Here is a 72,089-nt window from a genome sequence, read left to right on the forward strand (position 1 = left end):
TTTGAGACCCCATGTACAGCAGTATGCCAGGGTGCCCTGTCTTTCACCATCTCTGGTATCTCCATGGAAAAAAAATGAGTTCTCAGCCCCAAATAACTAGACATCCAAGAGCTACCTGTATCCTGTGAAACAGATTATTAGAAAGAGAAGACTAAGAATTTAAAATAAATATGAAAAATATACTTAAAGTTATAAGCTGGTATGTTTATTCCCTTGTCATTTTAAGTATTTTTATCATATTTATTTTAAATTCTTATTCTACTTTTTCTAACATTTTCATTTCAAAGGAGACAGGTAGCTCTTGGATGTCTAGTTATGTGGGACCGAGACCTTATTTTTAGCTTGGAAATACCAGCTATTGTGCCCCATTTAGATGAGTTAAAGAAGAGAGAATAAGCCTCAGTTTAGAAAGCCCAAGTACCACTATACTGCCATGAATTACTCTGATTTGTAGCCAATTGGCAAGGCAAGTCCAGTGGTCAGGATTCTACCTTAAACTTCAAGAGAAAGACGCATTAGGGAGAAGACATTCCCTAAGTTTCAATCCATGAGCCATGTGAGTCTGAAGGGCATAATGGAAGACGGTCGGTCAGCACGTGTTTTCATTAATTCCTCCCCCAGGAAGGCTGTTCTGCTGCCCTACTACCTGAGTTCACCTATGCAGCAAAGGGAAAAGACAGAGGAAAATAAAAAGTAGAACTGAAGAAACTTCTCTATCTACTTCAGAACACCTTCACCCTCCAGCTGCAACTAACTGACCTGCACCAGAGCCCAAGTGGTCTTCTGATCCCTCAAGAGTTTCTTAAAATCAGTTGGTTGGTTGTATTCACTCTGGGCGTTCATGTTTCTCTTCTGTCTATTTATAGTCTTTTCTTCAGGATTAATTTTAGGGCAAGGTCGCCATCTTGGCAGATCTTCCTACATAGGTTAGACACAAACTTAGCACTATTTATAAATGCATGTGAAATTATTTTTTCACCTATAAATATGATGAATAATTTAAATTAAATGATGATTATGCTCCAACCCACCCCCACACACAGAGATCCCAAATGTCATCACTCTTATCTCTTTTCTTCTATTTAAAAATCAATTCCTAATAAGTCCATTCTTTTTTTTTTTTTTGACATCCTAACCCTATCAGCCTGTGTCGATCATTCACTGCCTCCCTGGCAAGAGCTCCACTGGCCACATTCCTAACAGGATTTTGACAGGTCTGAGGATATCAATCATGTTTATTAACATTTATTTTTGCCTTTAGCCTGTTAAGGATTTGCTAATTCAAGTGACTTTTGAAAAATCTTCTAGCTCCAATCAGTCACTGGCATAAAATTGTCCATGTTGTTTCTGATATGGTAGTAACTTTCCTCTCAGAACCATTTGAAACTGTCATTTTCTCAGTCCTCAGTCCCAAAGCTTCCTCAGAATTGGCCAGATTCACTGAGTACAAAATGGTTTTTTCAAGTCATACCCCATTAACTGAATTGCTTCCCAGGCACACTCCCTCTCAGTTAGCTTAGGAAAGTTGTGTAGAGGAAACAGTGCTAAACTCGAGGGTCAGATTCTTATCTGTGCTCTTCTAAAAACTAGATGTCTGACTATAGCCAAATCACTTCATTGTCCTCAGTTCTTTCACCTACAAAATAGGGCTAAAATAGGAAAGATTGACATAAGTCATAAAAAATGTCCCAAAAAGCGCCCACATATTTCTCCAGACTAATTAATGTTGCTTTCTGCTGACTCCTTCAAGCTGTTCTTTATTCTCCTCCTACAATTCAGTGCATCTCACACCTCAACAAGCAGTGTGGCTGGACATCCCTATAGATAACTTTCACCAGCACTAAATCATATACTTAAAAAATTAATCAAAGATTTACCCATTGCCCAAAATACATAAGAAATTCAAACTTCAGAGAGTTTTCTATTGTCATAATTTAGCAACCCCCATCTCTAACTTACAAGCAGAATCATCATTAAAAACTTCATTATGGTGAAGCTTCCAGCATTATTAGGACCATCATCTCTAGTGAGTTCAGAAATCTTAAGAAATATATATCTTAATGTTTTCATTTAACCTTGGCCAATGAACCAGACATCAGAGTACCCTGCTTTCTTGGTAATGCTTTTAGAAATGCATTGAATTATTTTGAAAGTTCTTAAACAAAGTTTAGGTTCATTAGTGTAAATTTGGGTCAAAGGATGACATTGGTTCCTATTTTAGTAAAGGCAACTGCCTGTTTCAAATACGACTAAGCTGAACTGCTACACCGAGTTCAGTATGCCAGGCTCTTAGCATAAAGCAACTATTATTGCAAGTAATTATGCTGCTTTTTCAATAGCATAATGCTTGGAGATTCTGGAAAGTGCAGAGAGAGTTTCCTAACCGTTCACAAATGACTGGATTCATGAGAGCATTGGACCAGTACTTTCATCAAAGTTAAACCAGAAAATCTCAGCCAAGCAGTCTCCAAGCACACTGTTTCTCTTTGGAGTTTCTCTCCCCAAGCGATTCTTCAGACCAGCTCCTTGACTTCCAACACCAAAGATATTTTTAAATCCATGCTTCCAAGTTATGATTTTTGTGTGATGCTCTCTGACTACAAATTTAAGGAAATTAATAACTGTCTAGTGATTTTAATAGATAAAATGTGCATGCTGTCTATAATATTTGGACTCCCATTCTTATTCCTGAAATTTGTAAACTCCAGAATTTCCTTATCTTTGCTTAAATTGCCTCCTTGAGAGAGTGTGTGTATGTATGTGTGTATGCTTGTGTGTATATATATATGTGTGTGTGTATGTGTGCATGTATATATATATAGATACATAATATAGATAGATAGATAATATATATATGGATATGCATAGCTATACCACATTATGTGCATGCTCAGTCGCTTCAGTTGTGTCTGACTCTGTGTGACCCTATGGACTGTAGCCCACCAGGCTCCTCTGTCCATGGGATTCTCTAGGCAAGAATACTGGGGTGGGTTGCCATGCCCTCTTCCAGAGGCTATATCACATTACATACACACTATTTAGTGTAGGCCAGAAGTTGAGAAACATTTTATATCAGAGGCCAGATAGTAAATATTTGTCACAAGTATTCTACTCTACCATTGTAGCTCAGAAGCAGTCACAGAAAATAAATACATCAATGAATGGACGTGGCTGTGCACCAAGATAACTTATTTAGGAGACATTCAGTCCATGGGCTGCAGTTTGTCAACGCCTTGCCTTGCCAGCCTTTCCATTAAAAAAAAAAAAAAAAAAATCTGAGCAATTGTGTAACTAATCTAAAAATGGGTTAGGTTTTTATTTAGCAAAGTATTAGACTCTCGCTAAAGAGAGGCTGTTTTGTATTTTTATTTCAACACAAGCAAGTAGAGATGCATTTTGGATTTCTATTTTTCTCGTAATGATTGGAAATGCAAACATTTTTGCTAAAATGCAATAATCACTATCATTTATATGACTTTCAAATTTATAAATTTCTTTGATCTTTATTTCATCTTATCAGCAAAAGAACACTAATACAACAGCTGAGTTGTTTGGTTTCTTTTCTTATTTTGTAGCTGAGGAAAGTAAGATTTTCATGATCTACTCAGAAAGTATTAGAGCCAGTATTTGAACTCGGGCCTGACACCAAACCATACAAACTTCACTGTTCCAAAACTAAAGGATAGCAAAAATAGCAATCCTACCGTGAACAATAAGCCTAAGAACCTGTTTGATGAGCTCTGAATCCATCAAGTGAGAATGCCAATCAGTTGACATTTCTTTATTTAACACACGAACCAATACATAAAACTGCAAATCAGCACAAAGGTGCAAATCAACATACAATGTTGTGTATAACAATAATTACGACACATCTGATAATACAATCCCTGATTGACATCTACAAATGTAAATGCACTGGTCATAGCAAACACCCTCTTCCAACAACACAAGAGAAGACTCTACACATGGACATCACCAGATGGTCAACACCAAAATCAGATTGATTATATTCTTTGCAGCCAAAGATGAAGAAGCTCTATACAGTCAGCAAAAACAAGACTAGGAGCTGACTGTGGCTCAGATTATGAACTCCTTATTGACAAATTCAGACTTAAATTGAAGAAAGTAGGGAAACCCACTAGACCATTCAGGTATGACCTAAATCAAATCCCTTACAATTATACAGTGGAAGTGAGAAATAGACTCAACGGATTAGATCTGATAGACAGAGTGCCTGATGAACTATGTATGGAGGTTCATGACATTGTACAGGAGACAGAGATCAAGACCATCCCCAAGAAAAAGAAATGCAAAAAGGCAAAATGGCTGTCTGAGGAGGTCTTACAAATAGCTCTGAAAAGCAGAGAAGCAAAAAACAAAGGAGAAAAAGAAAGATAAACCCATTTGAATGCAGAGTTCCAAAGCATAGCAAGGAGAGAAACGAAAGCCTTCCTCAGTGATCAGTGCAAAGAAATAGAGGAAAACAAAAGAATGGGAAAGACTAGAGATCTCTTCAAGAAAATTAGAGATACCAAGGGAACATTTCATGCAAAGATGGGCTCAGTAAAGGACAGAAATGATATGGACCTAACAGAAGCAGAAGATATTAAAAAGAGGTGGCAAGAATACACAGAAGAACTGTACAAAAAAGATCTTCACGACCCAGATAATCACGATGGTGTGATCACTCACCTAGAGCCAGACATCCTAGAATGTGAAGTCAAGTGGGCCTTAGGAAGCATCACTACAAACAAAGCTAGTGGAGGTGATGGAATTCCAGTTGACTTATTTCAAACCCTAAAAGATGATGCGGTGAAAGTACTGTACTCAGTATGCTAGCGAATATGGAAAACTCATCAGTGGCCACAGGACTGGGAAAGGTCAGTTTTCATTCCAATCCCAAAGAAGGGCAATGCCAATGAATGTTCAAACTACCACACAATTGCACTCATCTCACATGCTCAAGATTCTCCAAGCCAGGCTTCAACAGGACCTGAATCGTGAACTTCCAGATGTCCAAGCTGGTTTTAGAAAAGGCAGAGGAACCAGAGATCAAATTGCCAACATCCACTGGATCATCGAAAAAGCAAGAGAGTTCCAGAAAAACAGCTATTTCTGCTTTACTGACCATGCCAAAGCCTTTGACTGTGTGTATCACAATAAACTGTGGAAAATTCTTCAAAAGATGAGAATACCAGACCATCTGACCTGCCTCCTGAGAAACCTGTATGCAGGTCAGGAAGCAACAGTTAGAACTGGACATGGAACAACAGACTGGTTCCAAGTAGGAAAAGGAGTCCGTCAAGGCTGTATATTGTCACTCTGCTTATTTAACTTCTATGCAGAGTATGTCATGAGAAACACTGGGCTGGATGAAGCACAAGCTGGAGTCAAGATTGCCAGGAGAAATATCAATAACCTTAGATATGCAGGTGACACCACCCTTATGGCAGAAAGCAAAGAAGAGCTAAAGAGCCTCTTGATGAAAGTGAAAGAAGAGAGTGAGAAAGTTGGCTTAAAGCTCAACATTCAGAAAGCTTAGACATGGCATCTGGTCCCATCACTTCATGGCAAACAGATGGGGAAAATGTGGAAACAGTGGCAGACTTTATTTTTGGAGGCTCCAAAATCACTGCAAATGGTGACCGTAACTATGAAATTAAAAGACGCTTGCTCCTGGGAGAAAAGTTATGACCAACCTAGACAGCATATTAAAAAGCAGAGACATTACTTTGCCAACAAAGGTCCATCTAGTCAAGGCTATGGTTTTTCCAGTAGTCATGTATGGATGTGAGTTGGACTATGAAGAAAGCTGGGCACTGAAGAACTGGTGCTTTTGAACTGTGGTGTTGGAGAAGACTCTTGAAAGTCCCTTGGACTGCAAGGAGATCCAACCAGTCAATCCTGAAAGAAATCAGTCCTGAATATTCATTGGAAGGACTAATGCTGAAGCTGAAACTCCAATACTTTGGCCACCTGATGCGAACAACAGACTCATTTGAAAAGACCCTGATGCTGGGAACTATTGAAGGTGGGAGGAGAAGGGGACGACAGAGGGTGAGATGGTTGGATGGCATCACTGACTGGATAGACATGAGTTTGAGTAAACTCCAGGAGCTGGTGATGGACAGGGAGGCCTGGAGTGCTGCTGTACATGTGGTCACAAAGAGTCAGACACGACTGAGCAACTGAACTGAACTGAACTGAATGTAATCACAAATTCAAAATAAGGTTAATCATAACTTAGTCAACTTTTCCTAGTTCCTCCTGGTGATCAATTCCTTTATCTAATTATTAAACAACTATATTCTAATCATACATTTTAGAATTTTTTTAATCTATAAAATTCAGAGGTCTTTGCCTACAGCTCCTGTATTATAGATTTATGTGTCAGAACTTCTGGCACTTCCCCAAGTCTTCACAGAAAGTTGATAATTATTGAAATGATTCTGTTATCATATCTCCTAGTTTTTCCAATACACAAAGTTGAGTGGTGTGTAAGCCTGAGACAGGAATACATTGTGAGCTGCTAAATGATTTCTTTGTAGCTCTTCCCTAAAACTTGTGTCAATTTAATCTCAAACAAGTGAGTGCCAAATTTTGTCATTTGAAGACTGTCTCCTCCAAAAAAATGAAAGAGAAACAAAAACTGAAACACTTCTGCTTTCTCTGCTTTGATTAACTTCAGACCATCGTCTCCAAACAGAAATGTTATCCTTTTTTTTTTTTATTTTTTTACTATAAAGATAATTTGTTTTAAAATTTATTTCTATGGCTTCAGAGTTTTTTAAAAATACAAACTCATTTTCCTTCCTTGCCTCCCAGATCACCTTTGTATTGGTTGTGCAACTTCCATCTACTCATCTAAGATTTATACTTCTGTCCCAGTTACTTCAAAATATGCTTTATAAATCTAAAGGTTAAAAAAGAAAACAGTCAATTTTTTAAATTAATAATCACTGCATTTTTCAAAATTATGGTTACTGTTGGGTAAAGACTGAGGGGAGAGAAAAAATTGGAGTTTGGTATTATTAACATGTATACCCTACTATATATAAAAGAATAATCAACAAGGACCTACTGTATAGCACAGGGAACGCTACACAGTATTCTATAATAACTTGTATGGAAAAAGAATCTGATAAAGAGTAGGTATATCTGTAACTGGATCACTTTCTTGTACACTTGAAACTAACACAACATTGCAAATCAACTATGCTGTGCTATGCTTCATTGCTCAGTCATGTCAAACTCTTTGTGACCCCATGGACTATAGCTCACCAGACTCCTCTGTTCATGGGGATTCTCCAGGCAAGAATACTGGAGTGGATTGCCATGCCCTCCTCTAGGGGATCTTCCCAACCCAGGGATCAAACCCAGGTCTCCCTCATTGCAAGTGGATTCTTTACCATCTAAATCACCAGGGAAGTCCATGAATACTGACGTGGGTAGCGTATCTCTTCTCCAGGGGATCTTCTCTACCCAGGAATCAAACCACGGTCTTCTGGAATTGCAAGTGGATTCTTTACCCGCTGAACTACAAATCAACTATACTTCAATATACAATAAAATTCTTTAAAAGTCACTATGTTTTTCTATAAAAAATCAAATAAAGTTATTTCTTACGATCCTGTGTGTACAATCTCTTAACATAATTGTAGAGCATTTCAGAAGAAAAAAAAAAATACTTTATAACCCCCTCTGCCCCTCAAGTGCTATGTGACTGTGTGTGAAATTCTTGAATTCTGAGTCTTACTGTCTTATTAGAATCATTCTCAAATCAGATCTGAGACAAGGATTTGGGTGCAAGTTCCTTATTTGAGATGGGAGTGGCAGTGGGTGATCCCTGGAAGCACGGTGAGTTAGTGGAGAAGTGGGACAGGGAGGGACAGTTAGTGAGGGATTACTTACAGTAAACCCTCCCACTACACCCAGAACTCTCCCTAAGACTATAGATCACAGTTCAGAACTGTCCCCCTAAAGGGCAGGAAAGCTGCGGTGTTGATCCACCTACTCTAGTCTCTCACTCATGGGGGGGTGCTTCTGAAATGTTAACTCTGCCCCATTACTGCCCCGCCCAAAGATCAAAGGACACCCTCCCATGGCGAGAGACCTAAGAAACTGACCAAGGGCAGGAGAACCAGTGCAAGTTATGTCCCCCCTAAAAGAAAGGCAAAAGCAGAACTTGCTATGCTTAGTTTTCTCCCTTTCTAATGAGGATAAAGATGCTTGCCTCACTTATCAAATGATACAGTTGAAAAAAATTAATCACAAGTAATATTTATGTTTATATACCACTTTATAGCTCTCAATGTATTTTCACAGCATTTTGTAATATATTCTTCACACATTTCTGTTAAGGATACTATACAGTTGACCCTTGAACAAAGCAGAGGTTATGGGTACTGACTAGCAAGCAGTCAAAAATCTGCAAATAAATTTACAGTTGATCCTCTGTGTCCATGGTTCACACACAACCTGAGATTCAACCAGCTGTGGGTTGTGTAGTACTGTAGTATGTATTTTTTTTTAAATCCACATATATGTAGACTCTATGCAGTTTAAGGGTTATTTAAGAGTCAACCATGTATGTATATAAAACGATGGTCTTTGTTTAACACATGAAAATCTGAGGCTCAGATTGGATAAATGATTTGCCTTACATTACAGAACTAGCAACCAGCAAAGATGGGGTTTGAACCAGGTATATAACTATCAGTTCTTGGCTCTTTGCCCAATTGCATGTGTGAACACTTTGCTATGTACAAAGTACTCTTAAGAATATTTGTTGTTGTTTAGTCACTAAGTTGTGTCCAAGTCTTTTGGGACCCAGTGGACTATATCCCACCAGGATCCTGTGTCCATGGGACTTCCCAGGCAAGAACACTGGAGTGGGTTACCATTTCCTTCTCCAGGGGATCTTTCCAACCCAAGGATCAAACCCACATCTTCTGCACTGCAGGTGGATTCTTTACCACTGAGTCACCAGGGAAGCCCTACTCTGAGAATATAAGGCATGGTTATTCCTCAAGAGGGGTCACCAATGAAATAAGACAGTTCAGTTCAGTTCAGTTCAGTCGCTCAGTCGTGTCCGACTCTTTGCGACCCCATGAATTGCAGCACGCCAGGCCTCTCTGTCCATCACCAACTCCCGGAGTCTACCCAAACCCATGTCCATCGAGTCGGTGATGCCATCCAACCATCTCATCCTCTGTTGTCCCCTTCTCCTCCTGCCCCCAATCCTACCCAGCATTAGGGTCTTTTCCAGTGAGTCAACTCTCCGCATGAGGTGGCCAAAGTATTGGAGTTTCAGCTTCAACATCAGTCCTTCCAATGAACACCCAGGATTGATCTCGTTTAAGATGGAATGATTGGATCTCCTTGCAGTCCAAGGGACTCTCAAGAGTCTTCTCCAACACCGTAGTTCAAAAGCATCAATTCTGCGGCGCCCAGCTTTCTTCACCATTCAATTCTCACATCCATACATGACCACTGGAAAAACCATAGCCTTGACTAGACGGACTTTTGTTGGCAAAGTAATGTCTCTGTTTTTAAATATGCTATCTAGGTTGGCCATAACCTTCCTTCCAAGGAGTAAGCGTCTTTTAATTTCATGGCTGCAATCACCATCAGCAGTGATTTTGGAGCCCCAAAAAATAAAGTCTGACACTGTTTCCCCATCTATTTCCCATGAAGTGATGGGACCAGATGCCATGATCTTAGTTTTCTGAACGTTGAGCTTTAAGCCAACTTCTCACTCTCCTCTTTCACTTTCATCAAGAGGCTCTTTAGTTCTTCACTTTCTGCCATAAGGGTGGTGTCATCTGCATATCTGAGGTTATTGATATTTCTCCCGGCAATATTGAGTCCAGCTTGTGTTTCTTCCAGCCCAGCATTTCTCATGATGTACTCTGCATATAAGTTAAATAAGCAGGGTGACAATATACAGCCTTGACGTACTCCTTTGCCTATGTGGAACCAGTCTGTTGTTCCATGTCCAGTTCTAACTGTTGCTTCCTGACCTGCATACAGGTTTCTCAAGAGACAGGTCAGATGGTCTGGTATTCCCATCTCTTTCAGAATTTTCCACAGTTTATAGTGATCCACACAGTCAAAGGCTTTGGCACAGTCAATAAAGCAGAAATAGATGTTTTTCTGGATCTCTCTTGCTTTTTCAATGATCCAGCAGATATTGGCAATTTGATCTCTGGTTCCTCTGCCTTTTCTAAAACCAACTTGAACATCTGGAAGTTCACGGTTCATGTATTGCTGAAGCCTGGCTTGGAGAATTTTGAACATTACTTTACTAGCATGTGAGATGAGTGCAATTGTGCGGTAGTTTGAACATTCTTTGGCATTGCCTTTCTTTGGGATTGGAACGAAAACTGACCTTTTCCAGTCCCGTGGCCACTGCTGAGTTTTCCAAATTTGCTGGCATGTCAAGTGCAGCACTTTCACAACATCACCTTTGAGGATTTGAAATAGCTCAACTGGAATTCCATCACCTCCACTAGCTTTGTTCGTAGTGATGCTTTCTAAGGCCCACTTGACTTCACATTCCAGGATGTCTGGCTCTAGGTGAAATAAGACAATAAGACCATAATTAAAATTTTGTCCTATTTGTTATCTAGATAAATAGATGGATAGATAGTACTTTTACTAAAGTATTACAGTTGATGAACAGTATTACATAAACAACAAATGTACAATATAGTGACTCACAATTTTTTAAAGGTTATACTCCATTTATGGGGGACTTCCCAGGTGGCACAGTGGTAAAGAATCTGCCTGCCTATGAGGGAGACACAATTTCAAGCCCTGGGTCAGGCAGATCTCTTGGAGGAGGAAATGGCAGCCCACTCGAGTATTCTTGCCTGAAAAATCCCATGGACAGGAGCCTGGTCGGCTATAGTCCATGGAGTCACAAAGAGTTGGACATGACTGAGCATGCAGCACATGTACATGATACTCCGTTTATAGTTATTAAAATACATCAGCTATATTCCTTATGTTGCACAATATACCCTGGTAGCTTATTTTGTACCTAACAGTTTGTACCTTCTAATCCCCTACTCCTTATATTTCCCCTACCCTCTTCCCTCTACTTGCTGGTAACCCCCTTCCTTCTACTTGCTGGTAACAAAATAAGAATCTACTTCTTTTTTTGTTATATTCACTAGTTTGTTGTAATTTTTAGATCAAACATGTAAGTAATATCATACAGTATTTGTCTTTCTCTGACTGACTTATTTCACTTAGCATAATATCCTCCAACTATCCATGTTGTTGCAAATGGTAAAATTTCATTCTTTTTTATGACTGAGAAGTATTCCACTGGCTATGGGTGTATATCTCCCTTCATCTGTTAATGGGCACTTAAGATGCATCCATATCTTGGAAATCGTAAATAATGCTGCCAGGAGCACTGGGGCATGTGTATCTTTTTAAATTAGTGTTTTTGTGTTTTTCAGATATATACCCAGTAATGGAATTGCTGCATCATATAGTAGCTCTGTTTTTAGTTTTTTTTTTTTGAGAAACCTCCAAAAGCTCAAAGAGCTGCTATTTTCCACAGAAGCTGCACCAATTTCACATTTCCAACAGCGAATTAAAGTTCCCTTTTCTTCACATTCACCAACATTCGTTATTTATGCTCTTTTTGATAGTAGTCATTCTGTTACATCAATCACATCAGACATGTGTGAGCTGATATCTCATTGTGGTTTTGATTTGCATTTCGCTGATGATTAGTGATATTGAGGGTCTTTCCATACACCTGTTGGCCATCTGTATGTCTTCTTTGGAAAAAATGACTATTCAGGTTTTCTGTCCATTTTTAATTGGGTTGTGAGGGTTTTTGATATTGAGTTGTATGAGCTGATTTTATATTTTGAATATAAACTCCTTATCAGTCATATTATTTACAAATGTTTTCTCCCATTTAGTAGGCTGTCTTTCTGTTTTGTTGATGGTTTCCCTTTCTGTGCAAAAGCTTTTAAACTTAATTGGGTCCCACTTATTATTTTTTCTTTTATCTCTTTTGTTTTAGGAAACAGGTCCAAAAAAAATATTGCTACAACTCATGTCAAAATGTGTTCAGTCTGTGTTTTCCTCTGGGAGTTTTATTGTTTCAGGTCTTACATTTATGTCTTTAGACCATTTTTAGGTTTATTTTTGTATATGGTATCAGAGGATGTTCTGATTTCATTTTTTTACATGTAGTTGTCCACTTTTCCCAGCCCCACTTATTAAAGAAGATAGCGTTTTTGTTTTGTTTTGTTTTTAACTCCATTAGTAAAATGAATGAAGGAATAAGTATATATGCTCTCTACCCTGGAGTGGCCAACTGGATACAAGCATATTCATATGATCAGCCTTTCTAGGAGCACTTAATTATGTCAAGGAGGGACAGTGGGCTTAGGACAGAAGTTAAACCCACCAAGGCACACCCAGTCAGCCAAAGGAAAGGCAAGTTTATAAGCAGATTGAGAGCTCCTCCATTTTTGTAGACTCGATATGCACAATATCTTTCTCAAAGGAACTAGTAAAAGAAAATTACAGCCTCCACAAAGTCTTGGTCACCTGAGAGGTGAATGGCACAAAAGCCAATCTTTCTTGGCTTCTGGTGGAGGCAACTTATTCACCAGAAGAGGATCATGAGACTCCTCTTACGAAGCAAAGACTCAGGAGAAAGGTGAAAACATCCTCCCAGTGTATTCACTAAGCAAAATGTTTTCATTCACTTTGTTTACATTACTGACCTGTTCTAAAATTACTCCTGTTCTAGCAAGCAGGCAGTCACTTTGGGGTTTTTCTCCAAATAGTGTTGGCCCATTTCCTTTAAAATCTGTACATTTATTTCCCTTCACTTATTAGATTCCTTAAATATCCCCACAGCCTGGAGGTCTTCTGGGAAAAGGTTCAAAACTAAATGCCACAATTACCTGAAAGGCAATGAACAAAGAATATAATTTCATATAGGAGAAGGGTGAGTAGGTAGGAAGTAGGAGGACTTTATCAGGACAGCCAATGCCAAACTAGAAAGGTCCATCTTGTACCTTACTCTGTAGGCACTGGGCACAGGGAGCTATTTACTGGACTCAGTAAATTGGCAAAACCCTCGGAGTTCTGTAGCTGGATTTACATTTATATGCCAGTAGTTTAAGTGAGATAAAAATAAAAAATCATGATAAAATGATAAAAAATCATTCCTGTCCCCTAATCTGCTGTTATATTTCTATTATTAGGAAAGCTGAGAGTGAGCCCTGGAGAGAAAGTCACAGAACTCACCTCATACAGCTAGGGCTGAAGTGTGCACAATGGAGAAGGAAAGGATACAATAATCATTAACATTTATCAAGTGCTTACTACATACCAAGCACTGTTCTAACAAACATAGATACATTCCCTGGTGGCTCAGTGGTAAAGAATCTGCCTGCATTGGAGAAGATGTGGATTCGGGTCAGGAAGGTCCCCTGGAGAAGGAAATGGCAACCCAATCCAGTATTCTTGCCTGGGAAATCCCATGGACAGACACGCCTGGAGGGTTACAGTCTAAAGGATTGCAAAAGTTAAACGTGACTTAGCAACTAAACCACCACCACCATATTCATCTAAACTATACAATAATATTTTGAAGGATATTTTACCCATGAAAGAATTAAGGCATAGAGCATTGGATTAATTTACCCAAAGTCATACAGCAGGTAGATGGTGGTGCCAGGATTAACTTCAGATAGTCTGACACCAGAAATGGCTATACTTTACTGACCATAGGGACCAAACATATATCCATATCCCGATGAAGGATGTGATCATTTACATGTCATTTATTTTTTGCAAGGGCACCCTAAGACATCATCAAAACAGACTCAAGAGTGAAGAGGGTTGTTTTCCCAAGCTACTTTTCTCTCTTGTTTGTGGGTGGAAAAGAATGCTTTTCACAGACCATTCTTCCCCATATTCTTCTCTTTTTCTTCCCTCCTTTTGATCCATGTGGTCTTTTCTTAAGGGTTAATGCTGTGGCCAAGCAAGTAGGGGAAAACCAAGAATAAGCATAGGAGATGGAAAAGATGTTAAGGTTACTCTATTCCTACCTGAGACACTAACTTTGGTCTTGACTCCTCTGACCTGGATATCAGTATATAATGTAGAAATCTAGTTTTATATTTTAGATATCTATGCTGTATATAACATAGACTGAGCGACTACCACACACACACATGCAGACACACACACACATATATACATATACATATATACATGCCTATGTGCAAGCTAAGTTGCTTTAGTCAAGTCCAACTCTTTGCAACGCTATGGACGGTAGCCTGCCAGTCTCCTCTGTCCATGGGATTCTCCAGGAAAGAATACTGGAATGGGTTGCCATGCCCTCCTCCAGGGGATCTTCCAGACCCAGGGATCGAAACTGCATCTCTTACATCTCCTGCATTGGCAGGCAGTTTCTTTCCCACAAGATCCACCTGGAAAGCAGATATATAGGATCCTCTGTCCATGGAATTCTCCAGAAAAAATACTGGAGTGAGTAGTATTCCTGACTCAGGGATCAAACCTGGGTCTCCTGCATTGTGGGCAGATTCTTTACTATTTGAGTTAACAGGGAAGCCCAAATATACATATATAATATATATATAATATTTTAGATATCTATGCTTTATATATCAGAGAAGGCAATGGCACCCCACTCCAGTACTCTTGCCTGGAGAATCCCATGGACGGAGGAGCCTGGTATGCTGCAGTCCATGGGGTCGGTATGAGTCAGACACGACTGAGCGAGTTCACTTTCACTTTTCACTTTCATGCATTGGAGAAGGAAATGGCAACCCACTCCAGTATTCTTGCCTGGAGAATCCCAGGGATAGGGGAGCCTGGTGGGCTTCCATCTATGGGGTCGCACAGAGTCGGACACGACTGAAGCGACTTAGCAGCAGCAGCAGCAGCAGCTTTATATATATATGTGTTTTATATTTTAGACATCTGAGCATACAATATAGATATCTGTGTTTTGAATAAGCTGTATTTAATTTAATTCAATTTAAGCATACACAATGAGGGCTTCCCAGGTGGTGCTAGTGGTAAAGAACCCTCCTGCCAATACAGGCAGACATAAGAGACACAAGTTTGATCCTTTTATGTTTCTTGTTCTTAATTGTTCTAAAAGATATTTGTTTAAAATAATAGTAATAATGTATTGGTTGACTGTAGCATATGGATGAGTGAAATGAATTAAAGTAATATTCAAGGGACATGGACAGGGAGAGGAATTGAAATCACATTGTTTTATGGTACTTGCACTAGAGAGATGAAGTAGCATATAAACTGAGCTTAGTTATAAAGGTGTGTTGCAAACTCTAGGGAAACAATAAAATTTTAAAAAGTGAAACCAATATGCTAAGAGAGAAAAAATGGAATCATATAGTGTTCAGTCAAATCCAGAGAATGTAGAAAAAGAAGGATAAGAAATGAAAAGTAAGTGCATGACATTAAAAAGATAGTAAAGGAACACTGTGAGCAATTCTATGTTCACAAATAACTTAGGCACAATCTCTTCCAGAAAATAGAAGCAGAGAGGACACTTCCTAATTCATTCTATGAGGCAAGTGTCACTCTGATATGAAAACCAGATAAAGATATTACAAGAAAATTACACACCAATATCTCTCATGACAATAAAAAATACTCCACAAAATATTAGCAAATTGAATCTAACAATGTGTAAAAAGAATTACAACTAAGTAAAATTTATCCCTGATATACAATGATTATTCAACATTCAAATTTAACTAATAAAATCAAGATAGTGGGCTTCCCTGGTAGCTCAGTTAGTAAAGAATCTGCTTGCAATGCAGGAGATGGCCTCCAATGCAGGAGACCTGAGTTTGATCTCTGGGTCAGGAAGATCCCCTAGAGAAGGAAATGGCAAATCACTCCTGTATTCTTGCTTGGAAAATTCCATGGACAGAAGAACTTGGTGGGCTACACACAGTCCATGGGTCACAAGAGGCAGATGTGACTTAACTACTAAACCACCACCACCACCACCAATCAGGATAATGTGGTATTAACAAAAAATGAGATATTGACATCTATGGAAGAGAAGAGAAAGCCCAGAAATATACTCACACAGATACAGTCAATTGATCTTTGACAGAAAAAGCAAAGAAATTCAGTGGAGAAGAGATAATCTTTTCAACAAGTGGAGATGGAACAAGCAGACATCCATATACCAAAAAAAAAAACAAAACCCAAACTTATCATCTAGATGTAGACCCTACACTTTTCATAGAAATTAACTCAAAATGAATGAAAAACCTAAATGTAAAATTCAAAATTGCAAAACTTCTAGAAAGTATTGAAAAGACAACCACAGATTTAGAGAAAATATTTGTAACATATTTATCTGTTACAACAGGGGCCCACAACCCCTGAGCCACAGACCAGTACCAGTCCATGTTCTGTTAGGAACCCAGCTGTGGAGCAGGAGGTGAACAGTTGTCTTCCATGAAACCAGTTCTCTGGTGCCAAAAAGGTTGGGGACCGCTGAGACAAAAGAATTGTATCTAAAATAAACACAAACACACACACGTGCACACACACAAATTCTTAAAAAAATAGGAAAACAGGAAACCAAATTTTTAAAAAGGCGAAGAATCTAGTATATGACCAAAGAATATATGCAGATGGCAAAAAAAAATCCAAAAAGATGCTCAATATCATTTGTAATTGGAGAATTGCAAATGAAAACAATAATGAAATATTACTATGCATATTAAAATGACTAAAATCTAAAAGCATGACAGGATCAGTTGCTAGCAGGATATGGAGCATCATTTGTTGCTAGAAGGATGCAGCCAGTTTTGAAGACAGTTTGGCAGTTTCTTACAAGACTAAACATAGTCTTATCAAATGATCCAACAACCAAGTTCCAAGGTATTTACCCAACAGATTTGTAAATTATGTTCACAAGAAAATCTGCATATAAATGTTATACTAGGTTCATAATCACCCCAAACTGGAAGGAAACAAGACACCCTTCAATAGATAAATGGACGAACTGTGATATATTCATAAAATGGAATCTCATTCAGTGAAATTAAGCTATGAAAAGACATGGATGAACCTTAAATTTAAATTGATAATTATAAGAAGGCAATCTGAAAAGGCTACATGCCACATGATTCCACTTATATAACATTTTAGAAAAGGTAAAATTATATACAATAAAAATTGCAGCAGTTGAAAGAAGTTTGGGGGGAGGTAAGATAGTTGAATCAGTGAAACCCAGGCTGCTTTAGGGCAACGAAGTTATTATAAGCTACACTATAATTGTGGATATATGACATTGACATTTGCCAAAACCTATGGAACTTCATAGCACAGAGTAAACTTTAATGTATGCAAATTTTAAAAAATTCTTTACAAGATTGGAGATCCTGGAAAGGGCTGCAAGACTGTGATAAGAGAAACTGAATTACAAATGCAAGACACAAACTCACTGTAGAAGATGGGGAAAAATGGTGCTGACCTAAGTAAATTTGTAAATGATTTGAGTCCCTAAGACGAGAGACAAAGGAACAGCATATAATCACTGAATTCTACTAAATAAAGTGGTTTGCCAAGAGGGTATAAATCTACAAACCTGATACTTTTATCTGTGTATACTGGAACCAAACAATTAAGAAAATGGATGGTGGATGGTGGAGACCAGTTATCTAACTGTTGAAGTGGGATTTTATAGATAAGTAAGAAGAGAGGCTAGAAAAATCTTTGTGGTAATGATTAGCATTGAAAGCATCAGTGTGAGCTCAAGTTTAGCTTAATATAAATACAAGTGGTTACATATAGACATATTTATAGGTGTGTGGCTATACATGGGTTAGAATTCACAAATATCTATTTTCTTACTCTTTAGCTGAGAGAGCCAAGAAGCAAAGATGACTGATAACAAGGGATACACCCAGCTCCCAGATCCTGGTTTCTATTATCATTCTGCAATAAGAGGAACCAGTGCTCCTCAAAGAAATGGTTCGTTTTAGGACTGGGACAGGAAATACAGAAGATGATCCTGAAGCATTTATTGTTTTTCAGTCACTCAGTCGTGTCAGATTCTTTGCAACCCCATGGACTGCATCACACCAGGCTTCCCTGTCCTTCACTATCTCCCAGGTTTGCTCAAACTCATGTCCATTGAGTCGATGATGCCATCCAACCATCTCATCCTCTGTCGCCCCCATCTCCTCTGGCCCTCAATCTTTCCCAATAGCAGGGTCTTTTCCAATGAGTCAGCTCTTTGCATCAGGTGCCCAAAATATTGGAGCTTCAGCTTCAGCATCAGTCCTTCCAATGAATTTTCAGGACTGGGTTCCTTTAAGAAGGACTGGTTTGATCTCTGCAGTCCAAGGGACTCTCAAGAGTCTTTTCCAGCAGCACAGTTCAAAAGAATCAATTTTTCGGCGCTCAGCCTTCTTTATAGTCCAACTCTCACATCCATACACGACTACTGGAAAAACCATAGCTTTGACTGCATGGACATTTGTTGGCAAAGTGATGTCTCTGCTTTTAAATGTACTGTCTAGGCTGGTCATAGCTTTCCTTCCAAGGAGCAAGCATTTTTTAATTTCATGGCTGCAGTCACCATCTGCAGTGATTTTGGTGCCCAAGAAAACAAAGCATTCATAGTAGATGGTAAAGAACTGCTCAAGAAAATCAGGGGTATGTAGTATCCAATGCTGAGATAATTTAAGGAACAGAATAAATGAAGTAACAATGAATTATAACCAAAAGTAGAAAATAGATTTTTACGAGTCAATGCTAATGTAAATAAAGAATTAAATAAGTTAGCATTAATAAATACATGGGGCTTCCCTGATAGCTCAGTTGGTAAAGAATCCGCCTGCAAAGAGAAGAAACAAGTCTCCCATGAAGTACCCCAAAAAATTTTTGTGGATACTCCACCCTCAAGGAGGGAGAACATAAGGACTACCTTCCAAAGAGTACAGTATGTAAAAGAGGGAAAAAAGGATAACCTTGCAATGCAGAAACCTGACAAACATCACCTCAGCCAGATAATCAAGGACTATAGCAACAGCAATAAGTCCTCAGTCTACTCAGGAGTGAAAACTTCAGCCAAATTGTAATGTAGGGCCATTCTACAAAACAAGTAGGCAAGTCCTCCTCAAAGCCAAAAGGTCATCAAATACAAGGAAAGCCTGAAAAACTGTCACTTCCGAGGGGAGACTAAGAAGACATGATATCTGAACACAATGTGGTGTCCTGGGCAGAAAAAGGATATTAATTAAAAACAAAGGCAATCTCAGAAAACTAAGGGTTTCAGTTAATAGTAGTCTATCAGTATTCATTCATTCATTCACTGTAACAAATGAACCATATTGTTAGATATCAATAATAGGGGAAATTAGGTAGAGGATTTATGGTAGGTCTCTGTCCTATTTTTATAATTTTTCTAAAAATCTAAAACTGTTCTAAATCATAGTCTACTTATAAAAGAGAATAACATGAATAAACAGTATAATGAATGGATTTTCTATTGGGGCATACTGAAACAACTTGTTTATAGAAATCAAATGCAAGTGATAGATTTATTACCTGACTCAACACCTTTTTATTTACTTATGGCTGCACTGGGTCTTCGTTGCTACCTGCGGGCTTTCTCTAGTTGCATCGAGCAGAGACTATGCTTCATTTCAGTGCTTGAACATCTTGTTGCAGAGGCTTCTCTTGTTGCAGAGCACAGGCTCCAGGCACACAAGCTTCAGTAGTTGTGGCTTGAGAACTCTAGAGCACAGGCTTAGTAGCTGTGACGCCTAGACTTAGTTGCTCCTAGGAATGTGGAATCTTCCCGGACCAGGGATTGAACCTTTGTCTCCTGCATTGGCAGGCGGATTCTTATCCGCTGTACCACCAGGGAAGTCTTTGACTTGATACATTTAGATTCATCCTAATGACTGTCAGACAGACCTCAGAGATGTTGCAGGTTCAGTTCCAGACCACAGCAATAAAGCAAATATTGAAATAAAGTGAGTCATATAAATTTCTTTTTGTTTCCCAGCACATATAAAGGTCATGTTTATACTACACTATTGTCTACTAAGGGTGCAATAGCATTATGTCTAAAAAGCAATGTACAGACTTAAAAAAATATTTTTTGTTAAAAATGCTTGCCATCATCTGCGCCTTCAGTGGGCCACAGTAGTAACATCAAATATCACTGATCACAGATCACCAAAACAAATACAGTAATAATGAAAAAGCCTGAAATACTGCAGGAATTACCAAAATGTGATACAGAGACATGAAATGAGTCAATGCTTATTTGGAAAAAGTGGCGCCATTAGACTTACTCCATGCAGAATCGCCACAAACCTTTAATTTGTTAAAAAACAAAACGCAATATCTGAGAAGCATAAAAAGTAAAGCACAATAAAACGAGCTATGTCCATACTTAGAAAAAGATTAAGTCAAAGAGAGTCATTATCTAAGTTATTCATGAGAAAGATCAACTAGTAAGGAAAAGAGCCTGAACTTGAATTATCTGAACTTGAATTATCCGACCTGTGTATCCACAGCTGTTAAATTCATCAAGAAATGACTGGGTTTCCTTTGCTTTCAGTTCCTTCTGGATTTGTGGTGATACAGCCAAACAACCCCCAGAGACATTGCAGTGAGCTCACCTGACTGCTGTGACTCTGGCTTCTGCTGACCAATCACACTCTTGCCCAGTGACATGGACACATACTCACAGCATGGCGGCCTTGAACCCCTGAAGGGAATCCCTGTGAGAAGGAAAATGAATTTAACAGGACTCTAGCTAGTGCCACTGAATCCATGAGCCTCAGGCTCTAAGGAACTTCCTAAGCCAGATACCCAGTTACCACCACTTCCATAGGCTATGATTTACAATGCCCAAAGTTAGATTAGCCTTTCATTTTCCCGCCACATATCTTTTGAACTGGTGTTCCATCCCAGGGCTATTCCCCCTGAATAACACAGTTCCTAGGCTTCACCAGGACATGGAGAAAATGATGTAGCTTCATGGCCACATACAGACTCTGAGACACCATTGTTTGGTACACGGGTGAGAGGTACCCAAAGGCAAAGCGATCTGAAATTTCCTGGACTAGCCATGCCGGACTCATTTTTTCCAGTCACTCTCTACTAAAGCCAAAAAATGTTACCAGAGTTCCCTCAGGGTCTCTAATTGCCCTGGTGGCTTTGGTAATTGCTCTGGACTCTTTCCTCTGAAGAGTAAACAATGATGTGTCCCTTTAGACTTCCCACATCCTCTTAATCCAAACTCTCTTCAAATAAGTTCATTCAGAAGAGACAAAGACTCTGATTATTTGCATAATAGAGGCTTCTTTTCCAAATAGTGTCAAGTGTTTGGGGTGTTCGCATGTTTTAATAATGTAAAGTTCCTCCTATTCTGTACCCTTTACTCAAGAAATCAGAGAATTCACATTGGTTTAGATTCACAGAAGAATGTAAAGGACCAAGTTGAATTGTCTCAGGCAATTTGTAATATCACAGGTAAGACCTTTAAAAGTCCTAAAATCCACTCCCCTGCCTTTAAACCTAGATGCCCTTTGTCAGCTAATGACCATCTACTCTCAGAAATGCTACTTGGTTTATTGTATTCATCCTGAGTCAAAGCTTCCTCCTTTGCTCGGCCCTCCTGAATGCCTTCCATGTGACTGCAGCCAAGAAATTTAAAAACACTTGCTCCTTGGAAGAAAAGCTATGACAAACCTAGATAGCACGTGAAAAAGCAGAGACATTACTTTGCTGACAAAATGTCTGTATAGTCAAAGTTATGATTTTTTCAGTAGTCATATACGGATGTAAGAGTTGGACCATAAAGAAGGCTGAGCACCTAAGAATTGATGCTTTCAAACTGTGGTGCTGGAGAAACAAGGAGATCAAAACAGTCAATCATAAAGGAAATCAACCCTGAATATTCATTGGAAGGACTGATGCTGAAGATGAAGCTCCAATACTTTGGTCACCTGATACAAAGAGTCAATTCATTGAAAAAGACCCTGATGCTGGGAAAGACTGAGGGCAAGAGATGAAGGCAGCGACAGAGGACAAGATGGTTGGATGACATCACTGTCTCAATGGATATGAATCTGAGCAAACTCTGGGAGATAGTGAAGGACAGGGAAGCCTGGTGTGCTGCACTCCATGGGGTTACAAAGAGTAGGTTATGACAGCGACTGAACAACAACAAATGCCTTCCACATGGGTTAAAAGCTCCTAGATGTGTGCAGTACATTTTTCAGCAGTGCCTCCTTGTCATTTTCTGCTGGATTGGTTTGATAAGGGTCAACTTTTATCTTGGTTAAAAAAAAAAAAGAATATTTAACTTTCTACCTGGCCATACAAACTCTGCACTGTCAAACTCTTCATCAGCCTGGCCTGGAGGCAATGAATTTGCCTGGAGGTGATGAATTTGGTTATTTAAAGAAGCTGGAATAGAAAGGAAAAAGTAGAGTTTAGGTAAGAAGAGCAGGAAGCACTTCAGTAGAAATGCCATTTCCTGTCCAGGCTCTGATGCCTGGTCTGATGCCCCCTCAGACCCCTGATGCTGTGAAAGATTGAAGGCAATAGGGGAAGGGATGGCAGAAGATGAGATGGTTAGATAGCATCACCAACTCAATGGACATGAATTTGAGCAAACTCCCAGAGATGGTAAAGGACAGAGAGGAGCCTGGCATGCTGCAGTCCATGGGGTCGCAAAGAATTGGACACAACTTAGCAACTGAACAACAACAGTGAAAAAGCTGCCATAATAAAATACCACTGACTGGGTGACAAATAACAGACATTTTTTTCCCTCACACTTCTGGAGGCTAGAAATCCGTGATCTAGTTGGCAGCAAATTTGGTTTCTACTGAGAGCTCTCTTCCTGGCTTTTGTGTTGCCTTTGTGCTATGTGACTGCATGCTCTGCTGTCTCTTCTTATAAGGACAGGAATTCTAGCAGAAAAAGGCTCCACCCTTTGTTAATTTTAATTATTTCCTTAGAGGACCCATCTGCAAAGACAGCCTCACTGGGAGTCAAGGTTTCAACACATGTAGGGGGGCAGGGTGGAGGCAAGGGGGAATAGGGACCCAAACATTTAACCCATACCAAGTTTCCTGTTATTTCTTGCTCTCAGAAGAAAAATGAATCATTTGAATGATGGCAAGAGTTACTATATTTGTCTGCATACTGAATTAGAAAAATAGGAAAAACTAGGACTCTCATTACTTTGTTGTTGTTGTTCAGTCACTAAGCCGCGTCCAACTCTGCGACCCCGTTGACTGTACCACGCCAGGCTCCTCTGTCCTCCACTGTCTCCCAGAGTTGACTCAAATTCCTATCCAGAGTTGGTGATGCTAACGATTTTTTTGAATGCCTACTTATGGAGTGACGACAGTAATAGCCCCAGTTTGATCCCTCTCCTTGTGTCCATGCCCTTTGCCACTGTTCTCTTTCACTGACTCTGGGCTTAGTCAAGTGACTTCTTATGGTTAATAGGATGTTAGTAAAGGTGATGCAAGCAAAGTCATGAAAAGCGCCTGTGCACTGAAGCTTATCTGGTTTTTGCTCTTGGAACCCAAGTATCATGGAATCAAGGCCAGTCAGCCCTTCTGGTTAAGGGACCACCTGCGGGAGAACTGGGACAGCTCAGACAAAAATCAGGCAGCCCTCAGCAATTTAAACTGTTGACAGCAGAAGCACGAATGAACTCCAGCTTCCATCACCCTTGCCTGGCATGATAAACAGTACTACCAAGAGAGCTCAGCCTAAATTGCTAATTCACAGAACCCTGAGCTAAATAATGTTTTATTGTTTTAAAAGTACTAGCTTTCAAGTGGTTTACTACACAGTAATATCAAACTGATACATCTACAAAGTACTCAGGACTGTGCTATGCCTTTTAGGAAGCACAGAAGAAATTTAAAATATAATTTTAAGTGAGAAGAAAATATACAGACATATGGTATATATACTGCAACTATTAACAAGGAGATTAATGATTCAGCCTTTAGTTGAATGTAATAAAATAATATTAACACCAAGGTGTGAGGAATTATGCATAACCTAGAAATGATTATCTTTAGGTAATTCCAGCATTTTGCATCCCATTTAGAATTAAAAGCAATAAGGCTCATGAGAATGAATAATCGGGGAAAAAGATATTAGGAACATTTATTTTGCATCCAAGAAATTTCTCCCTCTGGTTCAATTTATGCTTTGGGAAACGAATCAGATCACTTTTTTTCTTTTATCCAACTTGCTTTGCCCATTCCTTGAAATTGCATATGATGACATAATCCAAGTCCAATTTGGCAAAATAGAGAATTTGCAACTCAAGTCTGGTTTCTCTTCAATTTTCATTTCCCCTGGGTCCCATTCATATTTCTTACAGACACTTTCCCTTGTGACCCAATCTAATTTGATTCCCTACCACATCTCCTCCACCAAAAGCATCTAAAGCTATTTTGCAGAGATCCTATAAATAATGCTTTGACAATATTTAAAAGATAATACTAAGGGAAAAAATCTTGGAAAAAGGAAATGAAATCAAGACTTTTTTCAGGACAGTGTCTCTGATTGTGCCTGGATGTTACCAACCAATCTGAGTTATCTATTTTCCCAACTGACTTGACAGGACTGATCTGTTATTTTAGCTTTACATAGAAACAACCACAATAAGGTGAAAGGGGAAGGAGAAAATTGACCAGTCAGAACAAAGTTCTAGAGATGGAGAAGGCCTCTTGAGAGGGCTAATTTTTGATGAAAAAGCAAAATGATAAAACTAAGGATAATTGTCCAGGTACTGTACTTTGCTGTCATTTATAAAGTTAGAACATGAACTTTGTATAAAAATCTGTTTTCTGGGAGATGGTCATTCTTTGACATTTAGATACAGAATATCAAATTCTCCTTCAATCTCCCTCTGTGTCATCCTGATCCCATGAGTCTCTTCCCACGGCTTCACTGCCTATCAAGCTCTCTTCATTTTGGCCTTTAACTGGTAACACATTATATTCATTTGTCAGGAAGACCACAACAAAGTACCAAAGACTGGGTGGTTTAAACAATAGTAATGCATTTGCTCATATATTTGGAGACTAGAAGTCCAAGATCAAAGTGTCAACAGGAGTGAGGTGTTTTTTTTTTTTTTGGCCACATGACCTGCGTGAATTTAGTTCCCTGACCAGGGATTGAACCCGTGCCCTTAGCAGAGCATGCACAGGGTCCTATCCACTGGACTGCTAGGGAATACCTTGGAGTGTATTCTTTTTATGGCAACCCCCTTCTCCATTTGGACTTCCCTGGTGGCTCAGATGGTTAAGAATCTTCCTGCAATACCGAAGACACAAGTTCAGTCCCTGGGTTGGGAGGATCTCCTGGAGAAGGGAATGGCTATCCACACCAGTATTCTTGCCTAGAGAATTCCATGGACAGAGAAGCCTGGTGGGCCACAATCCATGGGATCACTAAGGGTCGGACATGACAGAGGGAATAACACACACTTCTTAGTTTGTAGATGGCTATCTTCTTCCTGTGTCTTTATATGGTTTTCCTTCTGTGTGTGTCTGTATCCTAATCTTATAAGGAAACCAGTCATTCTGGATTAGTGCCTACCTGAATGGTCTTAGTTTACCTCCTTAAAGACTATTTTCAAACATAGTCACACGCTGAGGTACTGGGGGTTAAGACTTCAAGTTACGAATCTTGGAGAGGCATAATTCAGTTCATAACACACTGCAAGGCCCTTTATCTCATTGACTTAGTTACTTTATTTCCTCAATATTAAATCAATTTCATTCATTCCTAACCTGTTTAAGGGGGATGAAAGCACTTTCAGGTTACACACACACATCAATCAATTTAATTTCAAGATGTATCTTAATTTCAGAAATGTCAAATGCAAGAAACAAATTGTCATCGAAGAAATATGGTAATAGATGACTTTGAAAACTGAGAAATTCCTGCAATAGTCAAAGAACTAAATCTCTAATGGCTGGAATTAAATTAAAACTATTATGATCCACGAGAGAGGGTGGGAAAGATGGAGCCCCACTTGATGACCCATTTAGACCAGTTAGCGACACATTCTAAACACACCTACCATCACAGAGGAGGTTTTCAGTGGGTTGAATAGGAGTAAGGAAGGGAGAAGGAGAACTGTTCATACCTGCCACCTCCAGAGCTTTGCATTAAGGAATAGAACACTGTACATCGACCAGACTTCTTCTTACAAAGCCCTTCATTTTGAATTCCTACAAGGCTCTAGTCCCCACTAACAGTAAAACATAAATATCAATAGGCAACTGGTAAATGTTGACTGACTGCTTTGGTACCATCATTTCAGGGATATTAACACAGGAGTGATATCAATGGCAAATCACCTCCATCTTTGTTTCTGAGGATGACAATATGAAGGTGTATTCTCTTTAATCCTATTACACATGTTCAGTTGCTCAGTTGTGGCTGACTCTTTGTGACCCCATGGACTGTAGCCCACCAGGCTCCCCTGTCAACGGAATGTTCCAGGCAAGAATACTGGAGTGGGTTGCCATGCCCTCCTCCCAGGAATCTTCCTGACCCAGGGATCAAACCCACATCTCTTGTGTCTCCCACATTGGCAGGAGGATTCTTTGTTTCTAATTAAAAGGAAAAATTCCCAGTAAGGACAGACACCTCCCAGGGGTAATTATGAAAGCAAAATTCAGAGTCTCTTTTAAATATTTCTCCTCTTTCTACTTCGACCCCTAAGTAAAGTGCTTTAATGTTTAAACTGAACTCTGAACAGATAGAAACTTATGTTGACTGATGTCCGCAAGACTATAGGACAGCCTCCACCTCACACTGTCACTGATCTCCCAGATTCTGCCATGAATTTCACCTTGCTGCTTGTTTCTCTCGTGATCATTGCTAATGAGTAAAGGCAGGTAAATATAAAAATCAATTTATTCTTTCCCACTCAGAGCATTTCCTTGTTTCTGCAGTTTCTGTCTAAAATAACCCTATTTGAAAGTCATCTTAAAAAGGGTGTCCCTCTTCTTTTGATGTCTCTAACCACATAACCCAAGCTGCCCCATAACTGTTTTTCTTTGGTGAACTGATCAAAAGTCCCCTAGCTAATTATATCATCTGGGAAGCAGGCACCATTCATACTACAGCACCACTCTGCTAATTCTTTGGATGTTGACCAAAAAGAAACAAGAGGGAAAACCAACACGAGCAAGACAAACAGGCTGCTATTCCTGGATCCATAAAAATATACCTTTGGAAGTGGTTTAGTGAGGAAAAAAATATTTTTTAATTCCCACCACAACATTTGTCAGTATAATGTCTTCCTGAATAAACAGTGCTCTGTTGGAACTATATGAGACAAGAAGTTTTCCAGCTAAATGACTTTTTTGTCATCAAGGTTATCTAACTAAGTGGATTGTTTGGTCATTTGTGTCTCCGGGTTTATGGCTGAGGCATGCTTTGTGTCCATATTATCTCTTTATTTTTAAGAGAAGGGGCACAGGGACAAATCATAAGACATTTAAGTTCTGGGAAACTTCTTAGTCTGAGTATTCTTTCTCAGGAGTCAGCTTTCTCCACCAGTGCCTCTATTCATGTGGGATATAATGTTATTTCATTTTCCTCTGGTCATCTTACATCCCTGGAGAGAGCTTGACTCATGATATAATTATATGCTGGGCCGGTTCCCACTGACAGTCACTCCAGACTGCCACCAGCCTGTCCCCTGCTGATCTTTCACTCCAATGCCAAAGAGCGTGAACTCTGCCAGAAACAGAGTGACACTTTCTGTGGAACCGTTCATGATGAGGTTCTCGGGGAGCAGTTTGCCATGGCTGTCCCTGCTCCTCTGAGGGGGGTCAGTGAATCCTGGAGGTTAGTGACTCATAGCACAACCAGCCGATCTGTGGTCTCTGGGGCTGATCAGAGTTCTCTGGTGGTTCATAAAATGGTTCCTGGAGGACATATTTTTCAGATGTTTGGGAATTTAGGCTTATTTCACAGGAAATATGAATTCTGTCATTCAAGTCACATATAGTCTTGTGTAAGGCCATGTTGGAGATGATCATGGCACCCCCCTCCTCCATAAAGACTTTGTACCTGCCCCTGACTTGGCACATTCTGGACAGCGGAATCCCAGCTCTGGAGAGTCTCAGGAAAATAATTTCTAGCTGTTTGACTTCACATGAGTAAACAGTGTTCTCATTTTTGATAATTCTTCCCAAGCTGGCAGCTCCCTAACCGGCCATTTGAGAACTGCAGCAGAACTTTATCTCCCTACATTTAATATCCTTTTCTTTTCCTATGCCCATCACACACCTAGACTCTTTCCACTGGGTCTAGTTTCCTGCACTCCAAGGTTCATATCAGATCTCATCCCTTCCTGACCTCCAATCTGATTTTCACATTCCTTATTATTTTCTTTACCATAGTACCCTGTTCTTCCTTCACAGCTCATACATAAATCATGTATTTATTTTGTGTGCTTATTTGCTAAAAAATCCTTCATTAGACTGCAAATTTCATGAGCAAAGTCATCCATTTTTTTAAAGTTCACCATTATTTAACACAGGATTTTACATAGAATCCACAGATTCTGTCACAAAGTTAATTTTTAATATGCATTAGCTATAATTAACATTATTACTCCTCATCATCATTAATTGAATAAATAAGTCTTTCAGCACCCTCACAACTAAATTTTTCACATGTTGAAAGCCATAACCACTCTCCTTCCCCCATGTTTTCCAATTTTTCCCTTAGATTTATTTCCATATGTACCATAAAGGATCCTGGATTCTTTCTAAAGGAAAAACAATAAGGAAAGTAGTCCATGTTTTTCTGTCATTTTGATGTTGGATTCTTCTCACAGCCGTATGGTCATGTGAAATGAAAGTCACTCAGTTGTGTCCAACTCTTTGTGACCCCATGGACTATAGAGTCCATGGAATTCTCCAGGCCAGAATAATGGAGTGGGTAGCCTTTCCCTTCTCCAGAGGATCTTCCCAACCCAAGGATTGAACCCAGGTACCCCATATTGCAGGCAGATTCTTTACCAGCTGAGCCACAAGAGAAGCCCAAGAATACTAGAGTGGGTAGCCTATCCTTTCTCCAGAGGATCTTCCTGATCCAGGAATCAAACTGGGGTCTCCTGCATTGCAAGTGGATTCTTTACCAACTGAGCTATCAGGGAAGCCCATATGGTCATGGGTTTGATCTAAATTGCTTTTCTTCCAAGAATGTCTCTGAAGCTTCATATTCAGACTACAACTGCATCAAGAGCACCCAAAACACTACATCAAAAATAGCCAGTTTAAAAAAATGGAAAGATCTAAATAAACATTTCTCCAAAAACATACAGATAGCCAAAGACACATGAAAAGACGCTCAATATTGCTAATTATTAGAGACATGCAAATCAAAACTACAATTAGGTATCATCTCACAACAGTCAGATTGGCCATCATCAAAGAGTTTACAAATAATAAATACTGGAGAAGGTGTGGAGAAAAAGGAATCATCCTATACTGTTGGTGGAATGTAAATGGGTGCAGCCAGTACAGAGGTTCCTTAAAACACTAAAAGTAGAGCTACCGTGTGATACTGCAATTCCACTCCTGACTGGGCATAAATATGGAGAAAACTGTAATTCAAAATGATACATGCACCCCAATGTTCATATCAGCATGATTCACAGTAGCCAAGACTCAGAAGCAACTTAAGTATCCATCTACAGACGAATGGGTAAAGAACATGTGAGGTGTATATATGCATATGGCTCACTGTGCTGTACACCTGAAACTAACATAGCATTGGAAATCAACTACTTCAATTACAAAAGATGCTAGGTTTTTCCACCCAGTTATCATTTTTACCCACAAATGGTCTTGCTGAATTGGCCAGAAAGTGTTTCGCTGGGTGACCCTGTGCCACCGCTGTCTGAGACTAGGCCACGGGGGCTCAGTAAAAAAACAAGTCAAGTAGTAGAGGGCAATTTCAGCCCAATTCTTCTCCTCCTGGGGAAGGCAGACTGGGAAAGCTGGGGAGAGCCTGCTGCCTGAAAATGATGTGTTTCCACATCCTCCACTACTTGGCAACCCTATGCTAATTCATGTTTCCTGTGAGATGCTTCCTACCAAGGCCTCCAAAGAAAGAGGGCCCCATGGGTGGTCTTGTCCCAGTCTGCTGCCCCAGGCACAGCTCTTAAGTCTTCTTATCTGCCTATTTCTGAGGAAGTTCTGGAAAAGCTCTATTCTTGGAGTTGAGGTATCTGAGCTTTCATTTCTGCCACTTGTGAATTGTATGTTCTAGAATCAGGCTTTTACTTCTCTGAGACTCGGACACTCTAAGTACAAAATGAGAGTACTAACTCATGGAGTTATTGTGATCACTTAAACAATAATAATTTTACTAATAACAGTAACAATAAAGTTTCTGAAAGCACAGTGCCTAACACTTCATAGGATCTTCTGAAGTATTTATAGGATCTGTTGAACAAAGGTACGCAGGATAATTTATGCTGCTGCTGCTGCTGCTGCTGCTGCTAAGTCGCTTCAGTCGTGTCCAACTCTGTACAACCCCATAGACGGCAGCCCACCAGGCTCCCTCGTCCCTGGGATTCTCCAGGCAAGAACATTGGAGTGGGTTGCCATTTCCTTCTCCAATGCATGAAAGTGAAAAGTGAAAGTGAAGTCGCTCAGTCCTGTCCAACTCTTAGCAACCCCATGGACTGCAGCCTACTAGGCTCCTCCCTCCATGGGATTTTCCAGGCAAGAGTACTGGAGTGGGGTGCTATCGCCTTCTCCAGGATAATTTATAGGCTTACTGAAGTGTGATTTTTATAAAATACATGTATCAATATCATAAAATATTTCTTTGAACTATCATTCCTACCAAAGCATTGGAAATGCAATTTAAGAAAACTACTCTGTCCTTAAAGAACTTCTGATTTAGTCAAGGACACATAATAGAATGACTATGCAGAAGCTAAAGGCAAAGGAGAAAAGGAAAGATATACCCATTTGAATGCAGAGTTCCAAAGAATAGCAAGGAGAGATAAGAAAGCTCTCCTCAGTAATCAGTGCGAAGAAATAGAGGAAAACAATAGAATGGGAAAGACTAGAGATCTCTTCGAGAAAATGAGAGATACCAAGGGAACATTTCATGCAAAGATAAACACAATAAAGGACAGAGATGCTACGGACCTAACAGAAGCAGAAGATATTAAGAAGAGGTGGCAATAATACACAGAAGAACTATACAAAATAGATCTTCATGACCCAGATAATCACGATGGTGTGATCACTCACCTAGAGCCAGACATCCTGGAATGTGAAGTTAAGTGGGCCTTAGGAAGCATCCCTACGAACAAAGCTAGTGGAGGTGATGGAATTCCAGTTGAACTATTTCAAACCTTAAAAGATGATGCTGTGAAAGTTCTGCACTCAATATGCCAGCAAATCTGGAAAATTCATCAGTGGCCACAGGACTGGAAAAGGTCAGTTTTCATTCCAATCCCAAAGAAAGGCAATGCCAAAGAATGTTCAAACTACCGCACAATTGTGCTCATCTTACACACTCAAAATTCTCCAAGCCAGGCTTCAACGGTACATGAACTGTGAACTTCCAGATGTTCAAGCTGGTTTTAGAAAAGGCAGAGGAACCAGAGATCAAATTGCCAACATCCATTGGATCACAGAAAAAACAAGAGAGTTCCAGAAAAACATCTACTTTTGCTTTATTGACTATGCCAAAGTCTTTGACTGTGTGGATCCCAATAAACTGTGGAAAATTCTGAAAGAGATGGGAACCATACCACCTGACCTGCCTCCTGAGAAATCTGTATGCAGGTCAAGAAGCAACAGTTAGAACTGGACATGGAACAACAGACTGGTTCCAAATCGGGAAAAGAGTACGTCAAGGCTGTATATTGTCACCCTGCTTATTTAACTTATATGCAGAGTACATCATGAGAAATGCTGAGCTGGATGAAGCACAAGCTGGAATCAAGATTGCCAGGAGAAATATCACTAATCTCAGATATGCAGATGACACCACCCTTATGGCAGAAAGAGAAGAACTAAAGAGCCTCTTGATGAAAGTGAAAGAGGAGAGTGAAAAGGTTTGCTTAAAATTCAACATTCAGAAAACTAAGGTCATGGCATATGGTCCCATCACTTCATGGCAAATAGATTGGGGAAACAAAGGAAACAGTGACAGACTTTCATCTTTTGGGGCTCCAAAATCACTGCAGATGGTGACTGCAGCCACGAAATTAAAAGATGCTTGCTCCTTGGAAGAAAAGCTATGACCAACCTAGACAGTATATTAAAAAGCAGAGACATAACTTGGCCGACAAAGGTCCATTTAGTCAAAGCTATGGTTTTTCCAGTAGTCATGTATGGATGTGAGAGTTGGACTATAAAGAAAGCTGAGTGACAAAGAACTGATGCTTTTGAACTGTTGTGTTAGACAAGACTCTTGAGAGTCCCTTGGACTGCAAGATCAAACCAGTGAATCCTAAAGGAAATCAGTCTGAATGTTCGTTGGAAGGACTGATGCTGAAGCTGAAACTCCAATAATTTGGCCACCTGATGCAAACAACCAACTCATTGGAAAAGACCCTGATACTGGGGAAAATTCAAGGTGGGAAGAGAAAGGGATGACAGATGGTTGGATGGCATCACTGACGTGACTGACATGAGTTTGAGTAGGCTCTGGGAGTTGGTGGTGGACAGGGAAGACTGGCGTGCTGCAGTGCCTGGGGTTGCTAAGATTCAGACACAACTGAGAGACTGAACTGAGCTGATGCAGTGCATAGCAATAGAAAGTAATATGCATTGAGCATCAGGTGAATGGCCTGAAAAACACATTCATCAAATATCACCGATAGCAACTATTCCTAAGAGTGAAGCAACTGCAGAAATTTCTGGGAAGAAGTAAACTAGCATTTTTCTTTCAACATTTTTCTGTATAACAAACCACTCCAAATTTTAGCAGCTTAAGAAAAACGATTTTTTTCCATAATTCAGTGGGTTGGCTGGGATATCATTTTGCTAACCTCTTCTAAATGGAGTCCTGAAGCTGCATTCAACTGGAAAGCCTGCTGTGCTGGCCAGTGCTAATGGTTTTGACTGGGGGATTTTGGTTCTCCTCTGTGTGACCTCAATACTCCATCAGGCCCCTGCTATCCTTACCTAGAGGTCTCAGAATAGCATCCCTAGAGGGCAAATGTAGAAACTGCAAGGTCTCCTGTGGCTCAGACTGCAAAACTCACACGATATCATTTCCGCTTCAGAATTCTAGTCCAGATTTTAAGAACATGGAGAAAAGTGGTAAAGTAAACTGTAAAAAGACATGCATACTGGGATAAGAATCAGTGGCCATTAAAAAATCTATCAGAGCTTAATTTTGTAAATATGTGTATATCAATTTGCCTTGTGGCTACACTGACCATCTCTTTAAGGCAGGTAAGATGTCTTATTAACTGTTTGTAGTGACTAACATAGAAACTAATATAGAGTCTAGGACAGGGCAAGGCCTCAGTAAAGGTTTACAAATTATAAGCAGATAAATTATTACATATATGCATAATAATAGTGTAATAATAAATACAGCTTTGCTGACTTCCACTTCTGGTAGAAGAAAGGAACAGATTAGAAGTGATCTTCCCAACTTAAACAGTTAATAAGTGGAAATATACAAGAAATAATAATTTTCAGGCAACAGGCCGTACATATAGTGATCCCTGGGAGAAGGGAAACAGAAAGGTGAGCCCTACAGGTGCTCCAGAACATTGCATCTAAGGAGCTTCCAAGGTGTGATTCAAGGTGGGAAAGTCAAACAGAGCCTCATGGTGCCCTGAGTTGAAAAGACAAGCTTTCAAGTTAGAGGAGGCCAAAGTGGCTAGAATTCACAGAGAAGAATACCAAAGAAAGGGAAAATATTGTTCAGAAAAAGAGAATCCTGAATACCTGAAGATTCCCCTTGAGTCTTTGACTGAGGATTGGTTTTCAAAAATTTTTGAAAAAACGCTCGAGGCCAGGGAAAGAACAGGCAGAACAATCCCCAGAGCTCACACAAAACTAGGACTAGATAGTGGTTCTACTGGCTAGAGTGGAAAAACTTCCCTATGGGATAAACTGTGTCCCCTCCAATATCTACATGCTTAAGTCCTAACCCCAGTACTGCAAGTGTGACTGCATTTGCAACATAACAAGGAAAAGTCAGAGGTTACCGGGTTGGACGATAAGCAAACAGATGTAAAACAAACCAACAAAAAAAAAGGAAGCAGGACTACTTGCTAACTGCAAGAGATGAAATTAAGCATAAAGACACAGATAGGTTTAATGTAAAAATAACAGAAAATGATCCATCATTCTAGCATTAAAGAAAATGGGAGTCTCTATATTAATATCAGACAGAGCAGATTTCTGGCAAGAAATATTACAAGAGATAAAGATGGTTATTTTATTGTAAGAAAGCAGTCAATTTATCAAGAATACATATCAATCCTAAAGGTTCATGTAGCTAGTGACAGAGATTCAAAGTGCATGAAGCGGAAACTCAGAGAAATGAAAAAAAGAAATTAAAAAATTCACAAACATAGATAATTTAACACCTTTCTCAATAAATGATAGAACAAAAAGAGTGAGGATATAGAAGACAAACAACACTATCAAACAACTTTACCTAAGTGACATTTGTAAAACAGATCAAACATCAGCAAAATACTTTCTTTTCAAGAGCATCCAGCACATTTATCACCATCAATCATATTCTAAGTCATAAGGCAAGTCTCAGTAAATTTAAAAATATTCAAATGTAATAAAGTATGTTCTCTGACTATAATGGAATGAAATTAAATATGAGTAATAGAAAGATCTTTGCAAAATCTCCCCATATTTAAAAACTAAACAATGTACTTTTAAATAACTTACAGGTCAAATGAGGAATCATCAGAAAATTAGTAAGTATTTTGACTGGAATAAAAACCAAAACAAGACATATCAAAATTTGTGAGGGAACAACTAAAATAATAAAAATACATAGCTTTAAATACTTATATTAGAAAAGAAGTCTTAAATTGATGATCCTAATGTCCACTAAGGGACAGGGAAAACAAGAGCAAATACAAAAATAATGATAAAAAGCAGAAATCAGTGAAGTGGAAAACAGAAAAATAATATTAAAATTAATTCAATCAAATCTGGTTCTTTGGGATGATAAACAAATCTGATGAACATCTGGGAAAAGCGTGAGAAAATATAAAGTACCAATGTTAGAAACAGACAAAGAACATCACTATAGATCCTACAAGATAATAAGAGCATATTCACTGGGAAACAAGAAAGTAATTTTAAAACACAAATTCTTCCTAAATTAATGACTAGATACAACATAAAAACAATCAAAATCCCAGCAACCACCGTGTACAAATTGACAAGCTGATTCTAAAATGTGTACAGAAATTTAAAGGACCTAGAATAACTGAAAAGTTTTGAAACAAAAGGAACAAAATTGGAATTTCTTCAGTTCAGTTCAGTTCAGTCTCACAGTCATGTCCGATTCTTTGCTACCCCATGAATCGCAGCACACCAGGCCTCCCTGTCCATCACCAACTCCCGGAGTTTACCCAAACTCATGTCCATCGAGTCAGTGATGCCATCCAGCCATCTCATCCTCTGTCGTCCCCTTCTCCTCCTGCCCCCAATCCTTCCCAGCATCAGGGTCTTTTCCAATGAGTCAGCTCTTCGCATGAGGTGGCCAAAGAATTGGAGTTTCAGCTTCAACATCAGTCCCTTCCAATGAACACCCAGGACTGATCTCCTTTAGGATGGATTGACTGGATCTCCTTGCAGTCCAAGGGACTCTCAAGAGTCTTCTCCAACACCACAGTTCAAAAGCATCAATTCTTCAGCACTCAGCTTTCTTTATAGTCCAAATCTCACATCCATACATGACTATTGGAAACACCATAGCCTTGACTAGACCACCACCTTATTTTAAGGCTAAGTGTAAATAAAGGGTAATGAAGATGGCATGATATTTGCATCAACTAATAGATAAAATAGAGTTCAGAATATACATATAATTGGTCTATTGGCACACCATTATAAAAATTAAGTCAAAATGAGTTAAAGAACTAGATGTAAAATCCCAAACTATAAATTTTCCAGAAGAAAACAAATGAGAAAATCCAGGGTGACCTTAGATTTGACAAAGATTTAAAAAATAAGCATAAAAGACATCTATAATAATAGTTATCTATTACATAATTTATAACATATAATAAGTCAGACTTCCTAAAAATTAAAAACTACACTTCTTCAAAAGACACTGTTAAGAAAATATCAAGTAAGTTATAGACTGGGAGACAAGATTTACAAATCTTATATCCGATAAAAGACTGATATCTAGACTATATAAAGAATTCATAATTCAATAATAAAAATGCAAAAGATTTGAACAGATATAATACTAAGGAAGATCTATAAATGACTAATAAACCTATGAAAAGGCAAATTAAAATCACAATGAGACAACACTACACATCCGCTAAAATGACTTTAAATTTTTTTAAATTCACCATACCAAGTATGTGATGGAACTGAAACTTTCATGCACTTAATAGGAATTTAGGAAAAACAAAATTGTACTATCACTTTGGAAAACATTTTGGTAGTTTCTTAAACAGTTAAACACTCATTACCCAGACATTCTACTCCTAGGCATTTATCTAAAAGAAATAAAAACAGATATCCACACAAAGATTTGTCCATAAATATTCATCTTAGCCACAAACTGGAAATAACCAAAATGTCTATCAACCACTGAATAGATAAATATATTGGTACATCCATACAACAGAGTACTACTTTGCCATAAAAGTGAACTAACTCTTGATATACAGAACAGCATAGATGGATATATCTTAAAATAATCATGTTAGGTTGAATAAATCCAGTTATAAAAGAATGCATGCTATATGATTGCATCTAAATAAAACTCTAGAAAATCCCTACAGTTAATACTGACAGAAAGCAGACCAGTGGGTACGCTAACTATGGGGACCCTAGGGAGGAAGGTATGAATTACAATGCACTCTGGGAGTAATGAATATGTTTATTATCTTAATTATGGCAATGGTTTCATGGGAATATTCGTATGTCAAACTCACTGAGTTATACACTCAATATGCAGTTTATTGTATACCAATTACAACTGAATAAAAATTCAAAATTTAATAATATGAATAGCTAATAATTATATAGAGCTTATTATGAGTTAGATCAGCATTTATCAGTCTTTTAAAATCTCAGCATCCTTTTATGCTCTTAAAATTTTTTAAACATCCCCGAAGAGCTTTTGTTTGTATGAGTTTTGTCTATCAATGTTTACCATATTAGAAATTGAAGCTGAAAATTTTGAAAAACATTTAAAAATAATATAAAAATAATAATAAACACCTCTATGAAAGATTATAGTATCTACTGCATAGATTTGTGAAAAGAAAATACAACAGAGTGCCTAGGACATGAGAAGGCTCAATAGATGGTAGCTATCAATATGTAAATCCATATTATAAATAATTCAAAAAGGTATTATATCTTACTCTTCTGTATAATCAGAAGTGATGTTAATGATATGGTAGCTACCTGTCTATGTGTGACTAAAAGAAACACATAGCAAAAATCCAAATCCTATTATATATATCGACTTAGAAACAGCCTTAAATATAGATGGAACATCATAAATGACCCCCAAACAAAATTTTTGTGTTTATAAGAACATAATATATAACTTTTTACATAGGCATTATGAGTCAATTGAAAATTGACAAATTATTCAACAATAGTATACAAAAGAAATAGCCAATAAGGCAGAAAAAAGTCAATGTGAAGACTCAATATTTGTACTAGTCATTTCTATATATGTGGTCTTTTTATGTTTCTTCTGTATTTGTAATCTTTGAAAGCTAGTATGTGCCATTTTAAAAACCAGAACAACAAAACCTCATTAAAAAATGGTTGACAAGACAGCTGCTTTTCATAGCAGTATGATTTGAGGATCACCATACAAAGAGATGGTGCCCAGGTCTCAGTGGAGATGACCCAGGGAATGTGCTATTTTCAGAACAACCTCCAGGGACAAAAGGGTTCAGGGCAATGAATCAAAGTGGGAGGAAATTTACTCAAGGATGCATGACATGTGTTCTGGGGTGAGAAGTCAGAATTTTAAAGGAGCTGAATCTATAATGAAATAATAAGGTAGGTCAGATCTTAAAGTCAAGGAATTAAAACAAAGAAGATGGAATATGGTAGGCTCTACAGTGGAGGCAGGAATCATTTCAGAATGAGATCCCTCTAGGTTAACGTGGTGGTGCCCCCAAAGGCAAACTCACTTGAGTGGTCCACTTTTCCATAGACTGAAATGACATACATGATGGCTGCTGCTGCTGCTGCTGGTGTGTACACCTTGCTTGTCTGGAGGAAGGACAGAGATTTACACCCTGAGGACATGGAAGAAGTAAAACAGAGATGTGCTTGCTGGCTTTATGTGTGTTCCTGCCTTACCCCTAGTACTCTTAAACTGATTTTTTTTTTCTTTTTTAGAGTAGAGCATATTAAGGGATTAGATCCAGAAAATAAAGGGCTCTTTTACCTAAGAGGCCATATGGGACTTGGAGCACAGGTGGCAGAATTGGTTCCAAGACCCAGGTGACAAATTTCAAGTCAGAAGCGATGAAAGGGAAACTCTCTCCACCCCCACTGCACCTCCACATACAGACCACAGCATGGTTTTGGCTGCGAGAGCACATACTTTTGCACAACCTAGCTCCCTAACCAGAAGTTTCTCCACTCCCCTCTTCGTCTAGCTCACACTCTAGACTCAGTGCAATTGTCACGTCCCAGCCAGATGAGTGATGATATGCCATGCCATGCAGCTTGTGTGTGTGTGTTAGTCGCTCAGTCATGTCCGAATCTTTGCGACCCCGTGTAGCCCACGAGGCTCTTCTGTCCATAAAATTCTCCAGGCAAGAAAACCGGAGTGGATTACCATTCCCTTCTCCAGGGGATCTTCCTGACCCAGGGATCAAACCCAGGTCTCCTGTGTTTCAGGCAGATTCTTTACGATCTGAGCCACCGGGGAAGCCATGAAGTTTACCTTCAAAGACTTTGCCTCACTTATGATTAATATTTCTTTAGGATGATCTGATTAATGTCAGTCTCCTCTGCAGATTACAAATTCCATTGTATTCCTTGTGCCTAGGACAGTGCCTAGAATACAAAAAAAAAAAAAAAAAAACCTGCAACAAAAAATGAAAAATAAAGAATTTTCAGTGAATGGCTGAAAGTAAAAAGAACCACCTTATGTGCAGGTAAACAATTCCTTCATGGAAGACACCGGGAGCTGCAATAGTCCAGATGGGCATCCTCCAGGAGCCAAAAGGCAGCAGGTGACAAGGCACTCCAAGAGAAGAGAAGATGGAACTTTGGAGGCTTCCTGGACTCCACAGAAAAATTACCAAGTGACAGAAAGTACATCCAGATAACGCATGAACATACAAGCCAAGGTCTCTGTTGGCAAAGTCTCCTGTTCTCATAATGAAATGAAGCTTGCCTATAGTGTGAAATGGAAATCAGACTTATTATTGAGTGGATTCCGCTGTTTTCTTTTATTCTTAGTCCCTTACTTCACTCTCTTACTTTATTGCCCAGTGTTCCCAGACTTTTTTTTTCCCTTACACAAAACCTTCAGTTCTGGGGCATCTCATTCTGTCTTAAGAAGGAATAGAATTTCTCAGGACCTTTGCACTTTACAGTCAGAGGCTCCAGGGACTAAGCCCAGAAGTCCCTTAAGGTAGTCAGATCAGGAGTACTTGCTAATTAGTTCTGCATCTGCTTATCCCTCAGGAGCCATGCTCCTCACATATACACATTTGTGTGACATTCTAAAGAGACTGTTGAAGAAACCTTACCTTCTTGATTTTTGGTCCCTGAAAGAAGGGGAAAAAAGAGAAAGAAGAAGGACAAGAAGAAGAAATAGTGAAATAGGCTAAATTAAGTTTCATCTTGGCCAATGTCTAAGTTAGTCACTACGGGTGATTATGATGGTGATGATGATAATCACGATGAGGAAGAGGTAGATGAAGGAAAGGAGGTGGATGACAGTGACAACAGGTATCAATCTACAAACCTCACCATAGCGTTATTCTAGGCTGCTTACCAGGTACAGCAAGCAAAGTCTAACTAAGAGGGTTATTATCATGACAAATCTCTGATGAAAACATTGAAACTGTCTCTTTTGAAAAAACTACTAAAGGGACTTCCTAGTCATTCTTGGGCAACATCCCATGTTCCGATTTCTAGAAGGCTCATGCAGTCCTGTGGCCTGGAGCAAAACTCTCTTAAAGATGCCTTTTCTAGGTTGCCTTCTATATCCCCTGCTATAACTGGAGGCTGAACTTTTGGAAAACCACCTTAAAATTCAGTTCATTTAGACAAAACTGTGAGTTCCTACTACCCAGAAATAGGTTAAAACTGAAGCTGAATGTGTTGATGTCTGTGGGTGTTTTTACCCTCTTATAAGCTAAGCTTCATCCTACACTTAGTAAACTTGGTCACCAGGTACCTTTTAAGCCCTTCCACTAAAAACAAAAGATTCAGCCTGGTTGAGGCAGCCTAACTAGCTTAACTAATACTTTCTTCTTACATAATCACTGATGTTTAAAACCCTATGGACAAATAACAGGAATTGAAGGATATATGGGAAAAGCCCACAAAGGCAACTGAATCTGTATCATAACTCAGGTCAGTGCTGGGCTCCTTAAAAAAGAAATAGCTTTTCAGAATACAGAAAACTGGCTATTTACCCTCCAAATTTATTTTGTTTTTATTGACCTGAATACAAAGCCAAAACAAGCAACCACCTCAATTTTTAACCTTGTGGTCCCATTGTACCAATTTTAGGTACTCTGCCTAATGTGCCAGTATCAATGGAGAAAAATAGTCATAAGAGGAAAAATGAAAACACATTAAAACAAGAAAATATCTCTTTGCAAGCAATCTCTTTACTTAGTAGAAGCCACAACTTTATGGCTTCTTCAGCAGAGACAGCAGTGTATTTTTTAATTCTCTTATTCCTTTGGGGCATTAAAACCACACTATAAAGCAGTAGGCTGTCGATCGGTCACGGAAAGCTTAGTGAATGATGATATAAAAGACAAGAATATGATCTATAGCCAGTTTTAAACCATAGACTAATTTTTTAATTCTCCAAACTCCTCATAACAAAAAGAGCTTTCTGAAAAACAAGGGAAGAGTTAACATCTTAGAAAGAAGAGGGAATACTTTGTTTTGGCTTCCAGCTCCCAATCTCATCCAAGCTGAATATTGCATACAAATCTGTATTTGTGAGACACCCTCAACTACCAGTTAATCAAAGCCCTGGAAATTCAAGGAAACCTGTGTTTATGGAAATCTGGCATTTCTGTAAAGTTTTGAATGAGGGCTAAATAGAGCAGTTCATCTCATTTTGAAACTAATGATTCCTGCCAAGTGGTTTTCCAAAGCTGCGTCTTCTGGCTCAGTCAGCATTTAGGAATTCATTTATGAGTTGGGTTAGTTGGAGACTCTGGAATTCAAATTTATGTCTGCAGCTCACTAGTTTTCTCCTGATAGGGCTCTGAAAAGAGATTGTAATCAATTTACCAAACCCAGACTTCAGGAAATTTTCATATCCCTAAAAGAAGTCCTGGTTTGGAGCTTTGTCCACTTTCTGAATCAGCCCCCTCCCCTTTCCCTCTGTGCTAAGAGCTAGGTCTTGCTGTGGAGCACGTTCCATTGTCTACGGTACCTCCTCGGAGCTCATCCTCCCTTGAGAACAGCCTCTCTGTGTGCTCCAGAATTCATCTCCCTTAACAAACTCACCAGTGTTTTATTAAATGACAGAATATACGTGTGGTTTGTCACCTCGAACAGTTTCTGTTCTATCCTTCTATTTCTTGATGGAAGTTGCCAAAGCTCTGATAATTATTCATCCAATTTGTTTCATAGATTTATCTGCCCAGAAATGTTCCAGGAAATTAGAATGTGGGTCTGGGGGGGGTGGGGTGTGTGTGTGTGACCTCAGTCTTACAAACCCACACTCTTCTCTTTCAAAAGGCAAGGGGCAAGCATTGAGCAGCCTTTCAATGTAACCGTAAATTTACTACTTTTTAAAAAAAAATTCCCTTTGAAGAAGTCATCAAATAAATTAGCAAAGCTGGAAATGTGCCCCCAGTTTGTGTTGGCTTTGAATTTTAGAGAGTTACTTAATAAACAAAAGTCAATGGATTCAAACAATCACAAAGTAATTTCAATGATTAATCAAGTGTTAAAACTAGTTTAACCTCTCCCGTTTTACAAACTCTATATCACCCTGACTAAACTAATAGAGGAATAAGACACCCATCTGGAAATCTCATCTGAAATATTAGATTGGGAATCTAAAATTCAGCCAAATAGTGTGGCTTGTAGGGATATCCTGTCGGATAATAAATTGCATTAATCTTACTTAAATTTTCCATCTAAATCATGTCCTGAGGCCATATTACTCTGAGGAAACTATGCCTTACTTTAAATGCATTGTGCTACTGAAAACGATATTAAAAGAAGGGGGGGGGGTGGAGAACTTTTTTTTCTCCTGACTGCTTTTTCCAACTTTAAGGGAAAAAAAAAAAAAATTCATGTGAAACCTTCTGGCTCTTCTGGAAGAACCAATGCCAGATTAACCCAGCACTGGCTCTCAACAGCTACCAATAGGAACCAGTGTCAGTCACAGGGCACTTTCAGGAACTCCTCTAATTGATCGGTTTCTTTCCTGTCTGTGAACTCTGAGCCGTGGTGGCTTATGACAAAGTTGGTCTGGGGGGGATTTGACAGGAAGATTCAGAGAGACACTTCACCTCTTTTTTATTTTCACATATTCGGAACTGCAACTGGCATCTTTCCTGATGAGCCCTCTGTGGCCTCCTATTCTTTTCATTGTTTAATAACCAACATTGAAATCTGCTCAAATTTTTCAACTATTAAAATAAAATTGCCAGGTGGGGAAAAAACTATCATTGTGGATTTCCCAGAGCTGCCAAAAAGGGATTCTGCTGGCCCTGAAGCCCCTCCCAGCTCTGTGCCTCCATCTACCAACTACTACGCGCTGTAAATATTAAGTGAACTTAAAGTGTTAGAATAACGTTGACTCAAAGTTAAACCCACAAACCCTCAGAAATGCTGAGTCGTCTCTGCCGGTCCTGAGTGTCTGCTCCGTTAGCATTCGTGGTAAGGGGGGATTCTTGGGCAGAGCTCCACTATTTCCCCACGCTCCAAAAACACAGCCGAGCAGAAAACATGGATGGAGAGCCATCTCCGGAACATTGCGGTCCACCAGGAGCACCGCGCTCCGGGATCCCTCCTGTCCACCTCAAGAGTGGTCCTCACAGCCCTCCTCTGGGGCAGGCATCATAGGTGATGATCACCTGCAGATGACAAAGCAGAAGTTGTGTGAGGTTCCCTCACTTGCTTGTGGTGATGGAACCACCAGGACAGGATGGAGCCAGAACTAGCAATAAAACCCCAGTCCTCTGTCAATGCAACTACTAGTGGCTGGAATGAAGCTGACTCACTTCCAGTCTTCTTTTATACTAGCTGCCACCAAAGCTCTTCCACCTGTCAAACCCCAGGGGAGTTGGAGGCAGCACCATGAACTCAGCCATCAAAGCCAGAAATGTCCCAGTCATCCCAGACTCCTCTCTCCATCCCTCCATGACCTAACAATTCCAACACCCTCAGACTTTTAAATGAAAAAATTTTTTTGTACCCATCACTCCTTTCCAATCTCGCAGCCATTGCCCTAGTCAAGTGCTCAAAACCTCTAACTCAAACAGTCTCTTAACTGTTAACAGCCAGCACCCTCACCCACCCTTCCTCACACTTAACAGAAGGATGATTCTAAAGCCCCACCACTCCAGTGCCCATCTTCAAACACCTCAGAAGCTCTCATCACTCAAAACTAAGCTCCTATGATGGAAACACAGCCCTAGCCTGTGATCCCAGATGTATCTCCCACCACCCACCCAACCTCAACTCAAAGTTGATGACCCAGCAGTTCAAACTCAATAAGCAGCTTCAGCAAATATCGTGAGTGTTTCATGTGTGAGGACTTTTCCTCCAACTACCTTTTCTACCTAACAGAATCTTTCCCAACCTTTCCACTCCTCCACCACACACAGACTTCTTTGTTGGAATGAGTCCTATGGCTCTTCTAATATTCACCTGTGCACCACCAAGCAACACCCACTCCTCAATTCTTCTCAAAGTCAACTTGAGTGCTACCCCTCTGTGCTTGCCTGGTGCCCTGGGAATACCTTTAGTGCAGCACTTAGCATAGCATATTGAAATAAGCCATTCAAAGCTCATCTCTGACCAGACTAAGATTCTCCAAGGCAAGACCACTTCTTACTCACCTTTGTCCTCCAACAGCAAGCCTAGTGCCCTGCTGATAGCAAACATATGATAAATATTTGCTGAACGGAGCCCAGATTCTGCTTCTGTTTTAGCATCTTACCTAAAACTCTTTAGTGATTCAGATTGTAGTGACTTTTTTTTTCCCCTGAGGGAATTTTAGTTGGCCTACTTATCTAACAGTTCCATTTCCCTTCCATATCCCATAGCTCATTACTCCTTCCTGCTAACTTCCCAAATGACCTACCCCAGGCAAACTAGAACATTCTCCCGGCTCCTTTTTGTTGACCATAACCTAATTCCACTAGTCCAAAGCTGGTCTCCCTCCAAACTTTCCCTGCTAATCTTGCCTAACTCACTCCACCCCCACACGGAAACCATCCTGGTCATCCTTGAGTTCAGCTGTTAGCTCTGTGCTTGTTTTTGGACACTTGCCACTTGAGGGGTTGAGCACTTCCTCGACTTGTCCAGTTCTCTGAGGGCGGTGTGCTCTGTTAGGGTAGGAACCTCCATTCAGCTGGGTCTCCTCAGGAAGCGCACCCTGGAGGCACAGGTTCACCCCACAATGACCAAGGCTGAATAGTCCAGAAAACACTGCTATTTTAAGTCACTGAAAACTCCTGGGTCTAGTGTGTTCCATGTGAATGGTTTAACGTAGAGACCTTACAGACCACCAACATAGAAGAAGCCGTCTGCTCAGCTATCACATGGCCCTGCCAGGGGAGGATTACTCAGAGTCTACTGTCCATTACTCTGTTTCAACAAGCTACTCTCATAACATACTTTGAGGTCAGATGCGCCCACTGAAATGAATAATGGCATAGTTTATGATAAAGGGTGAACTGAAAAAAAAGTGGTGTCATTATTGCTGTAAGTACCCACAGAAGATGTTTATGATCACACACAGACACAGCCGCAAGCACACAACTCATTGCTAATAAACTCATTTATTTCCACATAAAGTTGCACAATGTTGTGCAATCCAGCAGAGGGCTGAGAAATGTCAGCAATTCAGACCGAGACGATTTGTCAACAAAACCAATCCATTTCACCAGCTTCAGCAAACCATTGCTGCAAGAATTGACCTTTTTTTTTTTTCCATAACAGAAAATGGTTACACACAACCTTAAATAGAAAGGACAGATGCTCACAATCCCACATAGCAAGTTGAGGTAATATTCAAGGGAGACTTAGAGGTTGTAAGATGGGGGCGGAGGATGCCATTTTGTTGTCTGAGGTGTCCAGACCATCATTTTTTCTGGTAATAAAGGGAAAAAAATAAAAGAAAAACTAAAGAGATTTAAAAAAAACAAACGGATTTTATCACTTATTACATTACTGTTTTTCTTAAATCTAAAATTTCTTTAATGTCCTACATGAAATTTTTGTGATCTTACCGTACACCAGACAGTATATTAGATATTCAGCACAAAACAGTAAATAAAGCTGAGCTCACAGACGATTGAGAGAAGGAAACACAGACACACATCATGATAATACAAGATGACTGGTTATGATAGAGATATGTCATTGGAAATTATAAGCTTCGAGAAGAGGCATTTTGGGCTTGCCTCTGGAAGATATTTCATTCAAGCCACAGCCTGTCTGCCTAATTTATTTTTCTTACGATAGTCCTTATAGATTTTGAAAGTAAATATCTGAAACTATTTGAGGGGGATATATATATATATATAAAGCAAAGTCTTATTGCCATGACTCAAAGAGAAACAAGGTCATTCAGAGGAAAGACACTATGAAATAAAGCCAGAAAAATTGGGGAAATGAGAACACTCTGAGGACTGTCATTTCACTTGTGATGAGAATTCAAGAATCAATAGAGGGACTGCCCTGGCGGTCCAGTGGTTAAGACTTCTCCTTCCAATGCAGAGGGTACAGGTTCAACCCCCGGTCGGGGAGCTGGGATCCCATATGCCTCTCAGCCAGAAAAACAAATCATAGAAAAGAGGCAATTCAATAATGACTTTAAAATGGCCCAAATTTAAAAAAGTAAAAGAATAAATACAAAAGCCATGTCAGGCCTGACTGGAGCAAAGTATGTGACAAGAAAGAAAAGCAGCTTCTTGATTTGACTCTCTCCCTTTCCCCACATTCAACTGTACTTTTTTCTTTTCAGTTAATTCATGAACCCTGCAATAACTGAGTGACCTCGGGGATCCTCATGAGGAAAATTTGGCATTCTCTATCCTTCTTTATTGGAGAGTCAAGGTCAGAAGGTGTAGGAGTCAGTGTGACACGGACCCTGGAAGTAGAGACCAAGGAAAGACCACAGTTAACTAAAACTGTGAGAAAAATGAGTGAGTTGTTCCAAGAAAAGGAGAAGCATGAAAAAAAAAAAAACACTTGAAGACCAAAATTATCAAAGTCTAAAAGATTTTACAAAGCTGGAATTAAGTCCATTAAAAGCAGAGTTCCTGTGTGGAAATTAAAGTTGCTAAGTCAGATGGAGGCAATCTAAGAAGACTCCAGAAAGCCAGCCAAAGGGGTTTCAACTGGAAGATTTTTGCTCCCAGTTCTAATAAGAACCAGTCTGTAGTGCTGATTAGACTGGCTGAGGACATGATCAAATCTAGACATTCATATTTTTGAAAACTGGGTTGTGATCAAATGTAGTATTTTCTACTACAAGCCTATGTGTGTGTTAGTCACTCAGTCGTGTCCCACTCTTTGAGACCCTATGGATGTGAGAGTTGGACTGTGAAGAAAGCTGAGCACCGAAGAATTGATGCTTTTGAACTGTGGTGTTGGAGAAGACTCTTGAGAGTCCCTTGGACTGCAGGGAGATCCAACCAGTCCATCCTAAAGGAGATCAGTCCTGGGTGTTCATTGGAAGGACTGATGCTGAAGCTAAAACTCCAATACTTTGGCCACCTCATGCGAAGAGTTGACTCACTGGAAAAGACCCTGATGCTGGGAAGGATTGGGGGGCAGGAGGGGAAGGGGACGACGGAGGATGAGATGGCTGGATGGCATCACCGACTCGATAGACGTGAGTTTGGGAAAACTCAGGGAGTTGGTGATGGACAGGGAGGCCTAGCATGCTGCAATTCATGGGGTCACAAAGAGTCGGACACGACTGAGCGACTGAACTGAACTGAGGTATAGCCCACCAGGCTCCTCCATTCATGGGATTTTCCAAGAAGAATACTGGAGTGGGTTGCCATTTCCCTCTCCAGGGGATCTTCCTGACCCTGACTACAAGCCTAAGTAGAAACATTTATTCATATTCAATATGTTCTAAAGAGAAAGTGAAAGTGAAAGTCACTCAGTTGTGTCCGACTCTTTGCCACTCCATGGACTATACAGTCCATGGAATTCTCTAGGCCAGAATACTGGAGTGGGTAGCCTTTCCCTTCTCCAGGGGATCTTCCTAACCCAGGGATCCCACCCAGGTCTCCCGCATTGCAGGCAGATTCTTTACCAGCTGAGCCACCAGGGAAGCCCAAGAATCCTGGAATGGGTAGCCTATCCCTTCTTCAGCAGGTCTTCCTGACCCAGGAATCAAACCAGGGTCTCCGGCATTGCAGGTGGATTCTTTACCAGCTGGGCTACTAGGGAAGCCCAATAAATGAGAAAGAGGATATCTAAGATCCAAGAAGGCTCTTCAAGGTGCAAAGATGATTTTCCCAATATTACTGCTTCTTTCAGACATTCGAAGGACCTTGTGTGCCAGGTCTTTTTAGGATATTCTGTCACAGTTGGTAATTTTTTCCTTCCCAAACTGCCCAGCACCCTCTGTTAACACTTTGTATTGCACCAGTGTCCGATTCAGAATGATGCAGTAACAGAGTCTTACGGAGAGAATCTAAGAGGTTAAATTCTTTTCTGCTCCCATCTCTGCCATTGGCCAAGTTGCCTAGAAAATTTATCATCTCTCAGAATCAGCCTCTTTTGCAAAATTAAAGGGTTAAGCTGGTGATCATTCAAGTCTCTTCCAGATCTAAAATGAATGGTGCCACAGAGACTTGAACTCATTCTTCCTGGCCCTAGATGATATTGCAGAAGTTACATTTTAATAAATCCTTCTATCAACATGTTTACTTGTCATGTATCTCATGCACATAAAATCAGAGTGCAGACGGTGCCCTCAACAAATTTGGTCTTTGAAGCTTCCCAGATGTTTAGATTCCAGATAGACAGTAGTAGGTCGCTTGAAAATGACAGCAGAAAGGCATCACTTGAGGGGAAGAAGCTGAGCTTACTAAACCACAAGTTGGGGAGAGAGCGAGCCCTCTTCAAATGCCTTGGGCCAGGCAGCCCCAGCCCAGACAGACAGAGTGAGTCTGCCAAAGCTCCCCATGCATACCCAAAGGTGATCAGAGCTGGATGCCTCCTAGAGGAGGTAGATAAACTCAAGATATACGATCTGCTTTCCTGCCAAGATCAATTTGCTTGACAGGGCTCCTGCTTATAAAATATAAATGCATTCTTTTCAGTATTAAAAGTTTTTGTAAAAAAACTTTTGGTCTTTGTAAATAAACTGCATCTGCAGTGGGAAAGGAGGAGGAAAAAATGAACAATTTGATTTTTTAAAGGACTAGGCAAATGGTGAACATAATTCATAAATTTCCCAGTTGAAGGAAATGAAAATCAGTTATAGTTTTCAGATTCAGATCCTGGTGTGTACCAGGGAATATTGATTCCTATAGGGATCAAAACAATTAAACTATATATATATATATATATATATAAAACAGGGACTTCCCTGGCCATCCAGTGGTTAAAACTCCGTACTGCTAATGCAGGGAGTGTGGTGTTTGATCCTTGGAGAACTAAGATCACGCACTGCCCAGTATGGCCAAAAAAGAAAAATCTTAAAAAGGTTAAAGTAATGTTCTAAAAGATATTGATAATCCTACTCTTTCTTAATCTTCACAACAACCCTACAAGGTAAGCAGGGACTGTATTATTCCCATTTTACAGATGAGAGAATATGTTTAAAAAATCTTCAGGGACTTGGTTAAGCCTTCACAGCTAATAAATAAGTGAACTTTAATCCAAGTTCAAATTGTTGATGCCCTTTCAGAGTCCTCAGTGGCCCCTTCTATACCTTAACTTTTGGTTTTCCTTTTGTATTGACTTGTAAGGTAAAGAATTTGGCTGTCATCTATATTAAAGTAATATGTTACTATGACAAATCTTCCCAAATTAATATATAAGCTTAAAGTGAAAGTGGTGTTCGACTCTTCACGGCCCCATAGACTATACAGTCTATGGAATTCTCTAGGCCAGAATACTGGAGTGGGTAGCCTTTCCCTTCTCCAGGGGATCTTCCCAATCCAGAAATTGAACTGGGGTCTCCTGCATTGCAGGTGGATTCTTTACCAACTGAGCTATCAGGGAAGCTTAACACACTGATTATCAAAATTCCAACAGAAAGTTTCTTCTAATGTATTTCTTAATCAATCTTCAAGGCATCACCTGCATTGGCAGGCAGATTCTTCTCCACTGCACCACCCAGGCATCAATTTGTTAAATATTCTCCTTAAATTATGTTCATACACTGAAAGATTCAACAAAGACTCAAATATTAAAAAATTAAAATCACAAAAATCAAAAGAAAGATAGATAAACATTTATCCATTCTGAATAGAGAAGAATTTGCTAAGCTTAAATTCAATGGAAGAAATGACAGAAGGAAAATATAAAGATGATTTTAACCAATACATTAATTTTCATATTATCACAAAAGCATGAAAATAAGTATAAAAAGGGTAATCTGGGGGAAATATTTGTAGCAAGTGTGAGCCAAATTATATACCCTCACTAGATAAAGAATTTTAAACCTCTAAGAAGTCATTATGTAAGCAAAGGAAGTGAGCTGATAATTCATGGAAAAGAAGTGCAAAAGACCTGAATAAAAAATAAGTCGAACCTTAGCTTTTTCTGACATTTAGCTGAATTTTTCCATTTTCTCCTGGTACTAATATTATAGATATATATGTGTGTGTGTGTGTGTGTGTCTCCAAGATATCTGACACATAGTCAGGTAAGGTCGAGGTAGGCTTACCTCTTTCCAGCTCTGTGTTCAGTGACATTACACCAAAAGCTTAAAATCATCCAGAGAAGAAGATACACAGCAGGAAATCACAAATGTTGTACATCTAGGCCTTCTGTTCTAAAGAATAGGCTTACAGCATACCACTACTTAGTAGGTACTTAAACATATTTGTTCTATAAAAAACAATTAGTAAGCGGAATATGTTTTTTATTGTCATTAATAGCAGATCCCTTAGGGAAAAAAGGCAAACATCAGAGAAAGACTATCACATTTACTAGAACTTTCAAAATAAGCTGTTTGATGTAAAAATTTTGAGTTCTCTGAGGTAAAATTGGGGAACTATTAGAATCTAGGCCTTCCCAGTTGGTGCTAGTGGTAAATGCAGATGTCAATGCAGGAGACGCAAGAGACATAGGTTCAATCCCGGAGTCAGGAAGATTCCCCTGGAGTAGGAAGTGGCAACCCATTCCAGTATTTTTGCCTGAAAAATCCCATGAACAGAGGAGCCTGGCAGGCTACAGTCCATGGGGTCACAAAAAATTTGGACACAGAAACAAGCACGAGCCTGTGATCAACTGAGCACATTAGAAGCTAATTTCTTGATATTTTATTGAAATGAGTGGACAGAACCATGCTTCTTTCATATTTAGTTATTCAGGAAAGTAAGCCTAAAATATTCATGGATTCAAACCAATGGTTTATATGATGGAAAAAGTATACCACCTCTCTCCACACATATCTAAGATTGTATAAAGAAAGCTTTCTTTCCATGGAGAGTAAGTCAATAACTATAACTATTTATCACCTTTTCTAGGTTGTTAAGAGTTCAAAAATTTGATCTCAGAGAATGTTAGGAGAAATATAAATTTTTTTGTGAAAGAAAGAAAAACTCGCTGCCACATTATAGTTCCTCAGTTTTCCAGATGATCTGATGGTCCATTCCAGGGCAATAACTAACAAGTTTCAATCCCTGGCAGTCATAATTACACAGCAGGCTATGTGCGTATGGCTATGTCGCATTGGTCATGTCCAACTCTCTATAACCCTATGGACTGTAGTCCACCAGGCTTCTCTGTCCATGGGATTCTCCAGGCAAGAATACTGGAGTGGATTGCCATGCCCTCCTCCAGGGGATCTTCCCTTCCCCACCCAGGTATCGAAACCGTATTGCTTATGTCTCCTGCATTGGTGGGTGTGTTCTTTACCACTAGTGCCACCTGGGAAGCCCCATGATAACTATTACTACCTTAATTTATATATGAAGATAACTAAAGTTCAGGAGAGTTTAATAATTTGTTTCATATCACATAACCAATAATTGTTGAAGGGCTGATTCATCCCTAGTACTCCCTGATTCCAGCAGTGTGGCCTACAACTTACAGAGTTTCTGTAAGAAATTAATAAAGCCAGGATCGAGAAAGCAATTTTAAAATTACGAATGGCTCCATAAACATTTTCAATCCTCAAATATCCTTTGTTATTTACACAGGAAAACACTGTGTCTACAATATTGGTTGTCCTCTCTAATCTACTCAAATCGGCCCCAGTCATTAGTAAGCTTATTATTTGAATAAAAAATAAGTCACAGAATCTAGCTTTTTCTGACCTCAAACACAATCAAATGCTAAAATTTATTGTTCATCCAAATGCCTGGAAGGGTCTGCTCTGTGTTTAAGTAAGCATTTATGGAGTGTTCACTGAATCCCAGAGTGATTTCTGAATGGTTCCGACTTTCTTTGAGATCACTCAGCTCTAGTCAAATGGAATTGCAAGCAGGATTAATAATTTGAGTCCATATGGTTCAGGCTCCCCAGCACACTAGTGAGTTTTAATTTAATTGTAACATCTTAGTATTGAAACTACTTCATCTCCTAAAAGTCTGTATGTTAGACATTTTACTTTGCGAAATCTTGAAAATAACAAGACAAACCCACCATAAACTGAGCACCTTCTTTGCTAAGAACACACAATGGAAAAGAGGATGGTCTCTTTAATAAATTGCAACAGGAAAACTGATCTTCATATGTGAAGAATGAAATTAGGCCCTTACCTCACAACGTATACAGAATCAAGTCAAAATGTGCTAAAAACTTAACTGTAAGACCTGCAACTGTAAAATGGCTAGAAGAAAACATAGGAAAAAGCTTCTTGACATGGTCTGGGCAAGGATTTTTTGGCTTTGACCCTCAAAGCACAGGCAACAAAAATAAACTAACAGGACTAAATCAAGCTTATAAGGTTTATCACAGCAAAGGAAACAACAGAGTGAAGAGAAAACCCAGAGAATGGGAGAAAATCTTTTCGAAACATATATTTGATAAGAGCTTAATATCCAAAATATATAAGAAACTGGACAACTCAATAGCAAGAAAACAAATAATCTGATTTTTAAATTGACAAAGGACTTACATAAATATTTCTCAAATGAAGACATACAAATGGCCAACCAGTACACAAGAAGGGGCTCAACATCACTAATCATCAAGCAAACGCAAATCAAAACCACAATGAGATACCTCCTCACACCTGTTAGGATGGCCATCAGCCAAAAAATTTTTTAACTGTTGGTAAAGATATGGAGAAAAGGGAATCTTTGTACACTGTTGGTAGGAATGTTAATTTGTATAGCCATTAAGAAAAACAGTATGGAGTTTCCAAAAAAAATTTTAAAATAGGACTACCATATAATCTAGTACTCTCACTTTTGGATATATATCGAAAGGAAATGAAATAAGGTTTTAAAAAAAATTTTTTAGTTTGTATTGGAATATAGCCGATTAACAGAGATGTGATAGTTTCAGGTAGACAGCAAAGGGACCCAGCCATACATACACATGTATCCATTCTCCTCCAGACTGAAGCCAAAGTATTTGTAAGAGGAAGCATATTTCTCAAACAGTTCCTAAAACTGTCTCCCTGGTTGATGGTCCCACTGCAGAGTGGCTCCTGAGGTTGCTTATTTATTAAGGCAATCAAACAAGAGTTTATCTCCTCTGACCAGCATGTTTGCCTTTGTGGAGCGAGAGAGAGAGAGAGGGAAAAGGAAGAGAGAGAGATTTTCTGCCATTTTGGGCAACACTGAGTTCTCCAACTTTAACTGGACTGTTACTTATTGTTTTGATGGCAACTGAAATAGAGAGAAAGACTGCAGCTGGGTTTGAAGTCCCATGTGGAATCTAATGTGACTGCCATGGAAAGAGTTGTGCTTGAACTTGCAAAATGGGAAAATGTAATATAGCCATCATTAAAAGAAATAATAAACATGGGCTGTGCCAAAGCGTCAAATTTGTGTACAAAACTGCAGCCCAATAAAACCGACAGAGGGTAACATCTATTTACTCTCACTCCTTTAGCCACAATAGTTTAATAGCTTCAATCACTTTTGATGGAGTTACAGGCCTAATAAATGTCACGTTCTAAAGTTTGGAAACCTGAAAGCTACTCTGGGCCTCTGCAGTTAATACAACAGTAAATATCCACAACTCAATGGCTCAAAGTTCAAGTGATCTTATAAACCCATCCAATTTTAGTCCTTTGAGCCAATGATATCACTTGTTAGTCTTGTCTAATAAATCACTTGGTCAAATTGAATCTCTATGTGAACAATATTATTTACCACCTCATACATTCTGATCTCTCTTTAGGGAGATTCATTAATTAGACATTGTCATATCTGCAAAATCAGGCTTATCCTTGCTATCCTCATTAATCATGTAAAGAAACAAAAGAGCAAAGACTTCTTTTGCTGTAATGCTTGAGACAGAAAATGGTTTACATCCTGTGGATCATGCACTGTGCTTGGCTCTATTATGATGCTAAAGATCTCTGATTTCTATGCCAGCTTTTGGTCTTTTCAAAATATTTTTCATGCTGGAAAAGGAATGATAAAAACCAGTGGGAATGAGAGTTTCGTAAAGTGAATGACACATGATGCAGTAAAGGGTGTCAATGCTGGAAAACTGAAACATTCCCATTAGATGTGACCGACTGGAAGCCACTGGTAGATTGGATAAGAATCAACAAGAGAGAGGGCAGATACAGCAGATCAAACAATAAATTGAGATGAAAGAGAAAATAGTGGATAGAGATTACTGTTCTAGAAGTATGGCAGTGAAGGAAAAAAAATGGAGGGTTGATTGACTGTACGAGTCATCCATGCTCAAAACCTAGTTATCTTTAACACTTCATCTCCCTCGCCGCTTATGTCACCAACTTGCTGAAATTTTTCCAAATCAGTTGCTCTAAAATAAACTTCTTTCAATCTCACTACTGTATCTTAATTCATATCATTACTAATTTCACACCTTGGTACTGTGAGAACTTCCTAACTTTTTGGCAGCATTCCACACCCTCTGCAATCTGCATCCTTCCTACCTCATCAGATTCATCTACCTTGATGGCTCCTTTGTGTCTTCTGCTCCAGCCAAGCTCTCCACCAAAATCGGCCTGTATTTTCTCACATCTTTGTCTTTGCTTTGGCCCCAGTCACCACCTGTCAAATGCTTCACCATCCTTCAAGATCCATTTCAAGTATCATCTTCCCCATGAAGCTGCCCTGTCCTTTCCAGCCAGAGATGATCTTTCCAGTCTCTGGCTTCCTTACACTAAAAAGTCACTCGTTATTCATCTTCTGTTACCTCATCAAGGACTGTGTCTTATACTTAGCTCTTATAAACACCTGAACCAAGACAGTACTATTAGTATTATATAAAAAGGTACCTGCCACAAGATTTTTAGGATGATGTTTCTTAATTTACATAACAAAGACAGCTAAAACTGTGAATTCTATTTTTCGGCCAAGTTACCATTTTGTGCATAGTCTCTGATGGCAAAGTTATGATGTCTCAAAGAGGAAACAACCACTTTCTGAAGACATCAGAAAGAACAGAATTCTGTAAGCAAATGGTTTCATCATTGCGATGCACCATAATAACAAGTTGAGTTGGAAAACCAGTTAGGTTGTAAATGGCAGTTATCATTTGAAGCAGTAATATTATTGGGTCACACCTTTCTGTTAATAAAACATTATTCAGGGAACTATGTGTAGGGTTCTTAACAACTAGAAATAATGAATTTTCATCATTTAATTCTCTCAAATTTTCTCAGTTTAACAAATTTGTATTCATTGTATATCATTGCCCAGCATTATACAGATGTCACTTTTCATCTACTTTAAAAAAATTTTCCAAGGAATAGTATTGCAGCCCAAAATACGAGGAACAAATCCTAGTTCCAGGAGGCTTAGCCGTAGATTCAGAGGTTCCTAACTCACAGCTGTGAAACATGACTGTCCCTAACTCACAGCTGTGTCATCATCCTCTTTGTTCCTCCCTTTCCTTATCCATTTACTAGTATGTGGAGAAAAAAGACAAAATACTTCAATTTGTTAAACATGAATCAAGTATGCATAAGATTAGATGTATCAATACTGTATTTGGAAGCAATTTACAATAATCACAGTATGTCTCAAGCAACTCAACAAAAACAATGATATTTTGAAATGGTATACTCCAGCAAAGAATAATGAAATAAATTTAAAATAAATAAAAGAGGAATTCTTGATCTTCAAAACCTAACATTTAGTTGGACAAAATTTTATCGTGTGTGTGTGTGTGTGTGTGTAAAGTTGAAGTTAACTTCAAGATCACAAGCTAATTCTTTTTAACCCCTATAAAACAATGAGTTGCCCCCAAACACAGCTAATAACCTGGGAAGCTTTAAAATATATATATAACTTGAAGCACATTTTACCACAAACATTCTGATATGTCAGAAGTCAAGATGAGAGCTATCTTTTTTGCTATTAACTTTCTCTTCTATGATCTGGGTGCTGGACATATCAGAATATTTGTGGTAAAATGTGCTTCAAGTCATGACTTGTGCACATTTCTACACGTACATTATACTTCAATGAAATGTTTTTTTTTTTTTTAAATGTGGCTTCCTTAGTCCCATCAATGGAAGGGAGCCAGGAACGTGCATTTCTTAATATCTTTCCAGGTGATTCTAATGATTTGACATGCTGGGGTCACTTTCTGCCCCCCGCAAGGGCCTAGCAAAATGATGTGTGCTCAACAACTTCTTTTGAGTGAATAAGTGATGGGGTCCTTCAGCAGAGGTGGAGGAGGGAGTGACATGATAAGAGCAATGTCTTAGAGTCTTATTCCATCAGCCCAAGATCTGAATTGAAACTGGGTAAGATTGGAGCTAGAGAGACAAAGGACTAAGCCTTTTTATAATATAGGTGTGAGATGACAAGGGCTGAAATTAAGCTAGTGACTGTGGAAATAGGGAAGAATGGCTGGTTGGAGAGATATTGTGGGCACATAATAAATTCCAGAGCATACACTGGCAGATGCCAAAAGACAAGGTTTCCCAGAATTAAATCCCCATGCTCATAAACTCTGGTATGTTCCTTATTCCACAGGGTGTATGTGTGTGTTTTCTGTATGCCTAGAGCTTCACCCCAAAGGATTAAAGCCTAATCTCCTCACAAACAGACATATACCACATAAACACAAAACTGTCTCTGTTAACTGAAATGTGCTGAAGATGTTCTTTTAACTTCCTAAGTTGCACAGTTCTTAGGTAGAGTCCAAGATACAAGCCAATCAATTCTGGCGTCACTATTCCAAGATGAGATAAATTGCCCTATTTCAATCAAGAGTTCATAAAGTCAAAAGGAATGGACTTTAATATACTCTTTTCTGAAAAATTGATGTAGACAGGCGCTATGAAGTCTTCCCCACACACCTCATCCCTAACATACAGAATATATCTCATACCATTCTGGGGGCCTCTCCCCAGAAGTGAGGACACTGTGCCAAGATAGGCAGTGGTTTAGTGAAGGGAACAGACGTTTGAGAAGAGGATGAGACCACTAGACATATTTCCATTAGTAATTTGAGCCAAATTTTCCAATGAGACCTCCAAAGGAAGGCAGCTGGCTGGGTATTCCCCACCATGCCACCTACAATAATCTCAGTAGGGTTTTTTTTCCCATAAATGGATGTGTTCATTGGCTCTAGTTCATGTTTCTTGAAGGAAAATGGTACTGCTCAAGTAATGGAAATGATTCTTTACTCAATTCAGTGAATACAAAGATATAATAGTGGATCAGAATCCAACTTAAGAGAAATAGTTTTCAGAAAGCAAATGCAGTCCAGACATTCTTGATAAACAATGAGAAGTGGAGCCCACAGCACCATTTTCTGAACTTTGATAAAAAGTAATCTTTATCATTACCATCATGTAAATTAAAATGCAGAAATTACTACTCTGTCTTGTCCTTTTAAAACTGTACAGATAATAATTATGGCCCAAATCTGCCAAACAAAACATATTTAATCCTTAAAGATAAAGGCTTATAGGTATAAATGCTTTATAACTTGTGTTTATGCATGAATGTGTGTGTGTATATGATTGTTTGTTTAGCAAACTAGCTGCCTTGGACCAGATACAAAATCTCTGCTCCCCTGACTTTGGACCTTGACATACCACTTGCTTTGGCCAATGGAATATGAGCAACTATGATGTGAGTAGATCACTTAAATGTCTTTGTAGGGCTTAGTTTTTTGTGTTCCAGTCATCTTTCATGAGAAGAATCTGCTTTGAATAAATATCACATCTTCATCCAAAGCCCAGGATCAATGCACAAGGAGAAATCCTGAACTCAATGTGCAGCCTAGAATCAAGAAATACAAGAATGCAGGGAGCAGAGGGGAAAGGGGCTTAAACAGCTATTATTTGTATCTCAGAGAGATATGAAAAGAGATACATATAAAAGATACATACATATGTGTGTGTGTGTGTTTATATATATAAAGCCTGGCTTCTATAGCACGTGAACTGTGAAATTCCAGATGTTCAAGCTGGATTTAGAAAAGGCAGAGGAACCAGAGATCAAATTGCCAACATCCATTGGATCACAGAAAAAACAAGAGAGTTCCAGAAAAACATCTACTTCTGCTTTATTGACTATGCCAAAGCTTTTGACTGTGTGGATCAGAACAAACTGTGGAAAATTCTTAAAGAGATGGGAATACCAGACCACCTGACCTGCCTCCTGAGAAATCTGTATGCAGGTCAAGAAGCAACAGTTAGAACTGGACATGGAACAACAGACTGGTTCCAAATAGGAAAAGGAGTACCTCAAGGCTGTATATTGTCACCCTGCTTATTTAACTTCTATGCAGAGTACTTCATGCAAAATGCCAAGCTGGATGAAGCACAAGCTGGAATCAAGATTGCCGGGAGAAATATCAATAACCTCAGATATGCAGATGACACCACCCTTATGGCAGAAAGCGAAGAAGAACTAAAGAGCCTCTTGATGAAAGTGAAAGAGGAAAGTGAAAAAGTTGGCTTAAAACTCAACATTCAGAAAACTAAGATCATGGCATCCAGTCCCATCACTTCATGGCAAATAGATGGGGAAACAATGGAAACAGCGAGAGCCTTTATTTTTTCGGGCTCCAAAATCACTGCAGATGGTGACTGCAGCCACGAAATTAAAAGACACTTGCTCCTTGGAAGAAAAGTTATGACCAATCTAGACAGCATATTAAAAAGCAGAGACATTACTTTGCCAACAAAGTCCATCTAGTCAAAGCTATGGTTTTTCCAGTAGTCGTGGATGAATGTGAGAGTTGGACTATAAAGAAAGCTGGGCACTGAAGAATTGATGCTTTTGAACTTTGGTGTTTGAGAAGACTCTTGAAAGTCTCTTGGACTGCAAGGAGATCCAACCAGTCAATTCTAAAGGAAATCAGTCCTGAATATTCATCGGAAGGACTGATGCTGAAGCTGAAACTCCAATCCTTTGCCCACCTGAGGGGAAGAACTGACTCATTAGAAAAGACCCTGATGCTGGGAAAGATTGAAGGTTGGAGGAGAAGGGAACGACAGAGGATGAGATAGTTGGATGGCATCACCAACTCAGTGGACATGAGTTTGAGTAACCTCTGGGAGTTGGTGGTGGACAGGGAAGCCTGGTGTGCTGCATGCAATCCATGGGGTCACAAAGAATTGAACACGACTGAGTGACTGAACTGAACTGAACTGATATATATATACATATAAACCAACAGAAACAAAAGAACATTCAATAAAGTAGGATAGTAAAGGAATTTGTGTGGAAAAGGGTTGCCCTATCAGGAAGGGAGCACTGACCTAGCATTGCTTGGTGTGATGGTTCACTTTACTATCAGTCTGATCAGACTATAGTGGCCAATTGCTTGGCCAAACATCAGTCTAAATGCTGCTGTGAAGTTTTTCTAGGTGTGATTAACATTTAAATTGGTAAACACTGAATAAACAGATTACCCTTCATAACTTGAGTGAGCCACATCCAACAATCGAAGGCATCGAAAGAAAAGACTGAGGTCCCAGAAGAGGAGGAGATTCTGCTTCCAGGCAGCCTTCAGATTCATGACTACAGCATCAATGCATGTCCACTTGCCAGCCTGCTTTGCAGATATCGGATTTGGCAGCCCCAACATGAATCAATTCTTTCAAATAAATATATATATAATTACTATAACTTATTTATATAAATGGATAGTTTATATATAAATATATATCCAATTGGATATACATATGTGTGTGTATATAGATATGTATATTCATGTGCATGCTCAGTCGTTTCAGTCATATCCAACACTTTGTGACCCCATGGACTGTAGCCTACCAGGCTCCTCTCTCCATAGAATTCTCCAGGCACAAATACCAGAGTGGTTTTCCATGTCCTCCTCCAGGAGATCTTCCCAACCCAGGGATCAAACCCACGTCTCTTATGTCTCCCACATTGGCAGGCAAATTCTTTACCACTAGCACCATCTGGGAAGCCCACATATATGTGTGTGTACATATATGTTTGTGCACACGCACTGTTTGTTCTGTTTCTTTTGAGTTAATATACCTGGCATTTTATTAACATCGGACTTGAAAAGAGACACCTGAACTCTTGCCATCAGTACCATACTATGTATGAAAATCTGGCAAGTTTATTATGCTGGCTCCAAAGACTCTCATGTTTATCATCAAAACTCAAGAACACCAAATTTAGAAAGGGTCAAAGAAACAGTGCCTGTGGCAAACCTGAGCATTATTGCTTCCATGACTCCTCAGAGGTCAGCTTCGCTACCAGGGCAGGTCCAGTTTCACAAGCTTTACCTCAGTGTGACCAAGAATTAATTTCAAAAATCTCTCCTTCCAGGAAAGTGAATTTTTTCTGTGCTTTTTTAACCCACAAGAATGTGGGCTTGTTTATCCTCTAACCTCAAGATTTCCTTTCTTTCTCCCATTTCCCACCTTTAAAAAAGGATCTTGTTTTGAGTCCCACCATTTAAAAAAAGAAAAAGAAAGCTGTGGACCACTGGTGGTGATTTGAGAGTAGCATTTAGATCTCAGTTGTAACTTCAACAATCAGTTTGCTGTCCTCAAACCCCCTTTTACCATCAATCATACTTGTCTGTTCTTCCTTTGGGAAATGGTTCCAGAACCATCATGGGAGACTTTCCTGGTATCATTAGCCCTAGGGCATCTTATTCCTTCTCAAACCTATGAGTAAGAGTCATTTTCACACTAGGTAGAGTACTCCTTGTATAATTACTTATCTATTTTCAAATTGGATTGGTTATTTAAGTGGTCAATTATTTTAAATTGCTAACAATTTTTCACTGGAAAATACAAAAAAACAGAGAAGTAGAACTTATCCAAAACTGTTCCACTTTTTTAAATGATACCAAATACAAATTAAAAGTTTCCTTCAAGAGATATCTTTGTAAATGATTTCATGTATATGGTTTATTTTCTATAATTCTCATGATTTTGCATGAAGGTTTTATCATATCCTGGGCTTTCCAACTCATCTGTATGGTTTTGAGGAGGGAGGCAATGTCATATACACCACTCTGCCCCACTTCATTTTACAGTGACCTAAATATATAGTAGTTGCTCAATTAAAAAATAAAGAACACCTCCTTATTGAATGAAAACAACCAGTGTTTTTTAGTTCAGACACTTTTCCCTCACTTCAGGTCTAATCTTTCAATATTTGGACTGAGGTTCATGGGCAGATTATTGTAGACAGGCTAGTTATATTGTTAGTCAAACAATTCTTTCTCATAAACAACAGGTTTCCATTATTGGCCCAACTACATGCCATGTTTTAAGTTCAGGAGGTGCCATGAAGATCATCACTTCAGTGTCATGAAGATCACTACTGGCATATTCTTCGTGGAATTCTCAAATAATATAAAAGCGAAAGTATACAACAGAATGACATCCATACTCTCTTTTTCCTTCACATCTGAGCAGTTGTATCCTTGGCCTTGGGACCTGTTCACTGCATTTTTCCATTGACAGAGCAGCAACAGCAGTGATCCTAGCCTTCCTAGGAAACTTCTCATCAAGCCCCAGATGCATGAGATGGATCCAGGAGGCATGTTGAGAAGCATAGGGTAAATGTCAAAGCAAACATAATTTGAAAGATATTAACTGAGACTAATGGAAAGCTTTTCAAGAACTTGAACATGACCAAATCATAAAGCAACCACCAGATGTTTAAAATTACTATTCAGCCTATTCTCCTCCTACCCACTTCATGAAAGGGAAGTAAAGAACACTGTCTGCAAGTCCGACTGCTGTGGGCTTATGCAGGGAAAAACGAGAACTGTCTTACCTTCTATGGGGGCTCAAACGTGGCAAGTTAGTCCAAACATGGTGAAGAAATATTAAGATCTTAAACTGAAGGCGGAAAACATAATTTTCTTCCAGACTCAAAGCCCAGCTAATTTAGGGAAAAGTAGGTACTGCTTCCCATACTGTGAGATTTGGGGGAGCACTAAGCAAGAACTTGCTATCAAGTATCTCCTTTAGCTTCCTGCCACAGTTCCAGACATCTTTCTATTAGGCTCTGTATTTCTGAGACTTTGCAGTCCTAAGAATATCTTTGCTCCGATGGTCCCATCATACCATGTACTGTTCTTTCATAGCTTTCCTCGTGGTGTTAAAGGCAGGCATCTGTCACAAGAAGATGGCAAGTTGTGAGGAGAAAGGGGAGGAAAGAGGGAGATGTAGCTAGTAGGGGTGGGGAATATAAGACCTTTAGAATGGAACTGAGAACCAACTCAGGTACTAGGCTTTCCTGGGTTGTCAGCTTCACTCTCAGGATATTATTTGAGAAATTATAACAAAGGCTTACAAGATTGCAATTATTTAAGGGCAGGAACAATGTCTAATTTCTTATTCATGTTTCTCCTCAATCAAAGTGTGTGGAGGAATGAGTACTGTTAGTTGCAATGTGATTTTGAATACTAGGGAGAGAAATTTCATCAAAATTCTGCTTTTGCAAACTTATGGTGACCAAGACGGAAAGGGACATGGGGAGGGATAAATTAGAAGTATGGGATTAACATATACAAAATACTATACATAAAATCAACAAAGACTTACTATATAACATAAGGAACTGTATTAAATATCTTGTAACAACTTATAATGGAAAATAACCTGAAAAAATATATATGCACTTTACTGATCCACTTTGCTGTACACCTGAAACTAATGTGCTACTGTAAGTCAGCTGTACTTCAACAAATAACTTCAGTTTTGGTATTCCCACCCCAAATCTAGCCTTGCCCAATGACTTTGACTTTGAGAAGCCCTGCTAGAATCATTCTCTTCTTCACCCAGCTCTTCCTGGCTGCATTATCTGCTAAAGGCATAGAGAACTCTATCTCTTTGCTTCACTAGTTGTGAACCCTTTGAGGGCAAGGTCACCTCAGACTGGCCTTTTAGAGGCCCCATGCCCAATGCACAGTTGGCTTTCAATAACTGCTTGTAGACAGTGTGGTCTGCACCCACATTCCAAGAATTCTTGAGTCTATACCAACAATTTCATGATTGGCCCCCCGTGGTGGTGAGAGTCACATGCTTGTCAGAATCTTCTGGAGTTTTTTAAATTTTATTTTATTATTTTGGTTGCACTGAATCTTCACTGCAGCTCATGGGTTCTTCCTTATGACATGTGGGCTTAGTTGCCCCATGACATGTGGGATCTTAATTCCCTAGCCAGGGATTGAGCCCAAGTCCTCTGCTTTGAAAGGTGGATTCTTAATCACTGGAACACTAGGGAAGTCTCAGAAATCTCTTGTTTATATCAACAGTTGTGTGACAAGCTCCAGGTTGACATAGGGTCTTCAAGATGAAAAAAGTTCTGTTCTGCAGAACCTCACAAAATCCCAAGGACTAGTTCCAGCAGTAGCTGCAGTTGTGGTATAAAGTGCTAGAGAATCCAAGGACCACTTCTGTTCATGACTTTAGTGGCCATACATGCAGCTTCCACCTCCTCTCTCTCCAGCAGTATAGCCTACCTGGCTCCTTCAAGAAAATCCTGTGTTTTGTTTTGTTTTTTTTTTTTCAAATACAGTTGGAGGTGAGGATAAATGAGGAAATATAGGACCCATAATATGAAATCTTGGATTCCTATCCAAAATATCACTTCCAGTTGTCCAAATATACCATAGCTATCAGGTTACAGATAACAATTTCTGGTTTCATATGTGGTCACTGGTTAATGCAGAGCCAGATACTAAACAAGTCAGTACTTCTGGCTACTTTACCAAATTGATATTCCCTCTGGAAGCAAAAATCTATATGGCAAATTAAAAAGAGCGTGACTTTATAGCTACGTGAGTTTCATTTTATCTCTAGTTCTTTTATGTACTAGTTGTGTGGCCTGGGACAAACTTTGCCATTTCTCAATCTCAGTTTCCTCATCTATAAAATATGAACAATAAGATTATCTACTTACTCTGAGTAGGTTAGAGATGTGAAGTATCTCACACTTACTAGACACTTATTAAATAATAATCACTATATGTCATTTAATCTAATATACTGTTCATTGTAAGATGTACCTTTGTTTTACGTACCCAAAAGAAAGAAAAAAATGCTGCCAGTTAAACTATGTCAAATTGTTTTCTTATCACTTCTAACTCCTATCTCATACGCATGGAAGAGTACTTTTAGACTTATCTGATGTGGATATTTTTTTATCATAAAAATGAGTGTGCACCTATGAAAAGAATACTGCATGCAAAATGAAATGTTAAGGTATCCTTGAAAATTATTTGCATGAGTTCTTGGATAAACCCCAGTTTTCAAAGATGATAAATTATGAAAATAGTGTATTTTATAATTAATGCAATAAAGAGCTGTTTCATAGCTACACAATAGGGCATAGTGTTGCTTTGCAATTCCCAGCTCTGCTACTAACCATAGTGCCTTTGGCAAAGCATCAACCCTTTCAAGGTCCAGGATTGTTGCAGGATTGTATAAGATGATATTTATGCCAAACTTAGCCTAGAGTCTAGCACAGAGTAGAATTTAATAAGTTTTCCTTCCTGCCAATGGCAAACAATGAATCTAGTCAGAAAGGGTAACAACAAAACGTATAACAATTGCTATCTGTATGAGCAATTTTACCTTCATTATCCCATTTAATACCCCCAACAGTCCTGCAAAGTGTCCAGCCAAGAAAAAAATCACACCCCTTTTCCAGATGAGTAAGTAGAGGCCCAGAGAGATTAGGTCATTTGTCGAAAGTCACATAGCTAATTAGAAACCGAGCGAAGACAAACTCTTGTCCTCTAACTACCTATTTCAGGATTTTTCTGTTATACTTGGCTACCTTTTTTATTAGTATTATTTTTATTTTTTGCTTCACTGGCTCTTCATTGCAGCAGGTGGTTTTCTCTCTAGTTGTGGCATGAGGGCTTAGTTTCCCTGAGGCATATGGAATCTTAGTTTCCCAACCAGGGATCAAACCTTTGTCCCCGGCATTGGACAATAGATTCTTAACCACTGGACCACCAGGGAAGTCCCCTTGACTACCTTTGTATTTACACAAAGTGTTTTCACATCCTTGAGAATAAAAACATCTCTCTGACTTTTGAACTTTCGAAGTATCTGTAGGATAAAGAGTCTGGCCAATTTGGATTCAAATCCCTATTTTACCCCTATTTTACAGATGAGAGAACTGAAGCACAAGAGTTCAAAGGAACTTACCCAAGCTTGCAAAGCCAACAAATATGAATCCAGATTGTGAAGTGTCAGAGTCTGTACTCTTTACCACTAGGCATCACTGCCTTTCCCACCTAAGAGAAAAATCATACCTATTTTTCAGAGTGGCCAGAATTTAAAGTCATGTAGGTAAAGCACATAGTTCAGTGGCCAGCATATAATGGGGGCCCAATAAATAGCAACTATCATCACTGTAGTTAATAATAATACTAATATATTAGCAGCCCTGATGCTGCTTCCTGTGGGCCACAGATGTCCACCCAGTCTTGTTCCTGGCCAGTCCTGCAGGGGGACAGTAGGCCCACACATCTTCATGTGGAACAGAGTTCCCAATCTTTTTGGTACCAGGGGCAAGTTTTGTGGAAGACAATTTTTCCATGGACCATGGGCAAGGGTGATTCTTATAAGGAGCGTGAAACCTAGATCCCTCCCACATGCAGTGCACAGTAGGGTTCATGCTCCAGTGAGAATCTAATGCCACCTCTGATCTGACAGGAGGCAGAGCTCAGGCAGTAATACAAGAGATGGGAGCAGCTGTAAATTCAAATGAGATTTTGCTCGGCTCACTTGCTTGCCCACTGCCCCTGCTGTTCTAATAGCAGGGGACCGGTACTTGTCTGTGGTCCAAGGGTTTGGGAACCCCTGACATGGAGGACTACATTTCTTGGGCTTTCCCAAGTTGTCTAAGCTCCTTTCTGACTATAGACATAGACTGAAAGTTACATATAGAAGAACTGCCAAAAGATGTCTTTAGCATTCAAGAACTATTGATTAATTTTGCATTTCCACCAAGAATTAATTTTTATCATCAGCAAAAGTCTCCTGCTGAGAGCAGAGTTGTAGTGTTACTCATAGTAAAGTACACTGGTGAATTCAGCTTTCCTACAGGAAATGCAAGACTTGTGACAAAGTTCTTGTGAAATCCAAACAAGGTTTCTCGATCATGACTGCGTTGGCTTGTAACCAAGGGAAGACCCATCAGCTCAACAATCTTTAGAACTGACATGTAAACAGAAGGGCAATCTGCAAATTTGTTAATGGTTCCTCTTTACCTTGACCTAAATCTAGATTCTAAGAAAACAAAAACAAAAGTGAAAACCTATCTACCTGAGATTTCAAAGTAGCAAATTGTCCCCATTCCCTTATACAGAGTAAGTTTTTACTGGGTAAATTATCACTCAAAACATTCATGTGCAGGTACAAATTAAAATGAGTTTTAAATTAAAATGTTTTAGAACAGCTGTGATGTTTTCTCTCTTTACTTGTAGTATCTACAGAAGCATTCTAAGAGTCTGAAATTTGATCAAAATGTTGTGGATACATGTAGAAGTAGCTTTTCCTGGAAGAAATCTTAAATCTGTCAGTACTTTTTTGAATGAGATCTGTAGCCCCCAGACCATTGAGAATTACTGATATACAAGGAAACTTGACACTGAAAAACTGTTCACAATTGGTTGTTAAACAATAGCAACAAAAAGTTAGAGTATATTTGTGTGGCATGCTGCTTTTGTTCAAACTAAATTGTTCTTAAAGAAAAATATTAGATATCTATTCAAATATTAGCATATCTGATGTCAGGTTTATAAGTGATTTTTTTCTAATTTTATTGTTGTGCTTTTGTATGTTTGCATTTTTTTTAAGCGAGCATGAGTTAGTTTTGAATCTGGAAGAGGCTGATAAATGCTATTTTCCAACAAATTTCAAAAAGCAGTTATAAACCTTGGTCTGTATCATTACTTCCCAAGTTCTTTGCAAATCTGTCTCTGTTAGTATTATGTGACCTCGGTAATAAGACTCTATACCCCAGTCCATGGACTCGTCAGAGGGTCATTTCTGGGTTGCAAAGTCCTTATAAGTAAATGTCAGACCCAGTTCAACTTTGAATGGAGAAGGGCATTATTTTTATAATAAAGAGGACAAGCAACTTTGAAAAGAAGAGGAAGGAAATAGAAGAAAAGCTGTGCAACCCAGAGTGAGTTAAGCTACTTGTTAAGTCTATGAGCAAGCACTACATTTCAGAAAGACAGCAGCCACTTACATGATGGTTTACACTGCCGTTAAGAAAATCAGGTTTACAACAAATGCACTATTAATGTTTTGTTTTGGTGGCAGAACTAAGGAACCCATCCAAATGCTAGAAGGCAAATACATTCCTCAAGGATACTCTGGTAAACTGTGCAGAGCTTGGCTAACCCGGATCGATGTGCAGGGTTTGGAAAGTGGGAGTCTTGGGGGATTTGGGATGCAAGATTGTCAGTCGGAGCTTTTAAAAGGCAGGATGCCTTGTTACTTTATCAGCCTTACAATTCCTTTTCTTAGTAAAAGTATGCCCCACGAGTTCTTTGTTGTTTAGATGAAATTCAAATTTAGCTAGGCATCCTGTATTTTATCTGGCAAACCTAATCCACACAGAACAAGGGAGGAGCAATCTATGAGCATATTTTCCCACCTAAGAGGGACAATGCACATATGAAAGAAAAGAAAGAATGGGTGGTGGTACTGGAAGTGTGGGGCTGATGGATTCTTTAAGGAGCCAGAAAGGCTTCTAGAAATCAGGTGAAGCACTAGATTATATAGAAACTCTTGCTCCCATGGAAGAAAATTAGATCTCTCTAATGCTGTTTTTCTGGTGGTTAAACCAATATTACCCCAAAAGCAGAAGGTAGAGAAACCCAGGAAAGTCCCAGGGTACGTGGTGTGCAAGCAGACAGCAAAGAGAACGTGCTAAATGGCAAAGGGTAAACCTCAGAAGTATTGAAGTCGGGGCTTGAAGAGAGCATTGGTTGGTTTTGCTTAGCTTTTCTTACAGCCAAGATTTCAGCACTTCATCCGAATAGCTTGCACCTTGGAAAATTGTTTTCCAGAAAAAAAAAACACACACACACATTGAAAAATAACTAATGCTTTCAAAAAACATAAGAGAACAGAGACACACGTTGATGCCTGAATCTGTGTGACAGCAAATGAATAAAAAGTGGGGAAATATCATCCTCCAGATGTTTCATCTCTGTAATAACAAAGAACACTTGCTTTGCACCCAGACATGTGGCACGTTAAGGCAGTCTCAATATCCTTTTCAAGGCTATTGAAAAGCTTTGATTGAGAAATCAGAACAATGTCCTTTTACATAGACTACAATAACCACAGCAATATATTTTCATCCATTTATTTTTAGCCTACCTTGAAAACAGAACCAGCCATGAAATAACTAGCTCTGTGTTTCACTAAACAAAAACACTGAAGTGACTTCTTAATTTTTCTGCTTTGCATCCAGTACATCCCCTGCCTTTGTTCTCTGAACATCTGATTGAGGAAGTCTTGAGCTTCCCAGAAGCAAAAGGTTTGAACCCCACTGACACCAGTTTGTCCCTCACCCCTACCCTCCCTAGTGAGTACCATGTACTAGAAAGTTGGAGTATGATGGAATGCAACAGCTAAGGTTTGATGCGGGAAGCAGACCGCTGTATGCAATTCGAAACAAAGAGTCTATTATAGAGAGTAGACCAGACATAATTGTGGGAGCTGGTGAAGAATTCTCTGGGAGACTTCTACTTCTGGTAGTGGCCCTGAAGTTGCTGTAGGTCAGCACAGACAGCAATAGGCTGGACATGAAGCAAGGAGACAAAGAACCGCCTGGAAGCCATATTTGCCTCCCACAGCCTCCGAACCCAGCAACACAGATAAGCTACAGAAGAAGCAGACACCCTGAGCCACAAAGCTCAGGACTCAAAGAACCTGAAGAAGACCCACTGGGAACTCGAGATGCTGCAGACCCGACCGCTGTCCCACACCCTCAAGATCAACCAGCAGGTCAGCAATGCCGTGTATGACCCTACGCCCACCCTCTGAACATGATGGCTGATGCTTCACATCCACCTTCCAAATCTCCTGCAAACGACGCTTGTGTCCAACCCCAGTCAAGCGCAAACAGCTCCCAACCGCATAAAAGCTCCCCAGGCATGATTTCCTGTTTTGCCACTATCTAACTGGGTGAATTTATTGAGCAGAGTATATCATCCCCCTAAACCTCTGTTTCTTTACTCATAAGGATAACATTTATTACATGATTCAAAAAGCAAACATGTCAGGTGCCCCATGTATACAAGTAAATGCAAGTTCCTGTTCTGAATCTGCTTATTTTCTCATTGCTCACATTCTCTTCATTGAAATGCTGTTTGGACTTAGACTGGTGGTGAAAAAGAATCTAGCACAGAGAAAGAGCTCAATCTATGTTACTTATCCTGTGACAAGTTCATTTTTAGAGTAAGCTGAGTCTCGGTGCCTGTGATGAGTTGGCCTTCCTTTGAGTTCCCTACACATGATGGATATCTCCCATTAGGGAAAGCCAACTCATCAGTGGATTCCTAAAACCACTGACAGTCCATTCCCAGCTTTTTAAAGGAGTACCCACCTCTGCTTTTGTACTACAAGCAACCTAGAAAGCCTTGGCTCTCTTCCCTTAGAGTCACACTCAGAGAAGAATCTGCTAGGGAAAAGGAAAAGAGAGTGAACTCTTCCAGGCAGAAAGGTTTGGGTGTGAAAAGATGGTACCACTTTCCAAAAGGCTGCTGTGATGTTGTTACTGACACTACCACAGTCACTGTCACAGTGCATAGTTAACACAGAAAACAAAACAGTCTCCAGCCAGGGCTGGGAGAGCTCAGAATAGAACTTCAGGGAGAGCATAACAAACACCACACTCCTACCACGGGCCTCACTGGAAGTCGTGTTAGTACCAGAATTTCCAACTGGGCAACAACCACGTCTGTCTCCTTTCCGCTTTTTCTACAACTGCTGGTGGCAAGGTGTTGGTTGGAGGCTGTAGGTGGCTTCTCTACAGTGGTTTGCAATATTTGGTAACTCAAAGCTTAGCTATCTGCTCTGCATGGAACAGCTGTGATTAATAATCTGTAGTCACAGTAGGTCCCCAACTAGGCAGTACTGGGAACACAGAAGGGCTTTCTGAATAACAAGTCTGATGCTATCCTGACGCTCAGATGAACTTCAACATAAGCAGTCATACACAAGTCTGGACTATCAGGGACTGGTTGTTAAGAAACACCATGTTTAAAAATATCTCTCTGTCACTTACCAGATACAATACCCCTCTAACTTCATTTAACTGGTTACAAAAAGAAAGGTCTGGTCTTGCTCTTAACAGCCTCTGATTTTATCATTTGAATAGTCACATTCAAATTATCTCCCCTTCCCTCTCATATGTTGTCACCTCCACAAAGGAGTACTAGTTTCTGATCTATAGTCATATCCACAAATTCACAAATACTATGGGAGATAATTATACTCTGGAAATGATACAACATTTAGATGTCAAAAAAAGTCATCATTCTTCGAAATAGGTGGCTGCTAACTTTCTTAAGAACTCATTTTTACAAACTCAAGTTAAAACAAATGAACACATGTTCCTCTTTTTGCTTCCTCTTTTGTGCAATTTTATGATTGAAAAAAAGACACTTTACCACAATGGAAAATACCTCATTTTTCCATTAAAATGTACACTTTTTTAAAAAAACAGCTATCAATCCACTTCCTTGTCCATTGGGTTAAAAGGAGCTGCTCCTAAGAGACCAAGCAAGGTTTCAACAAGAAGGGAGAAAAGGAGATGCTTGGCAAGCGTGTTGACTATCCAACACTCAGATGACCATGGCAATGTCAACAATAGCACAAAAGCAGTCAGCTGGAAAGTGGGAACAAATCATGTTATCCACTGACAATTTGGTCTCCTCTGTGCCGAATAAGGCCAAGACAATTTCCCCACAGCTGGAGGCACTGGTCTATTCAGGCCATTTCATAACCAATGGGCTGGGGTGTTCTCAGTACATAAACTCCCAAGGGAGTGTTGTTTATTATTGCATCTCCAGTGCTATCAAGGTATCAATGTATCTGGATATGAATAAGCTATCCTTTTATGGTAAGCCAGAATTTTAATAAAGCTGTCATAAATATGATCTTTATCTGGCTGTACATGACTTGTTTTTAATTCTGTCGAGACGGAGAAACTGAGAAGTCCATGATCTAGTGAAGAAACAAAGATGAGAGCACAGTCCTAATGGAAGAGTGATAGATGAATCAAAAGATAGCTCACAGTCAGTGCTCAGCTGGAACTTGATGGAGAAGATGAAACTGGGATGACCGGTGAGGTGAAGGACCGATGTCCAGCTGGTTGAATTTCAAACTTTTTGTATTACCCCATCAGTTTCCATCTCTCTAGTGGAATACAGGCATCTGCATGTATCTATTCCAAAGACAAAGAATTCAACCAAATATACTGATGTTGAACATAATGCACACCAGTAGTCTGAAGAATTGATTAAATACTTTGCTCTTCAATGTGATTTTTTTTGTCTTTTTAGTTAGGAGTCACAATATCGTCAAAGGAAGAATGAGGAAGCTAG

The 72,089-nt window shown here is 39.3% G+C and overlaps 1 long non-coding RNA gene across 1 annotated transcript; it reads right to left on the minus strand.

Annotated features, from left to right (window-relative positions):
- Nucleotides 1-10,277: 10,277 nt before the first annotated feature.
- LOC145504877 (uncharacterized) lies at nt 10,278-26,551 on the minus strand. Its single transcript, XR_014052563.1, has 3 exons — nt 26,445-26,551; nt 19,627-20,813; nt 10,278-10,577 (listed from the first exon to the last, which is right to left on the minus strand). It is a non-coding gene; the product is annotated as an uncharacterized LOC145504877 (long non-coding RNA).
- Nucleotides 26,552-72,089: the final 45,538 nt, after the last annotated feature.

The sequence above is a fragment of the Giraffa tippelskirchi genome, chromosome 5 (assembly GCF_054371585.1).
Source record: "Giraffa tippelskirchi isolate mGirTip1 chromosome 5, T2T-mGirTip1v1.2.pri, whole genome shotgun sequence".
Lineage (NCBI taxonomy): Eukaryota > Metazoa > Chordata > Mammalia > Artiodactyla > Giraffidae > Giraffa > Giraffa tippelskirchi.